Source organism: Glandiceps talaboti, chromosome 3, assembly GCF_964340395.1.
Source record: "Glandiceps talaboti chromosome 3, keGlaTala1.1, whole genome shotgun sequence".
Classification (NCBI taxonomy): domain Eukaryota; kingdom Metazoa; phylum Hemichordata; class Enteropneusta; family Spengelidae; genus Glandiceps; species Glandiceps talaboti.
This window is the reverse complement of record NC_135551.1, coordinates 14,230,274-14,302,362: the sequence shown is the minus strand read 5'-3', so window position 1 is coordinate 14,302,362 and position 72,089 is coordinate 14,230,274. Positions and strand designations below refer to the sequence as shown.

Below are 72,089 nucleotides of genomic sequence, written 5' to 3'. Positions count from 1 at the left end.
TCTCGGTAAGTTGTGAGGGTGAACGATGCAAATAATAAATGCATACAACAATACATGTACATTTTATATTAGAGGTATTCTGTAAGGATTGATTTTGTTGTTCATGCAGCTGGTTTACGTTTTAACAAGAACAGATTCCGGTGTTTATACTTAACAATGAAACTTAATAAATATATTTTAACATGTAAATGTACTGTAGTTATTGGTCATTTGATGGTGTTGCAGGCATTCTTATAAATATTACCTACATTCACCTGCATACATTTGATGTATGTTTTAGTGAATAAGTATTTAGGCAAGTTTAATTCCAAGCAATATTTATTATGACACAGAAGCATATTAACAGAGAACCCTTGGATTGGTATGCCCTTCCACATTGCCACTGTCCAGGTAACTTTAAAATATTCTGGAAACTACCACAAAAGCTGCTAAAAGTCTGCTGCTAGTCGTTTTGCCCATGACAGAGCAAAGTGTAAACACTCCTGACAGACATTATTTAGAAATTAACTCCTGTGGCTGAAGACAGCTGCCAGTAAACTGCAAGTAGCTGTTGGTGAACTGCAGACAGCTGTCAGTGAGATGCAGACAGCTGTCAGTAAGCTTAAGAATTTTTTTCCTAACAGACATAAACCCTAGAAGTCTGTTGCAGACATTCAGCAGCTCAACACATTTTTGAATGTGTGCAATAGAGCTGTTGGTAGTGTGCCACAGAGCTGAAAAGCTCTGAAAAAGCTCTTTGCCAGCTTGGGTCTGAGCTTTCAGTTTGGTAAGGGTGGATATATATAGCAGATATTTGGTGCGACTTCAAATTTCAATTCCTTCTACGCAGTCAAAAAAAACAAATGTATCGTGGCTATGTACGTACCTAGGTAGTGTACATGTTTGTTTTCTGAAACATATGGCATAGTTAGGCTATATGGTCTGTGCATGAAACAATTACTCATTAGCACTGTGTTGTCGAGTACCAATTGCAACGTAACTTATTAAAATGCGACTGTGTTAAAAGTGAATGAAAATGAAGTTCACTAGCGACCCTTATATCGAATCACTGATAGATTGATGCGTACGTGGACCAGACTCAATGCTTTGGATAATATACATGAAATAACTTCCATTGAATATGGCTATACAAAGAGCTAAAAATAGCTTGTAGCGTCAATTCAAGGTCAGCAAGAAAAACATATATACATTACACAGTTGTTCAACAGGTTAGTTTCACTCACCTACGTTGTGTAGCAGACTATCGGTCTGTTCCCTGCATAGTTTAGCCCAATCTCCGATGCTTAACTCGTTTCCTGGATTGTCTGGGCTAAGAACTAGCGGGAAGTTAGGTTTTGGCGGTGACAGATATGTCGGAAAGTTCGAATCTTGTGCACCTGGGAAGTACGGTCTCCCGGCAAGCGTCGATGGAACATACCTGAGTGGTGCGTTATTCACTTTCAGAGCAGCTTGGCAAAGATAAGGAGTTGTCGCTATCGCACGACATTTTGTTATCTGCGTTCCCAAGTTTTCAGTAACTGAATGTAGAGTCCAATAACATACATGTATGTGGGGCAACCGAAACATCTTTCTGACACACTAGTATAGTATATATAAAGATAAAAAAGGGACAAGACCGTCTTCTTTGTGGATGAAGTGCACCGGTGCCATCAAAAGAATAGAATAATCAACATGTGTACTGAGGTCAGCAAAACAATAAAGTGTACACATTGGTGGGTTGTCACGTGGTTAGCACGCTTAGAATTCTCTTCCGTAACGCAATGACCCTAGCTTTACAAGACCGGGATAAGGATCAGTGATTTTGAGTATAACGAGTTGTCTCAGGACATCCTACGTATACTGTATTGTCAATCAAACTATTGCAAGGTCATAATGATTGCAGGTCAGATGTTTGTAAAATCGCTGACGCATGACATACATACATAACATACATACATAACATACATACATACATACATACATACATACATACATACATACATACATACATACATACACACATACACACACATACATACATACATACATACATACATACGTGACGATTTCATCACTGCACAAACATAAGAGAATAGACAGCCCTGAGGAAGAATAGACAAAGACTAAACTATGTATTGGAATTTAAAATTACATATTTAACAAACAATAAAACGGACAGACAGGCGGATGGGTGGATTGGCAGACAGACGGGGGGACGGAGGGACGGACATAGAGAAATAAAAGAAACAAATAGGCCTTTAAATATAACAGGCTGAACACCGAGGCTAATAGGTCCGTCGTTGTTTGTACTTACGTCTCTTCTTCTCTAACCATACCTAGTAGACTTTTTATCTTATGGCCGATAATAACATTTTATATAACGGCTGCATGCTTTAGAAGTGCCTTCATGGCATCCGAGATTAAAGGTGATTGACCGGATGATTGTGGCAGAAAAGCACCGATCAATTTTGAACTTGGGCCACACATCCTCAATGAAATGTTTGGGAAGTACCCCCCCCCCCCTCGTCCCCCAACTCCCAGGCAGATCTGACCTTATTAAGCTTGTGGCTACATAAAGCGGTAACAACGACGGATAGCCCTGAAATGACTATAGCCTAGAGACTGGAGTCGGATTTCGTGAATGCGATGTTTTCAGCAATATATTCACCATTGTTATTAGTTCAACAACTATGTAGATTGATTTTTTTTTTCAAATCTACTTGAAACATACCATACTAGTGGATAATATATGAGTCGTACAATATGACCTATGACAAAATTAACTCGTCGTGTTGTCCGTCAACTTTACTAACCCAGACAATGGGTTAAGAATCGTACGATGCAATGTAATACTCTTGATCTTTCACCTTTGATGTAAATCATCCTATTATTATGGCACATTTAACGCACCCTGCGTGTTCGTTCAAAACAAGAACTCTAGAATTATCGGATAAATGGTGTATGGGGTGAAGAACTCGAGACCTTGTCTTGGCTCGAACCCAAATACATTGTTACTAACAAATTAACATGAGTAATGGCGGTTTGAAGTAGATGTAACATATAAACAACACAGTCTGGGGGAGATGTCAATCTATTCCTCAAGGTCGTTCAGAGAATGGACAACGCCCTCGACGTTCAAGATCGATCACCCATGGTTTATAGTCATTATGCGTTATTTTTGTTCACATGAAATATTAAAATACGCGAAAGACATGTATTTTATGTGGGTTGCTTTTTGGAAAATAATGGTTAGGAAATTGAAAATGGTACTTGGCGTGTGGTGTGTGTGTGTGTGTGTGTGGGGGGGGGGGGGGGTGAAAGCTTGTAGACCCTTATTTGAAACTTGCATTAAAAAGGTCTAGTGTAACCACATTACCCCTATTCTCTAAGAGCTGCACTGGCTACCAGTACAACAGCGAGCAGAATTCAAAATTCTCTGCTTATAATTAACATTCCAAATCCTTCATGGTTTTGCACCTAGCTATCTAGATCAGTTGCCAACTCAGCGTAGCACCAGCCGTGCTAGATACGCAGGATCTCAAGGAACGAAATTTATCTACATCAACCACTCAGTAACACGGATTATTATGGTGATAGGGCATTCTCAATTTGTGCCCCACGCTTGTGGCATGCTCTGTCATCGTGTCTGCAGACTGTCACTTCATTTCGGTCGTTTAAATCAGGTCTTAAAACCTGTCTCTACAACAAGACTTTTGTTTGAGTCTCTTTTGTATGTACCTGAGATTTTGTGCTTTGTAAAGTGCATTGAGATACTTTATGGAATGCGTTCTATAAGAAAAAATTATTATATTATATTAGATTAGATTATATTATATTATATTATATTATATTATATTAGATTAGATTGGATTAGATTAGATTAGATTAGATTAGATTAGATTAGAGAAGCTGTGATCGATGGAGGTGGGGTACAGCTCTACACTAGACATGTCTATCACAATTTTTCAAGGTCAACAGACGTGATAGGGATACAAAGCTTAAACCAGAGCCCAAAACCTCAAAAGTCCACCTCAAGTTATGGTATGTATATTGTCTGGACTACCAAATATAGTAAAATATGATGCTAGTCTTGTAGACAGAATGAGATAGAAAGTCGTGGCTGAAACGATGCGCTTTGCTTAGAGCCTGCCAATGGTAGTATTTAAACGCCGTCCCGACCTATTTAAAATGGTTACTTTTTATCTGTCGCCATTTAAAAACTGCAAAATAGTTTGTAACTGTATGGTCTTTTTCCCAATCAGGCAACCCCAACCTGTACACTCGAGAGTGTAAAAATACCAATAGTTAGACAATGTATATTCAAAATTGTCAATCTTATCCGCATGTAGCATGACATTGTGCAGTAATAGTAACAGGTGAATTAGTGTTCGTCGTTGAGGGCTCCGTTTTTGCTGACCCTACATGATTTCATTTATTGCACCATGACTACTAAGGTATCTACTTGGTAAAAGTACAAATATATTATCGCAATAATTATCATGATACACATGAATTGAGATTTGTTTTACAAAAAAAGATAGTTGAAGAACATTTGGCAAACATTACTGACATATAATATCGGTGATTGGCATAAATCCGTTGTGTGGAGACTTCCGGCTCATCGGCCGTATTTAGTATTGTATTGTATTGTATTGTATTGTATTGTATTGTATTGTATTGTATTGTATTGTATTGTAATGCATTGCATTGCATTGCATTGCATTGCACTGCACTGTACTGCACTGTACTGTATTCTATTGTATTTGAAAATTGTGGGTTCAACTTGATATTTTGATATTAGAATTAAATTACGTGCATTTTTTTTCACATGTTCTACCTACACTCATTGCTATATTTTGCTGGGTCAGTGACACTTAGAATTCGATCGTGAAAAGATATATAGAAAGTAGTATAGTGTGGTATTGCCCGAATGCATGTGTTATTGATTTTATACACCGTCCACTCATTCATTCAATCCTTCACATATCATTCATCACAATTCGTCATCGATAGAATGTTTGTTTCCCTTTCAAGGTGCATTTCCAAACTGTATACTTGCAGATTACCATAGAATACGGACATGGTATTATACATAGGAGCTCGAGTCTCTCCACAGCTCATTTGTAATTACATTTATTACAATTTCTGCAAGAAATAAACTTGTGTGTTTCACTGCAGTGATGTTGTCATCTCGAGCGTGCAACAATGGAACACATGCGCAGAATACGTGCGTAACGGTTGAAACAACTCCAGTGGGCAATATTGCCGGGTAATAATCTGAGCACGCGCTGGCAGTGGTAAAGAAGGTCATGTGATCCGATTCTAACCAATTACAGATTGTGTAAGAACGCTGAGGTGTAATAATGCCCGAATAAGGCCAGGCAATAAGTGTTTTATAACACATCATATTCTCAGGCACCCATTCTTTCCATAGTTCAAACAAATCCCCGATAAGACTTCCATGCCAAATGAATATTGTCCTAGGGGAAATAGAACACAACTAGGGCCTATGCAAATTAGAGGTTACTTTAGTCCATACCACAAGCGTATTCGTTTCAGTAGTTAATTAAATATTAGACACCAAATTCTTGTTTCGTGGTGTCACACTAAATATAACTACAAATGAGCTGTAGGGTCAATCGTGCTCCTGCAAATAATCTCAAAGAATGATTAGTGGACATGAATGGGTGATGTTGTAATAAAATTAACAACACGTGCTACTGGGCATTATCACAATTTACTATTCTTTACCTTAATATTGATGATGCATTTAGCATGGGCGTCATCAAAGTTTGGTAAGCTAGCCATTCCTTGTTCAGGCACTAAAATGTGATATTGCCCTTGCTATCATGCTATATTTAAGTAATAACACATGCCAGCGAGGGCAATATCACCATTTAGTGCCTGCCCAAGGGTTGACACTCTTTACCAAAATTTTGATGATGCCCGAGCCGAAGGCGAGGGCATCATCAAAATTTTGGTAAAGCGTGTCAGCCCGAGGGCAGGCACTAAATGGTGATATTGCCCGAGCGCATGTGTTATTAATTTTATTACACCGTCCCTCGTAAAGCTCACCTTTCTGTGTACGGACTTCAGCGTAAAATGTAGTCAAGGCCTCGTCTATATAATGTTGCTGCGGTGAAAGTTTCCATTGCGCGTTCTCCATATCCAAATTTGGAACCGATATAATCTTTAAAAACAGAGACGGAATGATTGGTAGCAATTTTTGTGTTCTTTCTGTCCAATTCTAATAAAATGTCATCGAGTTCTGTACCAGAAAGGTTTGCGTGTCTTACTGCGACAGTCGCCATGTCTGAGCGAAAGTAGTGAACGACAATTTGTTATGCGCAGAAGCAGTGCGCAGTGGTTCAAACAACTTCAGCGGTCAATAGTCCCGGGCATTAGTCTCTGCACGAGCGGGCAATATCACCTTGTGGGCAATAGCCCAGTTAAAATCGGTCACGTGATACGAGTCTGACCAATCACAGCCTTCGGAAGAACGCCGAGGTGTAATAATATTTAAATATTGACTGTCTGTATTAAGAGCGATTTCACTATAGACAGTGTGGCAAACAAAACTTAAGTCATTATTTACTTTAATGATACCCTCCGGACTTTAAATCACTAAACCCATAACAACACAATACAGTGTCATGACGTCTGGCATGATTTAGGTACCTTTCCACACATAGTCTAGTGATTAGACTGATTGACTACGCATATGAATGGATAAGTACTATACATAAAGAAATGTAAGTGAAAGGAATGATCAACTTTTTTTGCACTGGCAGAGACTGGTTATGTAAATACAAATTAAAGTGACACGGTCTATAACTTCATATGAACGGTTACATCCAGTTTGTTTCTTATCGTAATAATCTAATTCCATACTATACTCTAAAACACGTGCACAAGCAGAAGCTGAACAAAAACAAGGAATTTATACACTGGTCGTTCGACGTCACTGGTTCTGCTGTGTTCGAAATATGATGAGTCAAAACGTTCAAAATTGCCATAACTTTCCCCGAATTTTCTTGATAATACCGGCACTGGTAAAAGATTATATTACTCCCAAACTTGTTTCTTCATTCGGCTGTAAAATACTCGTGACTCAAGAGTTTTGTAACTACGGGTCGCTAGACATAGCCTCTGAAATCACTCGTATTTTCAGCTGAACGTAGAAAAATATTGAGGCATAATATCTGATCAACTGCCACTGGTACCTAACCAGGTATTCAGATATGAGTACACAAATAGCATTGATTAAATAATTTTCAAAACGTGGCCTCAGATACGGGTCGTGACTCTTTAAAAGAACAATCTTTCATTTTATTCCACTTCGCAAACAAATGTAGACCCCATGACATAATTATCCCACTGCCAAATATAATACATTTTAATAATGTCAATGGTAAAAGCCTGACGCGGGCTTAATTTGCTGGTCGCTGTGCCAGACGTAATACAGATTTCTTATCAAAAGAAAACATGGAGAGATGACACCAATCAGAATAAATCTGAACTATCCGGCACTTTTTGTCTCTGGACCCGCGATAACCGTTGACGAATTTAAACAATTCCAAACAATTCTATGAGACTCGCCCTCCAGACGACTAGATAATTAAATAGACAGATAGATGATGGACGGATAGATGGATGGATGGATGGATGGATGGAAGTATGGATATGTATATATATATAAATAAATAAATAAATAAATATATATATATATATATATATATATATATATATATTTATATATATATATATATATATATATATATATATTATATATATAGATAGATAGATAGATAAATATCGTACAGATAGATGTACGGATAGGTATATATATATATATATATATAAATATATATATATATACATATCCATACTTCATATATATATATATATATATATATATATATATATATATATATATATAGATATATATAGATAGATAGATAGATAGATAGATAGATAGATGCCAACTATTGGTTAATCCAGTTTGAAACCTGGACTCCAAAGAACATGGATTATGGTCACCACTTCCCAAAATACCAATAACACGCAAATGAAAGAAAAGGTGAAATGGGTGATAGACTCTTTCAGAACACCTTTGTCCTCTCTCGTAATAAACCAATGTACTAGTATGATTAGTACAACAAGGTCATGCTGTACCATGGCCAGTTATTGAGAGATTTCACTTTGCCACGCGTACATCATTGAAATTACATCGAAAATTTTTAATATGACATTCATTGTGAAAATTAGTTTAACACAGAGTCCGAACTCTCCACTTCTATTGTTTCACATGGGTGTAGTTTAGACTTCCTAGGATGAAATGAAGTCAACTCATAGACGTTATTCAATCGGTTTCAAATGTCTGCTGTCTTCGAGGCATGACGGACAACTTATTGTGTCCTAAAAGACTCCTCACATATAATGTTTACATGTTCTTTGTGAACACACCTTGTCGCGACCAAGAATGCTTTGTTCATGTTGGTGCGTGTACTGTTAATAAGCTACGTGTGGTTCTTGTAGTCATATCAAAAATCAAGGAAACGTGGCCTAAGCATAAGATAATTATGGATGTTTGTTTCATAACGTGGTGTGGTGGTGGTGGGAGGGGGGGGGGGTAGCCAGCCTTCCTTTCAACTTGAAAAGTTTGGTCTGTATTCATGTGCCCATGCAATTGAGCCAGCTGTCGTTGAAAATCCATGGATGCATACACAGAAAAATGATGAAATAAATGTAGGAAATTGTGTGTTCTTTGTTGTTTGTTATAAAATACAACTCTATTTATTGTTATCATTGTATTTTAATCAGTGTTCCGGGTGCCTCTGTCCTATAGATTTGTCTTCTTTGCTTTCAGGTTTAAATCTAATTCCTGAATGGTTTATGACAATGAGGACTGAATCAATTACAGTTTCCTTCAACAGAACAGATAGATACATATTGCTTGCATTGCTTGTATAGAGGAACAAAGGCGAGGCTGATGTCGACCTCATCGTTTTAGTTGATATTGGTTATATACGAAAACTTGCTTTCACAACGTGACCTCTGCATCGCACGACTATCTGTTATGTGTTTTTGCATGGGGGAAATCATTTAAATTTTTTGTAGCGCTGATAACATTTTAAAATAACTAAAAGAATAAAGCGGTCTTGATAAAATAAAATGTTGGCATTAAAATTGCCAGTTCTAAAGAGTCAAATAGTACAAATAGGATGTGTTTTATTTATTTTCCATTTTTACGTTTTGAAAATATTGCTCGCCTAGTTAGACTTCAGATTTAACCATAAATCAAACACTCGTACTATACAATAAGATATACTATGATGAGACCTCATGATAGGTTTGTGGTAGTCTGCAAGTATAGACAATGTCAAATGAATTTGAGTAACACATCCTGTAATGGAGTAACTACTACCCTTTCAGGTAATACACCTGTTAGTGTGTACATGTCCCGTGGGACCTATTTTCCTTGTTTTTACGTTCCTTCTGAAAGTTTTATGGCAATGTAAACTGTGGATATTGAATATCAAAACAATTTCCCTTTATAGGAGAGAAACAGGAAAATTGTCACATAATTTTATTTGTGTGATTCTAAATACATCTTTGATTTTAATACTTGAAAGAAATGTCCATATTATGCCGTTTGTATGGTTTGATAGACATGATGGTAACCCTTCATGTATAAACTGCTATTGTCTTCACTTGCTGATCTTTTTTTCTAGTTTATAAATTCATATGTCTTGTGTATTTAACTTCCATTTTCTAATAACTGCTGACGAATATTGTTTTATTTCTTATTACATACACAACCAGCGAACAAGTTAACTTTCACGCTTGTATTGATTATGTAACAATTGAAAGGACATTACATTATTACTTTCCGTCACCATCATTAGTATTTCCTTTGGTAAGATTTTGTTTACTTTTTGGAGATGCAACACACGAATGTCAAAGTTATAGTATTATTCACCGGGCGATGTATACTTGTCAGCAAATGATGGATTGTGTTCACCGTGTAGGTTCGTCGTGATTTAGGGTCTATTTGGTAAATCTTGAGTGTGGCCTTCAAGAGGAGAGCAACATCTCTTCGTCCATTTGTTTGCATTTGGCGCCAGAAATATTAGTATACCACCAGTTAATGTGAGTCCGCCAGTGATGTAAAATGCTAATTCGTAGTTTCCATAAACATCAAACATCCAACCTATGTAGTTATATATATATACAATATTAACATCTCAATTTGTAAATGACTATGTTATTACTGATAAACATATATGAACAAGGTATAACAATTGGACAATGATCCTGTATTTCCTGATAAATAATATTATGTTGGAGAATTGAATATTGTTTCTTTTAAATAATGACGTAGAGCTATAATCAATGGTTGGACGAAGAAGAGACAGAATAAGGTCGTTCACCTGCCTGTATGGCACTATTCAAATCAAATGTCCATGTAAGTGCAAAGTACAGCGACCGACGTGTTAGGCCTACCGGATGTCAGTCACTTGAGTTATTCCACACACCTGCTATGGAAATAGTGTGGTCCAAAGAAACATATTTTATTTCTTTCCGGGCCACGATCCGAAATTAATTATTTAAAAAATAATATATATGTATTGAATTTAAATTATATGTAATCCTAGTAAAATTTCTGGTTTGACGAAAAATATCAAAATAAAGCTTATAAAACAACAATAAGTTGAAAATTTGTTTGAATTGAATAATGTTAACATGGAGTAAAGGTATGGATTTAATCGAAAAATTAAATTAGTTGTAACTCCGTACGAATGTACAAATTTCAACAAAATACTTACATATATTAAGTTTTAGAGACAAAATATCAGTATGACTCAGCTTATAATGTGTAACTGGTGTCATAACCTGATTTAATAAACAAAATTTATATGATACATGGATGTACCCACACGATACACAGAAAACACACCCACTACTTATAAGTGATACTAACTGAAAACGGCGACATTTTGTTGACCTTTGGCCTAATAATGATATTTTAATATCCAAAACTTTTGACAAAATATTTGTAATTGACTGATTATTCATAATATACAGTGTGTAACATGTATATAAGACTTTTAAGTAACTTTGACATGGTTTTATAGGCAGTAAGTATTAAGCCTACCATAGCAATACATGGTATTTCGGTTTTCTCGCGTTATAACAAAATGCCCAGGGGTGCGCGAGTGGCACCCATCAGATATGCTAACAGGACACCTTTGTGAGGTGGAATCTGCAAAAAAAATCATATAACTCACATTGCAAGGTTAACCCCCCCCCCCCCAGCCATCTCTGGCAACTGTACTATACCATATGTTTGAATGTTTCTCTTTAAGCTGAGTTAGTTTTTCTTGATTTTTTTGCCGAAATACCGGACATAGAGGTGTTTTATGTCAAACTCTAACAGTTCAAGACAGTACGTATATGTAATTAAACTATTTCTCACCTGATAAAAATGGACCAAGCAGGTATCCTATACACATAACGAAGTAGTCCCACCCAAAGGCAACACCTGTGTCTTCCACACCGACCTGTTCCCTCATACTGACTGCTATCAATGGTTGGTATGTACCGGAAGAAAAGCCTAGTACACCGGCCAGAGTTGCCAAGACTGCATAGTTGTTTGTTAGTGGATTTAAGAGAATAGCAAGTCCGTGTGTCCCTATCGCTATACCAAGTAGATACAAATTCGTAGTATATTATGAATCCATGAGTTAGCCTTGCAACTAAACTGGCACATGCAAGATACGTCATCAGAATTGCAGAATCAAATTTAGATATACCGGAGGTGTAGGCACGGTTGACAAGGTGGGATGTTGCTGTACTGCTACCGAAACCTTCCAGTAGCTGGGCAAAGCATATTACACAAAATGCAGGGTTTTTGACAAACAGATCCAATCCTACAAAAGAGAATGCGTTATGTAGCTTTTGCTTCAAAAAGACTTCATCACTGCAAACCTTGTCATCAGTCTTTGTGGTCGGAATGTACTTAGTACGCAAGTTAGCTTTTATATCGCCAAATTCCACTGTAGGGAGCGTATTATCAACCGTATGAGAACTGTCCTGTCTGCTTCTATCTGTACTTTCGGTTTCATTTTGTTTGGACAGTTCTAAATCTTCCAATGGTTGCAATTGGGGTTTCTTCGAGCTTGAACTCAATGGTCTCATCAGTGCTGCACAAACCATAGTATGAGCATTAATTCCACCGATGATTAACACAGCTCCTCTCCAACCAAACATTTCAACAAGAAAATAGAAAAGTGGTGATGCAATGAGAAGTCCTATCCCATATCCTGAAAAGCATAATCCATTGGCAAAGACAAACCTCTTGTGGAAGTACTTGTTCGTGTGCATGACAACAGGTACTAATGGAAGACCGAATCCGATACCTGCAATTGTAATTAAATGAATACGACGTGAACATTCTTGTTTCATGCGCCAGGCAATTTATGCAAGAGAAAATTTAGGATTTATTAGGATTTATACTAATGCGCATCTACGGCATTAATAATTTGGTTATGCTCAAAACGTGAGTTAAAATATTCAGAATTGCCATTTCTATACTTTTCTCATTTCCATCCTAAATTAAGCTCGGGCAGGTAAAATGATACTATTGTGCTGTTGGGAAGTATATATCTTCGAGGGCAGATGAAGACTTCAACTGGAAAACACTCTTGGCATAAAGGTCTGTCACACCTCATCTTCAATTCATTTAGACGAGACTACTTATGTCATTTATAATTCACTTGTCTCAAGGAAGAAATTATATCTGTTCCATAGAAATATAATACAATATTAGCCAGATAGCTTGTAAATACTGTCACCTTCATGCCTATATGTAATTTGTAAGTTTTTTTTCTTATAGGTAGCTAGTTATCTTAAAATCACTTACCAACCAATCCTCCAAAGGTGCAGTACAAAACTGTCAGTGATGGTGCAAATACAGAGAGTACAAATCCAAGTAAACTTAGTATACCACCTATCATTAACACAACACGTGTTCCAAACCTCTTTGTTAATACTGCTGATAGTGGACCTGAAAGTATAAGAATTTAAAGGTATCTAAGTATTGAACCACTACGTACGATAGTTTCCTCTGTGGTTGGGTATTACCTCCTTAAGGATAAAATACTGCCATGGGTCTGTCTGTCTGTCTGTCTGTCTGTCTGTCCAGCTGTCTGTCTGTCTGTGAACCGCGCCTCTAAAAACCACATATCTAACGTATTGTTTACCCAATGAGTTAATTGACGTTCTTCTCTTGACATTGTCATGTTTCTTGAAACCAATCCCCTTTCACAATTTAGATGCTATACGAATTACAAGTAAAAGTTTGATGCGTTGAAACTGATTATTTCCAAAGCCAAATTATTTCAATAATATAAATGATAAATCAATACTAGAAAATACCATTATTTTCCTGAGTATTACCCAGAGTGTAACTCAAAATTTTGAAAATTATTTAGTTGGAGAAAAGTGGGGTTCCCGATAGTCGAAGAGAAGTACTAACCTATAGAGACATAGATACATCCAACAACTGCTCCAATCCATGCAGCATCTTTGACTCCCTGTTGGAAATATTGAACAAACTCTACCAGGAAGATACCACTGGCATAAAATGCTCCACCATTTAGCACCATCACCATCATTCCTGAAATAGCTACTACCCATCCATAGCCACCATCTGGAGGTTCAACAGCATCAGATTTTACTTGACTTCTTCCCTTGGGCATTCTGTTCACAAAATGTTCAAATTTTAAACAATAGTAGTTGTATAGTTCTTTTCCTGTGAAGTTTTGAATCGATCTCCTTCTGTCACCTACACTATAGAGGAGATATAAAATTATATATGGTAGCACAGGTACAATGATGCATTAAAGATAAGTGATAATCAACTACAATAACAGTCCAAATGATATTACTTGACAAAGGATGTGCATTTCACATGGGTACTTGTATAAAGGAGATGTCTCATAATTAGCTCTGACCTATGAAGGGAGGTACTTAGTCAGCCACCTTCTATCTTGTTTTGGGAGAAAGACAATTATTACCGTGATTGCTACTGATTGGAAGGATACATCCTCAAAAATGCAAACTGTTTTGAAAATAAGACAATATAGGAGGCAATTTAGAGGCATTAGATATCAAACAAAAAACATAATTATAAAGTCTTACAAAGCTTGAATGTGGTTTTAAAATACCAGAATTGAGAGACAATTATGACATGCAGTACATTTTATCTGGCTATGAAGTGTATTTTGTTGTGGCAAAGTAGAAAGATATTTTGCAGATGTGGTAAATGACTTCTCCTGAACTTTAATTTGATTCCAAAAAAATAATCATGAATAAAAAAGAGTAAAACATTTGAAGACTTTCAGACTATCAGACTTTTGATGGCCCAATGACTGCCCTTCCCATGGTCATAAAGTTTTGCTCATTTCGTTTAGTGAATATTGGATAAGCAACAGTTTAATTTTATCTCAATTCATGCTTGTATGCATCTTCAGAGCCAAGTAAACCACTGATAGTGCATAATTTGGAATTGACTCAAATGTATATTGTTACATGTACTATTCAGAAAATATAAAGAAATTCCCTTAATTTTGAAACAACATGCAAAGCCAGCATGAGGATATTTTGCCCATCACCAAAAAAAAAATTGAAATGCCAGCTTTTTTTTCTGGCCTAACACGCAAATGAAAGAAAAGGTGAAATGGGTGATAGACTCTTTCAGAACACCTTTGTCCTCTCTCGTAATAAACCAATGTACTAGTATGATTAGTACGACAAGGTCATGCTGTACCATGGCCAGTTATTGAGAGATTTCACTTTGCCACGCGTACATCATTGAAATTACATCGAAAGTTTTTAATATGACATTCATTTTGAAAAACAGAATGATTAACACAGAGTCCGAACTCTCCACTTCTATTGTTGCACATGGGTGTAGTTTAGACTTCCTAGGACGAAATGAAGTCAACTCATAGACGTTATTCAATCGGTTTCAAATGTCTGCTGTCTTCGAGGTATGACGGACAACTTATTGTGTCCTAAAAGACTCCTCGATCACATATAATGTCTACATGTTCTTTGCGAACACACCTAGTCGCAACCAACAATACTTTGTTCATGTGTGTCTACTGTTAATAAGCGACGTGTGCTTCTTGTAGTCATATCAAAAATCAAGGAAAAGTGGCCTAAGCATGAGATGATTATGGCAGTTTGTGTGGATGTCTGTTCACAACTCATAACGCCAGTTTGATTCACAAACCTCACAAATAAGTATTGTACAATAATATTCATACAGGAGAACCTAAAGTCAACTAGTGTTGAAAACCAAGTCTTACCTGTTCACTATTTGTGGTAAGTCTGCAAACAAAGGAGTCCTTCACCTAACAACAGAACGTACCAGCTGTATATGTTCTCAATACACTGTGCTTAGGGAGTGACCAGTTATCATTTTATGGGGTGGGGGTGCTTATACTGATGTAGGCACTGAACACCACCTACGTTTGCCAAAAAAAATGTTCAGAGTTCAGACACCATTTAAACCTCATCAAGGGGTTTTAGTTTTTCACATGTAATCAACTGCGACCCAAGGTTTGACTATTTCCATTCATGTTTACCTTGTCTAAATTGTCTGTTAATATTATTTTGACCATTTACTGCATATTTGCAACTTCAATATCCGTGTACGGTATGCTCTCAACGTAATTTCCACAAACGGCGAAATCCCACTTACGGCGAAAGTGGGCATTCGAACACCACCTTTCCTGTCCATAACTTACCAAAAGTTCAGAGTATACGACATTGTATATATACCTGTGTGGGCACTATGATGTTTTTGCAAATATAATATGACATAGGCTGGTGGCAATGTTGTCTTAAGTTTAGTGGCGTGAGACAGTCAACCATGTTTTGACAATGCTGCAAAGGAGCATGTTTAGCTATGCAGTGTTTTCCCTACGTGCCTGCATTACTGACGCTCCGAGATTTTACTGACCTCAGTTGTATTATAAAGTTCGGTTAAAAGCACGATAGCCGATAGGTCACCTCTACAGGTTGCAAGGTGATAATTTACATATTAGAATTTGTACGGATGATCCCCTAAATTATGTTGGTTTGCATGGCGAACTCCAATCATTAATCTAGAGTAACAACAGGTCTCCGAAAGTAGATATTTGAGGATACATTAGTTAAAGCGTAGTGGTACAATGGACTTCTACCGCCGTGGGTGAAGTAGCGTTGACTGGAGTTATGCGCTCCTCGTTAAAACTGCAGCATCAAGAATCCATTTATGTATCGGTACCATCACAGATAACTAACTGTGGTACCATCAACACAACACGCCTAACTGCTAGTAAAGCTAGGCACGTAATAATAATATAATGATATAACTATAATTATACGATCACTTTTAGGGCCCTGTATGGTGTTGTAATATGGATCAAACGGGGTTAGGGAGTATACGCTTTAAATTTTCGATGGGGCAGACAGACAGACAGACAGACAGACAGACAGACAGAAACAGACAGACATAGAGACAGACAGTTAGACAGATAGATAAACTGGACTATATATCACATATATCGTGGTGGTGGTGGGGGGGGGAGCATAATATCACACAAAATGACTTGCCAGCCTTCCTTTCAACTTGAAAGGTTTGGTCTGTATTCATGTACCCATGCAATTGAGCCAGCTGTCGTTGAAAATCCACGGATGCATACACAGAAAAATGCTGAAATACATGTAGGAAATTGTGTGTTCTTTGTTGATTGTTATAAAATACAACTCTATTTATTGTTATCATTGTATTTTAATCAGTGTTCCGGGTGCCTCTGTCCTATAGATTTGTCTTCTTTGCTTTTAGGTTTAAATCTAATTTCTGAATGGTTTATGACAATGATGACTGAATCAATTACAGTTTCCTTCAACAGACAGATAGATACATATTGCTTGCATTGCTTGTAAAGAGGAACAAAGGCAAGGCTGATGTTCAATCTCCATGTACGGTATGCTCTCAACGTAATTTTCACAAACGGCGAAATCCCACTTATGGCGCCGTGGGTGAAGTAGAGTTGACTGGAGTTATGCGCTCCTCGTTAAAACTGCTGCATCAAGAATCCATTTATGTATCGGTCTGAATGAAGAGAAATGTATGTATCTGTCTGAAAGAAGAAAAATATTGGGATCAATATAATGATGCCCCCGCAAAAACAATTCATGAAAATTTCGGAACAGATAATGACGATTTGGAATGGGTTGGCGCGTACTTGCAGCACCGCAGAACCAGTGAAGTATACACAGGTTGTTGTGATGTAGATAGGAAGGTGTGTATTGTCCATATCTTCTGTTTAACTATAATAAGTATATGTTATTTGCCAAATACCGTTCCATATCTTGCTGCGAGAGGTAATTTTTTCTGGTATAACGGAGAGCCGGAGGCGAGCCGTTATACCAGAAAAAATACCTCGAGCAGCAACATGTGGAACAGTATTTGGCAAATAACATACTTATACGTCACCTGCGACTATGAATTCATTTTTGAATGTCTAAAAATGCTGTTTCATTTAAAATAAAATCACTTCCGCGTTATACTAAATATATATATATATATATTAAAGTAATTTTTTGTTGTTGATAGTTTTCCAGTCAAAATAGATCTAGCATTGAGGTATTTCATATTTATTATTGATGACAATAGTATTTCTCACCTGAAAATAACGGACCAATTAGGCAACATATACCCATAAAGAAGTAGTCCCATCCAACGCCGACACCTGTGTCTTCCACACCGACCTGTTCCCTTATACTGACTGGTATCAATGCCTGGTATGTACCGAGAGAAAGACCAATTATACAGGCCAACGTTACCAATACTGCATAGTTGTCTGTAACTGGATTCAGGAGGATAGCAACTCCAAATGTCCCAATCGTTATGCCAAGTAGAGGCATAGGTGATATAAATTTATAGTATATTATAAAAACATGAAATATCCTGGCAACTAACATTGCATATGCAAGATAGGTCAATAACATTGAAGAGTCAAACTTTGAAATGCTGGGGGCGAAGGCACGGTTGACAAGATGTGATGCTACTGTACCGTAACCAAACCCCTCCAGTACCTGCGCAAAGCATATCACACAAAATACAGGGTGTTTGACAAAAAGACTCAAACATACAAAAGAAGCTGCACGGTGTAGTTTTTGCTTCCACGTGACCACATGATTGCAATCTACATCGTCAATATTTGTTGTGGGCGTTTTAATGTCAACCGATCCCTCTTTGGCGACCTTGGCATTAACCGTAGGAGAAATTCCAGCATCAGTGTTAAAAGCAGAATTGTCCGGATTGCTGTCATCTGTACCATTCGTTTCACTTTGGACGTGAAGTTCCAGATGTTCAAATGGTCGACGTAGTTCAGAGTGCATTGGATTCAATGGTCTCATCAGTGCTGCACACACCATAGTGTTAGCATTAATTCCACCGATGATTAACATAGCTCCTCTCCAACCAAACTTTCATTAAGAAAGTGGAAAAGTGGCGATGCAATAAGAAGTCCCACTGCGTACCCTGAGAGGTTTAGTCCATTTGCAAGGACAAACTTACTGTGGAAGTACTTGTTTAGATGCATAATAACTGATGATAATGGAAGGCCGAATCCGATACCTGCAAATAGGCAAGTGAAAGAGGGGCATGAATACATACATATCTTAAATCGCACGAAAGCCAAGTTGGTCGTTTGAAATAATATAAAATGGGGACATATATTGGTCGTTCTAGATCACGAAAAGACTCACCTGTGTCATTTGGTTTTTGCAATGCTCAAATTATGGAACCAAAACTTTCAGAACTGTCATGTATTTTTCGTCAATTCCTTAAAGTTCAGCGGGTCCGACCTACCATATTTTTTGGCATTTCAAATTTTTTGTGATGGGTTTTATATTCTCACGCAGGCTTGTGGATTTCTTTCTTTCTTCTGAATAATGCGTGTGGCCATATACATTTGAGTCAATTCCAAATTATATATCTTATACAGTAGTTTACTTGGCTCTGATGATGCATACAAGAGTGATTTGAGATTAAACTAAACTGTTGCATATATCCAACGTGCACTAAAAGAATGAGTAAAATGTACGACACTGAGAAGAGGCTAAGAAGTCACAGAGCCATTAACATTCTCATAGACTTAGTATGAAATTTAAGGGGCTCTTTTTGAAACCGAATCAAACTTCAGGAAAAGTGATTTACCATAACCACATGCACATCCGCACAATCTCTTTCAGCTCTGCCACAACAAAATACACTTCATAGCCAGATAATAGGTATTGCATAGTATAATTGTATCAATTCTGGTATTTTAATACCATATTTAAGCATTGTAGACTTTAAATTATGTCTATGGTTTGATATTTGTTTTATGCCTCTAAAATGCCTCCTACATGGACATATTTTTAAACAAGTTTTCACCTTTTGGAGGTGTCTCCACCCAGCCAGTAACAATCATAGTAGGTGATAATGTCTTTCTCCAAAATTAAGTTGGAAGGTGGCTGACTCAGTACCTCCATATATAGGATAGATCTCATTATGAGATACCTCCTTATTTTTGTATGTATGTGAAATCCCCATCCTCATTGTACCATATAAATCTCCACTGTATTGTAGGTGACAGAAGGGTGTTCAGAGTTTCATTTGGCGGGTCTTAATATTTGTTGAGAGGTTAGGGAAGAGGCGCTACAAAATGTGTTTAAGGTAGGAGGTGTCAAATTCGAATTACGTCAACGACGCAACTTTCGGCGCAGACTGAAACGGGCGCTGTTGTCAACATTCGAACGCGAAACAAACCCGTGTCTGGAAGTGAAGTGAAGTGTTATAATTATGTTTTCCGATCGCTGTACGTACTCTTGAATTGAAGATTTAGGGTGAACGGAAGGTAATTTCGTATGAGTTTCAGAAGTCCTTATGAAGAAAATCAGCTTTACTACCATGACTTAAAGAGGAACTGTCTTATAAAATTATACTTGATGAAATGTATGAACAACCACGCTCCCTATATTGCCGGTCAAGCAAAACATTGACGTGCGAAACAGAAAAGTTGGAGTCGGCCATATTAAAAAGATAACACCACGCCCGGTGTCTGACGCTAGAATTACACGAGTTCGCGAACTATTGCACGATTAACCGTAACGTCTGAATACATCCAAGATATTTTACGTGAGATACCCCCAGGTCATAAATGTTTGCTTCTACACAAGTCATCCAAGTTGAGTACCCCCCCCCCACCCGTACAAACAAGCAAAAACATTTTCTTTTAATCTTCTCCTTATTAGTTGCTTTGATTTCGACTGCTCGAAATGAAATTGACATGACATGACACTTGGAAACTTAAATTGCATTATTCCAAAACAATGACTTGTATGGTATTCACATGAAATTTACATACTGGCCATAATTCCATATCGCCATTAAATGGAGTACTTTGTTTGGGTTTTGCTTTGTTACTATGGTAACCAGATTTGCTATACAGATTGATTCTATGTCGTTTTGGAAGTATATCGCTCGATAGGTCAGCAGTGTCACCAGAGCTAGAAGGCGATTGATGGGGTCAAAGTAGCCCTAGGTCAATCATTTGATTGTTTGTGCGCGTTTTCTCAAACCATTGATGTCCCATCGGTGCTAAAACCATGTTTGTCATTACAAGAAAAACAACAATGATAATTATTAGAAACCGTACGACCGATCGTGGAGAAAAAAAGTGAAAAAGCTACTTCTCGTATTTAAAAATGGGGTTTCAACCGTGTGACCAGTTGCGGACAATAGACAATGAAAAAATACTTCATCTTCACTGGGCCATGACCGTGCGACTGGTTGTGGAGAATAGACAGTGAAAAAAACAATACTTGAGTCGGAACTTCTAAACTACATCGAGGCCATAAAAAGGCTGCTTACACAGTCTGCTAACTATTGCATGATTAACCGTAACGTCTGAATACATCCAAGACTTTCTACCTGAGATACCCCCAGGTCATAAATGTCTTCTTCTACACAAGTCATCCAGTTTGAGTAGCCCTCCCCCACTCAAACAAGCAAAAACATTTTCTTTTAATTTTCTACTTAGTTGCTTTGATTTCGACTGCTCGAAATGAAACTGACATGACACTTGGAAACTTTAATTGCATTATTCCAAAACAATGACTTGTATGGTATTCACATGAAATTTACATACTGACCATAATTCTTTATCGCCATTAAAATGAAGTACTTCGTTTGGGTTTTTTGCTTTGTTACTATGGTAACCAGATTTGCTATACAGATTGATTCTATGTCGTTTTGGAAGCATATCGCTCGATAGGTCAGCAGTGTCACCAGAACTAGACGGCAATTGATGGGGTCAAAGCACTAGATCAATCATTTGATTGTTTGTGTGCGTTTTCTCAAACCATTGATGTCTCATCGATGCTAAAAACCATATTTGTCATTACAAGAAAAACAACAATGATAATTATTAGAAACCGTACGACCGATCGTGGAGAAAAAAAAGTGAAAAAGCTATTTCTCGTATGACCAATTGTTGACAATCGACAGTGAAAACAAAAATACTTCTTCTTCACTGGGCCATGACCGTGCGACCGGTCGTTGACAGCAATGGAACCCCCGGCCATTACACATCCCTGTATCAGTATAGTAACGTCCTGCCAATTTAAAATTACTGAATTTATAGTTTGTTTTTCAGTAGATGTATTCGACCAAATATAGATTATTTTTCAGCTGTCTCGCCAACTATAGTATGTCACTAGTCACACTAACTCTATTGAGTGTTTACATATCATACATAAAGCCTACAGTTCAAATTGCAACAAATCATACAAGTTGTACATTTCTACATTGTCTCCCCATGAAAGAAGTACCCATGGTAAAATTAATAAGATTTCAATGAGGGGTTCTACCCAAAATCAATAAATACATCTAGTAGTGTAGCTTTTGGGCCTCACAGTGTGTGCAATGCCACTTTATCATGTGACTAGGTACGTATACTGCATGCCGGGTTCAGTGGATCAAAAGGTACTGATGTGGTTATTTCCTATTTCATAGTGACCACACTCAACAATACAACACTAGCAATTTCCTTACATGAAATCAACATTTAACTGTTTCAACAATGTGAGAATGAGATATATGGTGCAAGATCAATATATATTTCAAATCAATGTAGGATGAAAAATTAAATTCTTTTACTTTTGGGGTGTTTTTTTTTAGTTGTCTAGTTCTCATCCTACAGAAACGATTTTACTTTTTAATGGGTCTGTTTGTACCCCTAAACATGCAATTATTTCTTTTTTAAAAATATCCCCTAAATTGAGAAATGGAAGAATTTTCACTATAGCACAGCACTAAAATGGAGTGTCAACAAAAGATCTATTTTTCCTCACTACATACAGGCTTTGTATTCATAGTACGTGTATTACTACATACTGATTTGAAATTGGATGGACATTTTTAATTTTGGCCAATTAAGTTGGGGGGGGGGACTAAATGTTTTTAGCTTTTTATCCTACATTGAACTATTGACACCCCTAATGTGTTGATTTATCATACATAATTATGTACTGACAGAACTTTCCCTTGGCACCCATGTGTTCCAGTATTATGAAATTTCATGTGAATTGTGTCCAAAAATGTTGAAATTTGGAAGGGGGAGGGCTTTGGCTTTGGGAGAAATACCTAAACTCTACACATGAATAGTTCAGTTGATTTATCATACATATGAACTGACAGAAATATACCTTGGTGCTTGTGTGTTCCAATATTATACAATGTCAAGTGATTTTTGTTCAAAATGTTGAAATTTTGATGGGGTGGGGGTTAACATCTTTTACTGGCATTTTAAAGTTAGCATACACACAATGATTTTTGTTGTATAATTATGAAGAGGCATTGGTACATTATACACATGTGCAAAGTTAAACAAGCTCATTTTAATTTTTGTCAAAATTCAACAATATTTCATTAAAAAATTCTGTCAAAAATGTCTAAATTTAGATGGGGTGTGGGGTTACAATTTCAATTCTAGAATTTAAACGGATGTGGTGACCCACTATTATTTTGTCATTGATAAATAGCTGGAATAATACATTGTACACATACAGCATATAAAAATAATCTATCACAGACTTTTATCCTTTTTTGCAGTTTTCTTACATTTTTCTTTAAAAATCGTAAAGCAGCTGGGGATAAAATAACATAGCATTTTATGAAATAATGAAAAGAAATTACAAACACATATGTCTGGACATAATACACATTGCACTAAAATATGTAAGTTAATTAAGTGCTCCAGGGATAATCTTTAATGGTCAAAAATTGTGATGTAGTTAATTGTTGTATATCTACTTATTTTGACCCAAAACAATATGTGTAGATACAAGAAACGGTCATTATCTTGAAAACAAAGGTGGTGACATAGTATTTTCTTTGCATTTTTTACATATTCAGATATCACTGCTTAGGTATAAGAAAAATCTATCGACTTTTTGAATTTGACACCTCCCCCCTTAACCGTAAATTGTGGATATTTCCTAACTATAGAACTGATGGAAAAAAAGATAAAATCACAATGATAGAATAGGTACTATGTAAACTCAACTTGCAATATTGTGCCATAATTATTATTATATGGCTTGCTTGATTTTACATCCTTTTCCAACAAACTCGACTTACCTACTAAATGTAATAGGCTATTTTTATTTGTTCTGGCCTTCCGAAGCTTTCACGGGTACAATTTCCTTATTCTAAAAGATTTTACTTTATCATTATTATTAGATAGAAAATATTTTGTTTGAGCTATTGTATTCCAAGACTATGATATACTGCTTGTTTTGGACAATATTCAACGAGAATAGTGCACCACCCATAGTTTTACATGACGGAAAAGAATACTTCTTTTGCGTTGGCCTGCATATCATTTAGATCTTACATTACTTTGACGGTAAATAGACATTTATATAAACATATTTTGTCCGATCGATAGCTACTTACTTTACGAAAAGAAACTTACCAACTAATACTCCAAAGGTGAAGTACAAAACTATCAGAGTACAAATCCGAGTAAACTTAGTAAACCACCAATCATTAACACAGTACAGCACGTGTTCCAAACTTCTTTGTTAATGCTGCCGATATTGGACCTGAAAATACATAAATCTAGTTTTACAATATAAAAAATTGCATTCAAAGCTATCTTGATATTATACAGGAATAACAGAAAATTAATTCATTTTGATTATATTGGGTCTGTTTTTACATCCTAGTTAGTTAGATGATATCTTAACCAACAACAGTATGTTTAATTCTCTTTGTCACCACTTGTGAGGAGCAGGTATATTGATTTGGTTTGTCTTGTCTTGTCTTGTCTTGTCTTGTCTTGTCTTGTCCTGTCTGTTTGTCTGTCTGTCTGTCTGTCTGTCTGTCTGTCTGACTGACTGACTGACTGACTGACTGACTGACTGACTGACTGACTGACTGACTGACTGATTGATTGACTGTCTGTCTCTGAACAAGATGTTTACAAAAATCTCAGTATCCAATGAAACAGAATTTGGTATCAACTCTGAAATGTTTTGTATTGCCAAGATTTTTGTTTTCAATATTAAAGCATACAAATACTAATCGTCATTTGCAAAAACAAAAACCTAATCGTGACATCTGACCAGGTCAAGTTTAGTTCGGAAAAGCCTCCAATATAATAAATTAAAGTATTTTAATGAGGGAACTGATAATTGCTTGGATTCACCTCAAGTTATGAACTTAAAGTGAAAAATCTGGGCTCTGTGGCAGGGCAAATTCTAGGGGAGACTTAATTAACAAATTTATTAGAATTCATTAATCGTTACTGCAATTGACTATAAACGGACGAAACCAATCGTCGTAGCCCCAAACGGGCGTTGACTATGTCGGCCTTAAATATTAACATAAACATATATTGTGTTGGTTGTCTGGAATTTGAGTGACATTTCAACACTACTGAACGTTTACCTCAAGCACTCTTTAATCTTACAATGCGCAAATCAAGTTATGTATAGAAAACATTCGTAATTCAAACTTTGTTCTTTAGCATTTCTACATCATTTGTCATGCAGCGCTTGAAATATGATTCTGAACGTTAAAAAGTCAATTTCACAAATTATAATTTTTCGGCATACATCAGGTGCTTTTTATTACTCATGTTGACTGGTACTGACAAGGCCCATAACGTCACGCGTAGTTTTGTAGGCTGAACGAAGACAAATATTTGGAATGATATACATTCGTGTGAAGCCAAATTAAGGTAAGAAATTAGTCAGTTTACAAAATATGCATAGGGTGGGGTTCCAGTTATAGGAAAAGAGACAATCTCACCTATAGAGATGTATATAAATCCACAAAGTGATCCAATCCAGGCAGCATTTTCGGCTCCCTCCTGGAAATATTGGACAAACTCTACCAAGAATATATCACTGGCCAAAAATGCTCCACCATTTAGGACCATCTTTACTGTTGAGACACTTAGTTGTTGCTTTTTTGATAAGAGTGACAAGTTTGATGGGATAATGATAGTCACGCTGTATTATGCATATCTTTGGGTATTACATTATGGTCTCGTGAGTAACTATACATTGTACAGGTGTACCTACCTTTATATCAGTGTTACTAGAGTGGCTCATATGATTTAGACGCCAGCCGTGATAAGTTCAGAATATGTATCCAAGTTGTGTAATGTTTCTGTTCACAATGAATAGGGCTGGTGAACACATACTGTGTAAATACAGTTTATCAACAGGCTGCAGTGCTAGCGAACCTGTACTGTCTAGACAGGTGTTTGGGCGCCACCATTATTTACTGGGAAGGTGTTGACGGAACTGCTAAAGAACTGTTGAAAATTAGAGTATTAACCCTGGTCTTGCTCATACAATTTTACTAAGCCTCCCCTTCTCAAGCAAGTTTTAAGGTACGCTCCTCTTGTAAATCATTTTATTTGTCAGTATAACATCCCACGGTTGTGGCGTTCATGAATATGTTGTAATCACCACCCACTCAGCAAGGCCATGCATGGTGGCTTCCTTACTGTAAGGTGATCTCAGTTTACCAATGACAACAAAATGAAATAGTGACGTCACGTATGACTGATGTAAAAGTAGTTTAACGCAGTCAGATATTGACGTGTAATGTAGATCAGTGAGTGTTTATTTTGTATGTAAATCAGTAGTGAATAAAATCTGTCAAGTGCACAGGTAAAACAGTTCTATTATAGTCACAAAGACACTTTATTATTTGCATCAATCAGTCATCAGTGGTTTTAAAGTGTGCACTCTAGTTTCTAATTAAGTAATAGTTTTAGTACAAGCTATCATTTAAATATATGTTCTAAATATCCCATTATGAGATAAAATGACCGACAACCCTTCATGTCAATATCACTTGCTTTGTAGCACATACATGTGAAGCCTCACCATCCCCATCATTAGCGGTTCAGCCATGATTATAGTGTTCATTCTAAGCTCGGATCAACCTCAAGTGATGTGGCAGTGCGTTTTATATTAATAGCGATACATACATGAACAACCGTTTGGGCTTACAAGCTTTTTTGTTGATTGCGGGCTACGTATAGGCGTTCGTATTTTTTATTTGAGAAAAAAAATGGAACATTACACATACATGCAATTATGATAGGAATTGGTTCTTTCAGCAATGGTGTTAAAAGTCTTCTTTCCTTACGTTTCAAAGTAAACGTTATTATAACAATGGAGGAGAACACCTACAGCAGTCATAAATAAAATGGCAAGGCAGCTGTCGTTGCGTTGATAATCCACACAGCATAGATTAATTGCATAATTTGACTTATTTTTCTCTCAGTTTCTGAAGCCGGTATTTACCAAATCAAACCCTTGTGCAATACAAGAAGGTATAGTGAAATCTCATGACAGCTTTGTGGTAGTGTGATCGCATGGACGCTTTATGAGTGTGAACATCACACGTCACAATATTGTGGTATACTAAAGTAAGCTTTTAGGTAATCCAGTTAGTGTGACTGTCATGTACCTATCTTACTTGTTTTAGGCTCGAATTACTTCACTTTTGAACTTATGGCCGAGTGTACATTTTGCTGAGAACTGAATTTAAAGCAATTTCCAGTAGCAGCTAGATAAAAGAGGACATGTTCACTTGATTTTTCTCGAGCTTGTTCCAAGGCGATTCACAATATAATAGAAGAGGAATGTACAGGCATATGTCAACTAAAGGTTTAGACGGGAATTAGATAGAACCATTTAGATCCAAAACATTCCTGTCTTTATTTGTCCATCTCTTTTCTGGTTTATAGATACATGTAAGTCTTGTGTATGTATTAAGGTAGGATGTGTCAAATTCGAATTACGTCAACGACGCAACTTACGGCGCAGACTGAAACGGGCGCTCTTGTCAAAATTTGAACGCGAAACATGCCCGTGTCTGGAAGTGAAGTGAAGTGTTATATGTTTTTCGATCGCTGTACGTACTCTTGAATTGAAGATTTAGGGTGAACGGAAGGTAATTTCGTATGAGTTTCAGAAGTCCTTGTGAAGAAAATTAGCTTTACTACCATGACTCAAAGAGGAACTGTCTTATAAAATTACAATTTAGACTTGTTGAAATGTATCAACAACCACACTCCCTATTTTGCTGGTCAAGCAAAACATTGACATGCGAATCAGAAAAGTTGGAGTCGGCCATATTAAAACGATAACACCACGCCCAGTGTCTGACGCTAGAATTACACGAGTTCGCGAATTATTGCACGATTAACTGTAACGTCTGAATATATCCAAGATATTCTACATGAGATACCCCAGGTCATAAATGTCTGCTTCTAATCAAGTCATCCAAGTTGAGTACCTCCCCCCCCCCCACAAACAAGCAAACACATTTTTTTTAATCCTCTCCTCAGTTGCTTTGATTTCGACTACTTGAAATGAAACTGACATGACACTTGGAAACTTTAATTGCATTATTTCAAAACAATGACTCGTTTTGTATTCACATGAAATTTACATACTGACCATAATTCCATATCGCCATTATATTAATGAAGTACTTTGTTTGGGTTTTTGCTTTGTTACTATGGTAACCAGATTTGCTATACAGATTGATTCGATGTCGTTTTGGAAGCATATCGCTCGATAAGTCAGCGGTGTCACCAGAGCTAGAGGGCAATTGATGGGGTCAAAGTAGCTCTAGGTCAACCATTTCATTGTTTTTGAGCGTTTTCTCAAACCATTGATGTCCCGTCAGTGCTAAAACCATGTTTGTCTTTACAAGAAAAACAACAATGATAATTATTAGAAACCGTACGACCGATTGTGGAGAAAAAAGTGAAAAAGCTACTTCAATCTCGTATTTAAAAATGGGGTGTCAACCGTATGACCAGTTGCGGACAATAGACAGTGAAAACATACTTCTTCTTCACTGGGCCATGACTGTGCTACTGCTCGTGGAGAATAGACAGTGAAAAAAATACTTGAGTTGGAACTTCTAAACTACATCGAGTCCATAAAAAAGCTGTTTACACGAGTTTGCGAACTATTGCATGATTAACCGTAACGTCTGAATACATCCTAGACTTTCTACCTGAGATACCCCCCAGGTCATAAATGTCTGCTTCTACACAAGTCATCCAACTTGAGTACCCCCCTCCCCACCCAAACAAGCAAAAACATTTTCTTTTAATTCCCTCCTTAGTTGCTTTGATTTCGACTGCTCGAAATGAAACTGACATGACACTTTATTTAATTGCTTTATTTCAGAACATTCCAGAATCCATTCCTGGCTTTGACTACGCTGAAAACTTTTGCTTTACCAAGTTCTGACAGAACATCATCTATAGTTGTCATTGAGTTCTGATTTCTCTTTAGTGCTGTGTTTAAATTTATTGTGTCAATGCAGATTCTCAGTTACCCAGGTTTTACGACAGTCACTAAACTTGACACCCATGGTGTTGGTTTCATCACCGGTTCTATAATGTTCAGCTTTATTAGGTCAGTAAGTTCAAGTTCTGCTTCAAGTTGTTGTTTGACAGCAATTATATTGTCACCTTCCTTGGTGGATGCACTACTGGTTTGACACTTTCATCTAGCTCTAGGTGATACTTTCTTGCCAGTTGTCCAGTTCCTTCAAAAACATCTGGATATTCTTTGATTAGTTGTTTCACCGTGAGTGGTTGCCTTAGTTCCACTCGATTGATTGATTGTTGATCTTGACTTGATTTCACTCACTGTGCGTTTCGATTTTTCCACTTCCAGTGCACTTTCCCCACATGTAACTGTAAGGCTGTGTTAATCGAGGCACTGTACTTCGAAGTTCACGGTGAAAGTTCTCGCTGACTTTCTCGGTCTCTGGTTCTAGTCTCTGCCTCTTGGGATTCATGGATCCGTTAGATTTCTGACACCACGTTTCATGCTTCATACGCTCACTCGAGACGCACAAATAAACCAGGCAAGGTTTAACATGATTAAGTTTTTATTGTCTACCACACTGTGGAAGTAAGAAAAACTACTGCTAAGTAAGTGATATGTTCCTTGACGTCATCGTGGTTAATGATCAACAACATTTTCTAGGCTCCTTAAGATAATTAATATTCATTAGTTATATTCAGTATATATTGTCACAACCGTTTGTACAGTTACTTGGTCCAAATGCTGTAAGATCTCGGTACGAGTAACCCTTAAGGAAAATGGAGACGACTAATACTCGCTGTATGCTAATTTAGGTCTCTTTTCAAAATATTAGCATATAATATAAAATAAAAAAGTAAAAGGTCACCATAAATATGGATTCCAATATAGATTTCTGTAACGGCAGGTATTCAAATTTTTAATTAAAAATGTATTTGTTTTCAAAAATGCCGTCGACATGTGATGAGTATATAAAAATACATGTGTTCACCAACGTTGGGTTAAAACAGTGAACTTGTAATATGAGCCAAGTATAAGTACTAATATTATTCTTGAATTTACGGCTATAAAACTCCAAGTGTCTAACCTTTGTTAATAAAAATTACAGGAATCATGTATGCAGAAGTGCCATACAGAAGCTAAGTAAAAGGTGAATGGTAAAACATATTAGAAATATATCGATACTACAAAATAACCAGTGACTTCCAGAAATGATCTCGTGTTTTATGATGGGAATGTAAAGCCATCCTTACTTGTATTAAAAGTATTAATTTGAGTGAAAATAACTAGCAACCTTTATTTTCAATGACACTTTGTATATATTTGAAATTTCACAAACCAGGTTCTGCAATAGTTCACTAATAGCTTGGATCAAGTTGAAGTGGTGTGACAGTGTATTGTATATGTATAGGACAAGGACATTGAAACTGTAGGAGTTTTAAAAATTATTTGATGATTGACTATTCATATATCGGTGTTTCTATCTTTTATTTGACCACAGATGAAATATTATAAATACATGCAAAAATCCAAGAAATTGTTGTAGTGGAAACCTGCATCTTTCTTAGCAAATGGGGTGGGATGGGGTGGGGTGGGTTGGAGGACACCTTGAGGCTCCAGCATTCATGTCGATCCATGGCTGTACATGGACAACGATGCATAGATGAGTTGAGAAATTGCATGCTTTTTAATTTGGTCTCGTGTCCAAGAGACAAATATAAGATATATTCATTATTGTCACATTCAAATCCTTTCTTCTAAGTGTTTTATAGTGGAGTTGACTTTGCGGTGAACTGACTTCAAATCAAATTCCTTTAGCTACCCAAAAATATATTTTTTGATTTTTAATTTCATGTTTCAAATTAACTCGGGCTATATAGAGACATACACCATTTTCAGCCACAGGAGTCATGTGTAAACATGGACTGGCAATACACGGTCGCTAATTAAATGTCACGAAATTTACTAAACAAATGTTTTTATTCACCCGGAGACGTACACTTGTCAGCGAATAATGGATTGTGTACAATAGTCTGTGGGTTGTTCACCTTAGATGATATATCTAGTATCTCCTTCTGCGTTGTGTCTTCACGAGAACATCTCTTCGTCCATTTGTTCACCTTTGGTGCCAGAAATATCAGTATACCACCAGTTAATGTGAGTCCGCCAGTGATGTAAAATGCTAATTCGTAGTTTCCATAAACATCAAACATCCAACCTATGTAGTTGTATAAAAATATACAATATTAACATCTCAATGTGTAAGTGATTATATTGTTACTGATAAACATATATGAAGCTATGTGAATTGGACAATGGTCGTGTTTTACCCGATAAAAGTTATGTTAGAGAAGTCAGATCCAAAAGTTATTATTTGCGACCGAATAACATGTATTCTACAATTACTATTCAAGTGTTACCATTCTGCTTGATATCGATAATGGTTTCAGGAACAAATGGTATCCTAAAAACTATCGTCGTATTTCTTATAATATATATAATGGTGTGACAATGATAGTTTCATACTCAGTACATGTACATTTACTAACGAACTGTTGGCTGTCTTGGAAATATATATTTGATTTGTCAGCGTAGAATTGTGATGATATCAGGTACATTTATCTGAAGATCCCTGTAACTCCTGATTAGCTATTATTGAATTAATCAAATTAATCCCAAATTATTTCCAGTCAAAGTACATAATGTTTAACTTCCACGAAATCGAAAGTTAAACGTAAAGGTCCAGGAGGAAAGTGGTAACGAGACTATTGCTTACCTGAAAAGTATGGACCGAGCAGGAAACCTATGCCCATACTGAAGTAGTCCCATCCAAGGGCGACACCCGTGTCTTCAACCCCGACCTGTTCCCTCATACTAACTGCAATCAATGGTTGGTATGTACCACTGGAAAGACCAAGTATACAGGCCAATGTTGCCAAGACGGCATAGTTGTTTGTTATTGGATTTAAGAGAATAGCAAGTCCGTGTGTCCCTATCGCTATACCAAGTAGACGTGTAGGTGATACAAATTCGTAGTATATTATGAATCCATGAGTTAGCCTTGCAACTAAACTGGCACATGCAAAATACGTCAACAGCATTGCGGAATCAAATTTCGATATTCCAGATGTGAAGGCCCGGTTGACGAGATGGGATGTTACCATACTGAAACCCAGCCCTTCCAGTAGCTGGGCAAAGCATATTACACAGAATGCAGGGCTTTTGACGAACAGATTCAAACCAAAAAAAGAAACTGCGTTATGTAGTTTTTGTTTCAAAGTGACTCCATTACTGTAAACCTCGTCAAGCTTTATTATCGAAATGTAGTTAGTATGTAAATCAGTTTTGGTATCATCCAATTCTCCTGTAACCAGGTTGGTATCAACCGTATGAGAAATAACACTGTCATTTTTCAAATCATAATTACCCCGACTGCTTCCTTCTGTACTGTCAGTTACCTTTTGTTCAGGCAGTTCCACATCTTCCAATGGGTAAGGTTTCCTTGATGAGTTCATTGTATGCAATGGTCTCATCAGTGCTGCACATACCATAGTGTTAGCATTTATTCCACCGATGATTAACACAGCTCCTCTCCAACCAAACATTTCAATAAGAAAATGGAAAAGTGGTGATGCAATGAGAAGTCCTATCCCGCCACCTAAATAGCATAATCCATTGGCAAAGACAAACCTCTTGCTGAAGTACTTATTTATGTGAATAACTACTGATGATAGCGGAATGCCGAATCCTATACCTGCAAATGTAAGTGAAGGACACCGTAACATTACAGAGGCTCGAGCCGAGTTTACACGTCATTGGGAGAGTGTATGATGCACATAAGGTACTCTGCATTGTTGTACGTACCGATACACACTTAGCCACCTCGTACAATTTACTGAAATCAAACCTGGTATGAAATTGTCATTATAAACGATCCTTAGACGTAATTTACCATACATATAAACAAAATGTTCAGGAAATCCACACTATGCACTCATCGTCAATCGTGTGTTTTAAAAATAAAAGGAGACACAATTGTAATCTATATAAAACATTCATCGACTTAAGAATCATTTTAAATATTATATCAAGGTTATTATGAAGGTATTTTCACTCAATTAAAAACCTTATAAAAACATATTGTCTCACTTTAATACACGTATTATACCACCTAGCAGACAAAATGTACACTTTTGAAGAGAAAATATGGGATTATATCCCCATCTTTCTACTGACAACACGCAGATACATGATTGCTTCTGACATGCTCAATATGTGCCAAACATTCAGAAATTCCATTATTTTTTCCTATTTCTCTCACATGAAGGTTACTCGTGTATGTTCAAGAAAGAAAAGGTAACTATACGTTCTAACTAGGTGTATCTTGAGATTATTTATGTGTCCTGAAACTTGAAAAGTATCTCAAGACTATAACAAACGGGCTTAGTTTGTGTTCACATTGAGTGTACCTATTATATTTTTCAAATGATTTCATGGTGGAAAAATCTTAATATTTCGAGCTTTAATTCGTTTAAAATTTTATATTTGCTATGATACTTCTCTATACAACATGTAATTAAAACAAACACAGATTTTGTATCCGGAAGCTACTTATTTCAATGAATAATTCTTACCAACCAATCCTCCAAAGGTGAAGTACAAAACTGCCAGTGATGGTGCAAATACAGAGAGTACAAATCCAAGTAAACTTAGTATACCGCCAATCATTAACACAACACGTGTTCCAAACCTCTTTGTTAATGCTGCTGATAGTGGACCTGAAAGTATATACATTTATCTTTTATGTATGAGAGCATTTAAACTTTTCTCAATCTGTATGATTACATAATTAGGTAATATCTTTATGGGGAACACTGTTTTAAAGAAATCTCTGTTGTCGGGAAGGTAGGTCAGGCTGTCTGTCTGCCTGTCTGTCTGCCTGTCCTCAAGCTAACAATATATATATATATATATATATATATATATATATATATATATATATATATATATATATATATATATATATATATATATATATATATATATATATATATATATATATATATATACAAAACTATATATACATATATATATATATACACATACAAGAGAAGCTACTCTATCAAATGGAATTGCATTTTAGTAAGGGTAGGTTATGGTTTGATGAAAATTATGCCAACATTTAACTGACGTTTTCATCAATAAAGACTTAAAACTTGTAATTCAAGTTTAATTAGCAGATTGTCCTGAATAAGTTAAAGTTATTGCTTTACCTCGTAATTCTTAAGCTGATGACAGTGAGTTTGAATGTTTCTCCTAGAAAAGACTTGGGAATAGAAGAGAAGGGGTCTGAGGTTTTCAAAAGATTAGTAGTTCAACAGAAATACTGACCTGAAGACATGTAGATAAATCCAAAAACTGCTCCAATCCAGGCAGCATCTTCAGCTCCCTGTTGGAAATATTGAATAAACTCTACCAGGAATATACCACTGGCGTTATAAGCTCCTCCATTTAGGACCAACACCATCATTCCTGAAATAGCTATTATCCATCCATAACCACCATCTGGAGGTTCACCGACATCTTGATGTTCTTGTTCTCTTGTCTTTGACATTCTGTTCAGAAAAAGGCTTATATTTCAAAACATTGCGGTGTTTATACTCCCCTATTGTTTTTAGCGAAAGTTTGAAATCAAATGTAATTTATTCCGTCGATGTTTATTCTAAAAAGTTCATTTTAAACACAATCCATCCTTACTTGTACTAAAAGTCTTAAATTGTCACAAAATGACTAGTAAGCTTTACTTTTAAGAACACTTCGTATATATTTGACATTTTACCAGCCCGAATCACTAAGATATAGTTCATTCACAGCTTAGATCAACTCCAAGTAATGTAGTAGTGTATTGCATATTGTTAAGGAGAATGGCATTAAAGGCTGTTTTACAGTTACTGTATATCAGAGTTTATACCTTTTACAATTGTTTGATGACTGATTTGTTATACATCAGAGTTTATACATTTTAGCTTAGCAACAACCATTTAAATTCAGTGCATTCCGTAAGGGCAAAGTCTTTTTTCTCGAAGTTCATAAAAGCGCAATATAATCTTCCTCTAAAGTATGACAACTATTTGCTGATAATGGTGCTTAAAATGAAAATAGTATCCATAGTTCTGTACCCTCTCTTAAAACCAGCTTGTTTGTCAGCACTTTTACAATATATATAAAATCATGTTGTATTCTGACACATAAGATTCGAGTACAAATCTTGCCAAATACAAAGAGTAACGTTATGCTTCTATAGTTGTTTGGCAGGTGCTTGGACACCTTCTTTACGGATAAGAGCTATCATACCCTGTGCCCAAGTTTGTGGAATTATTTACCTGTCTTACTATATGGCAGCGAGATATGGGGATTTCGTTAAGCAAAAGATACAGAGTACGCAATGGACTATTTTTTTTTAGATTCTCCCTACAAGTAGGCAACGGCGCCTCTAAGTTTGGTTGTAGGGGGGGGGGGACAAGGCGCTGTGTATTGAAAGTAAACATATTTAGACGCATTGTTAAGAACTGCCTGTATATATTACAATTGGACCACAATATATATGCTTATCAATGCTACCAATACCAACTTGGTAAATCTGAAAACGACCTACCATGTTGGGCAACCTCAGTTACAAATCTGTTGTATATATATGGTTTCGGGGAGGTTTGGTATCTACAGGGAGTGAGCGACGAAGATGTGTTTCTTTAATATATTTTTACAACGTTGTAAGGATGTTGACGCAAAGAAATTGGCAACCAATACAAGAGAGAGAGTCCAAAACTTGTAAATGATTATTCATTTGAGACGTCCCTTGGCATGGAGAGCTATTTATCAAATATTGGCAAACCTCATCTATGAAATGTACTTTGTAAATTCATAATATCTGCTCATAACTACTACATGGAAACAGACAGGGGATGCAATACTCAGAGAGATCAGAGATTCTGTGAACATTGTAAAACAGTATTTGAAAAAAAAACACTGTACATAAGGCCAGTGGTCACAGTACACGCCCTGTCTCAATACTCGGTCAAAATAGTAAAATGTTTACCTCCCAAACAATGACGGCTGTCAAGTCAGTGTTTCAAGTGATCAGCCATTACATTCGAGTAATGTCTACATAAACAACCATAAGTTTGGGTCATCAGGACAAAGTTCAAAGGGTATCAGCTGATAATGTTTTGGTCTGTACGTCATCAGTACATGGTCTAATGGCCTACATTGCGGTCTTAGAATAAATCACGATTCGGGCGGTTTTTTGATTAATTGATTGATTGATTGATTGATTGATTGATTGATTGATTGATTGATTGATTGACAAACCCTTTTTAAAAATCAAATAATATTCGATTGGACATCATCGCCATCTTGAAACATACATAAAAAGACTTGTAGAGCAAGAACATGTGTGTCGGTTTACATGAAGCAAGTCGCCTGTGCATACACAAACACATTTCTTCAAACACATCACCTGAGAAATACCACAAAAGAAATTCATAGGGCAACTCATAACAAATTACTGTACTATAAGCATGCGGTTGCCACCTTTTGGATATTTTTATTAAAAAGGATAGGCTCTTTGATACTACTAATACTACCACCGCCACCAGCAACAACACCATAGGGAATTTATGTGAAGGCAATGTATTAAGCAATACCTATATTTGCATCTAAGTGGCTGCTGATCCAAAAACCTACAGCGAATCATAACCCTAACTATACAGTGTGGCCCTCCGTATCCCCATTTTATAAAATGTGACCTTCCCATGTGAACCGATTTGCAAAAAGTAAACCACCCGTGTGTAATTACAGAAGGCTCCCTTTAGGGAGCGAACAGTTTTTACGGCTGGGGGAGGGGGGGGGGGGCAAATCAGAGGGGGTCACCTTAATTTGGGCCTCAAAGAAGGGGGTCATCATTTTTACGAAGTGAATAAAGGGAGGGTTACCTTGTTTTCAACTAAACAAAATCATGAGCCACGCTCCTGTACTTAAATGTCCATACATTTAATATCATAACTAGGCCAAAGCCCCTAAGCTCGCACAGCTGGGTAGGTTCATTTGTGAGCGGCTGCCTCACGATGATATCACATATAGTGCTCTCGGCGTGGAGATTGCACTTCATACATAGAATGCCCATGCATAGTCATTGTACCGCTATGAATCCTTGGGTAAAACCACCAAAAAACCATCGCATAGTATATAGGACATGCATGCGTAGTCATTGAGCCGCTATGCTGTTGCTTGCAGGCACTGTGTGAACTATTAAACAAAAAAATGTATGTAAATAAACCATAAACAAATAGATATAGATATACATTCAAATATAACAAAAACTAAAAACTCTGTCCCTTGACACATCCAATACATATGGTATGGCGTCACAACACCATGGCCACCTTAAGCAACAGTTATTTGTTAGAAATGAGTTCTCGCTATTGCATGCCATGAGTTGTATTGTGTCATCTTGTGGTAGAAAATCGTACATGTGTAGCTGTACATGTAACACATAAGAAATGAAAAACCTTAAGATTTACTGGCTCTAAAAATTGTTCCTCCATTGACCTGAACATGTGGAATTGTGCACAAACATAACCAATTTAGGACACTTTGAAATAATATGTGGCAAACACTGTGACTGAAAGTCCATGACCCAGCCTGTGTCTAGATATTGGATATTCAATGTCCATGTATATAGTTAGTCTAGTTCCTATAATTTGTACATCTAATGTATGATAACTACAATCATCTCCATTAAAAGTCCCAAATTGATTTATGGTTGAGATCAATAGTTCAATGTAGGGTAAAAACTAAATTATTATAGTGTGGGGTAGGGGTGAGAGGAGGTCTTTTATGATGAAATCTGTTTTATACCCCAATACAAACAATTCTAAAAATGTCAATGTGTTATGCATGGCACTAAAATACATTTATTGTGCCAATAAAAGAGCTATTTTTCCTTACTACATACTGGCTTTGTATTCATAGCACTGCATAATACTACATACTGATTTGAAATTGATTTTGCTGTGTGCAACAATTTTACCAATTTAGTTAGAAGGGGGTTGGGAAGGGGTTCTGAGGCCTTACTAAAAGAATTAGTTTTTTTACCTACTGATCTCACCCCTAATGTGTTGATTTATCATACATGTACAAACTATTGAACTGTTACTTTGCATAGTTATAGTACGAACTACATGTCTTATCAAAAATTACTTTTCAGTGTTTGTGTTTCACTTCTTCTCTGATACCTGTGACCATCACCAAGTTTAATACATGTTACCAGGCTACATGTGAAACCCCCTTTTCTTTTGCTATTGTTTTACACCATAAACTACCAAGAAAGAAATATATTCCAAGGTGAACACAATATTAATCGGATTCTCGGAGAATATATATTATGTGAATGACTGATAAACAAAGTTATAAACACAGATTTGTTTGATGATGACCTAGTAAAGGGCTATTTACTGTAGCCAGGACTTCTATAGTACTGACTCGGTGCAAAGTTATGAAGAAAATTAGATTTTATATCTCCCCTGGAATATCTAGTATCCACATTGAGTGACTGTATACTGCGAATACAATTTTGTCAGCAGATCATAATATTACATTTCCTTGGTATTAAAATGTATTTATTTTCAAGGCTATCATGTTGCTAGCAATATACTGGACAACATAGCCAATAGTAATGGTAAGTGAATTGAATTAGTAATCTAGTTTAGATACTGCTGTTGTACACAAAGAAATTTATGACATTTTTAAACCTATTTTGAAACCAATGACATTTATCACATTTCATTATTCAAAACTTTTCAAAAATATTTTGGTTAAAATTAGCAGTGTGGTCAATGAATGTGGTGGGGGTGGGGTGGAGTTTTGAGTCAGTGCCAATTATGAACAGGACAAACAAGTGCCTTGAGGAGTACAAACGTGTACATGTATGGAAAGCCGCAGTTGTGTTAAGTCTTTAAAAAAAACCAATACATTGACTATATGATGTGAACATATCTTTATATGATGTAAACAATTCATTAAATGATGCAAGTACATCATTGTGTGACAGTTACTGACATGGTTTTACAAGTATATTATCTACATTTATAATATTGTACTTGATAATTACCTGGATTAATCAATATTAATAGTTAATTCAATCTAAGAGATATCCTAGAACTTTTGGTTACTAAAACATGAATATTTTGTATGTCTGTGAACAGACAATCATACTTCTCATAGGGTTCCTATCTAAAGTGCTTTATACATGTGAAACAAGGGATTTTGGTTAGCAATTTACCAGATACACTTAAAATTACTGGAAATGCAACATGTAAAATTAACTATGTAGTGTGTGGTATTATGCTTTGAGAATAGAGTGTCTTTTGCAGAACAAAAAGAGAGATGGGGGGGGGGGGTTCATTGTGTTTTTTATTTGTCAGAGGGGGTTGGATTGTTCTGTGGATGAATTGCAGGGGGTGGGTCACTATTTTTAAGTACAACATGAACAAAAAATCCCCGGCCCACCCCTGGCTGTAAAAACTGATCGCTCCCTTAAGTCATTTTATGTCATCCCCTGGCTAGCTGATGTTCATTGTTTCATAAAGATAGATGATTATAGAATGACTGAACTCGCAATGTTACATTATGGGGTAACATCATAGGCTAGTTGTGTCACAGTAGTGCAACTTACTAATCTTACTGTTCGCTCTACTGTGACGAGTCGATAACAAGGCCCCATGTTGACACCATCGGCCATTTTAAGGTCTACTTAGAATCGGAGTCAATGATTTATATACTTTACTCGGAGAGACTCTCTGGAGTAGACAGCATTACTTATCAGCTTTAATTTGACAGGATTTGCATTATATTCCTTTGAGGAATATTAGGGTTGTCATCATATCGATAAAACTTTTATGTACGCTATTTAACAGTGCCCTACTACATTCATTGCCATAGGTATATAAGACCCCAAGTAAACTATAAGTGAGACTGAGTCTGAGACCAAAGTGAAACCTATCTGAGACTGGATTGGAGACTCGTCAATGTATATAAGAAGCAAATTCATTCCATTCCTGCAGTGACATGATGGTGTATGTACTATAGCATGTACTTTTCCGGTCTCTGTCTCTAAAACATCGTCTTTTAGGGGGTAGGACCAACTCGGCCCATTGCCAACTCGTCCCATCGCCAACTCGGCCCACGTGATTGCCAACTCGGCCCATTCACATGCCAACTCGGCCCATTCACATGCCAACTCGGCCCATTTGTGTCATTTAAAGCCAAGGTCTTGAGTCGATGACGTGATAATATCAAATACTAGTAATATTCATATAATCAGAGAAAAAATCCTTTGCTCCAAGCACCGACATCGGTATACTACTACTACTTGTAAAGACACTATGGATTGACATACTAGTACATGATATACAATGTAGATCGCATGAATTTACTGAAGGACTAAATAGCTATAGTCAAGTTGGCAGAGAGTGGGCCGAGTTGGCAGAGAGTGGGCCGAGTTGGTGGGCCGAGTTGGCAGACGGTGGGCCGAGTTGGTGGGCCGAGTTGGAAATGGGCCGAGTTGGACGTGCTCCAGATACATCAGTACATTTTACCGTGGGTTATACTTCCATGATTTTGCCAAACCGGGTGAAGGCAGTTCGTAAAACTGGACAGTAGCCCCATCTACACGTAGGTCGTCCTACCTGAGGCAGTCCCAAGTCCTACCTGAGGTAGGGTAGATTTGTGTCTACACATAGGAAGGTTACAGCGTAGATGTCGCGCGTTCCGTCCTGACAGTACATAGGACGCAGTCAGGAGGGTTTCAGGAAACCTCTCACGGTTTCAGGACAGGTTCAGCGTTTGCGTCTACACGGGCTTCAAGCTATCCTGAATCCTACCTCAGGTAGGATTTTTAGTGCCGTGTAGACGGGGCTAGTGACGCCATACAGTGTGAAAGCCGGTAAATGTTACCGTGGGCGCGGTTCTCCACGAGAAGAGCAAATACATTTCATTCCTGCAGTGGCAAAATAGTGTATGTTCTTTGGATTGTGTTATCCAAGTCTCTGTCTTATTCTTATAATCCTTTAGTAATTAATTTACTCATGTAATCTCGAATCTGTGAACCCGAGTCACTTACCTCTGAGACTTACCTGTTACCTTATTCTGACAAGTGCTGAGGAATACCGACATTCAAGTTGTGGTATCAGTGTATTTAGGACATGACCTTTAGTTTAGGTGACTTTTATACATTAAATGTGTATTTAACCCTAACATCAGCGTGACAGGATGTCTCATATATCACAGTACGCTGAATATCCCACAATTCTCTCTGATTTGTACATTTGGACATAATTAGAGTTTTAAAAAAAGGTTGACATTTTCGACTAGAAGATTGTTATTGATGAGGTTCTGTATACACAAAGGAAAGGTACACACTTTGCAAAAAAAAGTTCATTTTTACACGTGCTGTGAATAACATGCCTTTCTTAAACCATTCTTCCAAACCCTGAGAGAGAGAGAGAGAGAGAGAGAGAGAGAGAGAGAGAGAGAGAGAGAGAGAGAGAGAGAGAGAGAGAGAGAGAGAGAGAGAGAGAGAGAGAGAGAGAGAGAGAGAGAGAGAGAGACGCGTGCCTGCGTGTGTGAGTGTGTGCATGTAGTGGTCTATTCAGTGCACTGTCCGCACTAATAACGCAGCCTTGTACTCCATAGGACTGTGTTCTCTTTCTGTTCACAACGGACAGGTGGTCCAGGAGATACAAGGATAAATACATGTACGATGTATAGATAAAACATATTTACTTGTAGTACAAGTAGACAAGGAGAAGTATACAATAGACACCAGTGGAAAGATAAACAACAAGGCGGAGCCGCGTTGTTTATCTTTCCACCGGTGTCTATTGTACTTATGCCCGACAAGTTCACAGGATGGCAGGATTAGTCCATCTCACCCTTGCTAGACTAGATTAAGATAAAGTACACACTGTCTCACCCCTTGCCAGGCTAGGTGATGATAATAACTGAGATAAAAGTGTACACATTCGGGTGAGGACACACACAGCATGCAGTGTTCGCGGCGAAGAAATAAGCCATACAACATTCACAAGCCCTGATATGACTGAACAACGAGACGTGTCTAATATTATAGTGTAGCTCATCTGAAGATCTGTGTAAAATTCGTTTTTTAAATGTTTACCGTTTCTTTTGAATGGTAACAGTTGTGCCCTTCATCCTTAAACCCTTACTGTGCAGTCACTACTCCATTCATGGTACAGTAGTATGACTTATTTTTAATACTACTCGCCACAACTATTTTTCTCCGTAATTAAGTTCTCCTCGTAATTTTGGCAAATTATTTTGGTCCGGGTCGTACTCTTGCATTTCATTCTTGAGACCATGGAGGCTCCCCTTCTATACTTCCATGTGCAGGCATATGGTTTCTGACTTTGCCGGACTGGTTTTACTTGAACTACAAAGGTCAACCCAATTCACACCTTCTAAGTCCCCCTTTGTCTTACACTATCCAATACTGATAAGACTTCAGCGGCAACTCAGACAAGGAGTTGGTTAATACCCGCTACACAAACTTTAATATTAGCTCCGGTAGAGGACTGCTAATCCCGTACATGTCAAACAATGTGTCAACATTATGACAGATAAAGGGCATAATATTTGTTAAAGAACCCTTGAAAGTTTGAGCATTCATCCCAATTTTACTCACGACGATTCACTTCCCTTGTCTGTATTTACTTTCCCCCCGAAAGCCACCCATTTACCAATAGTAGCCCAGAGCTTAATTAACGTGTGCGATTATGTTGTCATCAACGGCCATCCAGGCTGCAATTAAAGATGGCTCCCTTACTTCAAGGTGACACCCAATCACAACCTACCAATGACAAGAACATGCGGTCAACGGCGGTCACCTTCCGAAACCGACTATTATGGCACGTGAGAATTTAGAGGGGTACAGTCTTTAGGGGCGGGGGATTGTATTGATCCTCCACTGTAATGTATTTCGTTGTTGTCAAAGAAACGTTACTGGAAGTTGTTTTAGCTGACATATGTTATTCCTGGAATCCTTAAAAACAAAGGCCAACGTTTAACCCCTTTTCAATGTCACTTTGACATTCCAACATGCCACAAATTACTACGATGACCTAGTTCAAAAAAACCTTTGTCATCGGTTGTAGTACACTAGTATTATACGCAGCACTCTACCAACTATTGATCGGTCGTTTGCACACATGGAGGTCAACTTATACCTGGTTTCAAGTGTCAACAGTCCCAGGTGTGTGATTTTGTATGCATTTCCTTTACATTAAATTTGTTAAAGCAGCCATTGTGCTTCCATTACACAATGACATGACTATGCGTGGGTTGTCTATCTGATTGTTTTTTTTTCAGATGTGACAGACTTGAATATAATCAAATATGGAACATGTTGACCCCTATATAACATACGGGGTTTAATGCACGTGTATTGACTTCATTTCCATTCAAATACTAGTATGTCATTCACTAGTCATATTCTATGTGTATCATAGCTACCTATAATGGAAGCATGTGACAAACGAATTATTGTATCCATCGACAACGCGCTATAAACAACTGATCAAGAGAAGGTGTCTTCGTACTCATACATGTCAGCAGTACTGGTGATTTGATTTAAGGTACATTTGTGTTTTAGTCTTGTTTACACCTTATATTTAACCATGATGATCAATTTTGACAATAGCAAGTTGTTGTCTCATCACCATTCAACAACAACAATACCATGTTTATAGCTAAAATGGTGTCGCCTTGGTGTTTTATGTATGGGACATTACATTTTTGACACAAGGCTAGACATATCTCAACTCTAGCCTAACAATAACAGACACACGACAAAGACAGCAGGATATCAATCCTTCGCCCAATCACATTGAACACTAATATAATCGTTGCTATTCTTCCACAGTGCAGTAAAAACAAGCTTCTAATGAAAACAAATGGCCTCGATGATTGTAATGGCTTCAATTGTTTATGTTCTAACTGATAATCAACATTTAAATTTGACTATTTCTACATCCCAACTGTGTACGGCACCTATGTTAATTGTTTCTTTTGCATCAGAGGTTGTCTGGGGTGTGCATTAAATGTCATGTCACATGCGTAAAAAAACACCAAGGCAACACAATTTTAGCTGTAATTCAAGTAGTGTAAGCCCTGTTTATAGTTTTATAATGATCTCATTGTTATTCATGATGTCAGCACACTGAATTGATCACCTAATTCAGTTTTTGCCAAGTACAGTTGGACCACGAGAAGTCACCCATTCTAGCTGTTCAATAAATTGCATGGTAGTCTCTTTACACCAATCGTACGAAGAGGTCGCTGCCCACATGTAGCACATTGGCGTGAAATAAGGTCGTAAAAATGTTCACGGTGTCTATCGACAAACGCTGACAACTAGAGTTTCAAGGGGTTTTGACAGCGCGTACTCATTGTAAGTCAAGTGTATTCGTTAAACGTGGCGGACAGGAAAACTTTGATGATCTTACATGATACACCGATAACTTCTTATACCGAATCCTTTCCAGCAACATCATCAGTGAACAGAAATTGACAATTAGTTCAAGTAAGTTTGTTCACCTATAGGTTCTAGTGCAGCAACAGGGCCTAGACCAAAAATGAACAACACGCAATCAAATAACAAAGGCAAAAACACCTCCACATGAACATGAACTACAGAGAGTATATACATATTAATATCAACCATGTTTCTATGCAACGAGAATAACAATATTATATTCTTTCCTAAATATGAAATGATCACCATAGCTCTATATGTCATGTCAAGCAGTGACCGTTTCATAATTTAATAGGACAAAGTATTGTATGTCGTTGTACAGAAACATTGTTCATATTGATGTGTAATTACTCTGTCGTTCATGTTTGCCAGTCAAGTGTTGATGTATTTTAGATGTTGTGTATGTATGTATGTATGTATGTATGTATGTATGGGTGGGTGGATGGATTGGTGGGTGGGTGGGTGGGTGTGTTGGGTGAATTCATTCATTCATCCATCCATTCATTCATTGTTGTTGTTGTTGTTGTTGTTGTTGTTGTTGTTGTTAGTAAACACAACTAACTGAGACTGACTCCTGTGGTACATCTGCCTTATATCAAAGACCTTGTACATTGTTTCGGTATTGTACATTGCGAGTCTGCTTTCACTAAGCATGGAGTGTCTATCCAGAGATATGGTTTAACATTTCGGTGGATTGCTACCAGACGTTACCGTGAGCATGGATGTATTAGTGATACATCCATGCCGTGAGGGACATATAAGCTTCAATGATTGCTTCGCTTAAACACTTTCTGTAACTTGATATTACAATATACAATGATTGGACATGATTTTTGAGTCCTTTTGTTTCATTAGGATTGGTATGAATGACTAGTAATTCTAGGATAGATGCATGCCTTACTGTAATATTTTAAGACTAAGGAGTCTCGTGTAACTTTAGTTGGATAGTAGTCTAGATACTAGACCGTCAGCTTTAGTTCGATATAGGCCGACAGCGTATACGCAGCAGAGGTATTGCTATCCTCGGCTTCTGTTCGGCAACCTTCCGAACGCTGATCTGAGGTCTTGCTACATGACCAATTGGCTAGTTGGCTTTGATAACTGAGCTTCGAGTGGTACATGTCTGTTTTGCTGTGACAGAGACCGCAAGGGAAAAAGGAGCATTCGTGAAATAAAGTAATCAGTCAAGTTCCACGTCAAATATATCTGTAAGGTCTTTTCACAGGGTAAAGGACAAATGATCAATTTTGTACTCGCGATTTTCCGGATTTCTAATATTATTTTCTATATATTTCAAATAAAGTTTTAAATACTGTTTCCTCTCACTGTTTTTTTTTCTATTTCCTACCTGATATACTGATGGTGTATTACCATTAGTCGCATCAGTAGATGTTTACACTCACGGTATAATGCGTTAATTTGGGCAAATAGCGAGTTTGTTCTAGCAAGCTACTAATTAATGCAAAGCTGATAAACTCTGATAAGACATTGCTATCAGGTAGGAAATAGAAAAAAACAGTGAGAGGAAACAGTATTTAAAACTTTATTTGAAATATACAGAAAATAATATTAGAAATCCGGAAAATCGCGAGTACAAGATTGATCATTTGTCCTTTACCCTGTGGCCTTTGCTTGAATAATTCCGTACGTGCCCGTTGTTGGACACTTATATAATCATAGGAGTTTTGACGTAATCCAACATAGTATGCGCCTCAGAAATGACAATCGTAAACTGTTGATATAACGTTCTCCGAAAGAAAACTGAAAACTCAGTCCAAACCAAGAGAAAAAATCAGGTGCAAAATGATATAAAATGTAGCCTTTTCAGAATCCAATATGGCCGACTTATATATGGGGAAAGAATCGATTCTTAGTTCTTCAAACGGAACAGGAACAAAGCTTTTGTATGCCAACGTTTTGAGAGATTTTGGGAACTGTCTTGAGAAATGGGTTCCTCTCCTGCATTCTACCTTTGTTTTAGATTATTATTTAATGAAATGACCAAACATGATTGATTTTAATGTAAATCCTTTGGCTGGTATACTTTATACAATAAATATCATTCTATAATACTCAACAGAATGTCTCAGAAAAGAACCAAAGAAATAGCTGATGTTAGTGAACCTCCAGATGGTGGTTACGGATGGGTAGTGGCTATATCAGGAATGATGGTGATGATTCTGAATGGTGGAGCATTTTATGCCAGTGGTATCTTCCTGGTAGAGTTTATTCAATATTTCAAGCTTGGGGCCGAGAATGTCGGATGGATTGGAGCAATCTCTGGTTTTATATACATATCAATAGGTAATAATTGTTAAAAGCAAGACTATTTTAAAAACAATTACTTGCCAAAGTTTCAATTTCCCCAAATTCCATGGCAATTTAATTAAACCTCAGAACACTAACAGCTTGTAGTTGCCTGAGATTAAACCTGACAAATCCTGATATTTTGAGGTTTTTTTTCTATTATTCCATGTATAAGGAAAATTAGTAACATTTAAGAAAGTTCGTTCTTCAGAAAACCTTGCATTAGTTACATAACACAATTATGATGGAAACTGGTATTTCTAGAAAATTGCACATTTACATGTCAGAAATATCGATATATTCCAAATTATATATACACGATTTACAAATATTGTGGTAGTGCGAATGTATGCTTATTTTATACATGTATAACATAAGGGGGTTACACACTATAAGGGCACGTTGAAATATATACACCAATAAACGAATACTTCATGTCTGTATTTTCAGGTCCACTATCAGCAACATTAACAAAGAAGTTGGGAACACGTGTTGTGTTAATGATTGGTAGTTTACTAAATTTAATTGGGTTCGTACTCTCTACATTTGCATCGTCACTGTCACTGTTGTACTTCACCTATGGAGTATTACTCGGTGAGTTTCTTTTCTAAAATACACCTTTTTTTTTAGAAAAGCGTCTGATTTCATCACCAAGCATTTGTCATGTGCGTTTTTCTGACGTCACTGTAGAATTTGTTATTGAAACTTAGTGCATATCACTTATATATATGTTAAACTTTCAAATTGCATAATTTATTCGTTCGATTTGATTAGTGTGCATGCATGCAGGTATTGGCACTACTGTGTGACACGCAAAAAAATGTACTTTATATCTCTTGGTTAATCAATGTAATTGGTAAGTACAATGTTGCATTGATTGGTTGGTGCAATATCGAAGACAACGAATTACGGTATCATTAGTAATATAGCAAGGAAAGTTGTAAAATATGTATGTCAACAAATATTGAAGATGAATACCATTTTACTTTAGTTTGTCCCCTGTACCAAAATCTCAGACAAAAGTACTTACCAGAATGGTCATATGTAAATCCTACTATTGAAAAGATTTATTCACTTATGTCGTCAAACAAAGGTCCAGTAATTCTAAACCTAGCTGTGTATGTATACAGAGCAGATGTTTTAAGAAAGGAATTTTGCTAATTTGTTTTCTGTACACTTCCGTGAGATTTTGTAATCTAGTACTGTAAATTTTTTGCGATATGGGCTGGAGGCCTTAAGAAGCAATAAACCATTATTATATTACATTATTATAGCAAGGAAAGTAAAGAGAGTAAGAAGTTTATCCTTTAATTTTTATTTGTTTTTATTGTTGTTTTTGGTAGTTTTTTCTGGGACATAATGAGACACGTGTACCCATATTTTCATTCGACAGGTTTTGAACTAGGTAACAGAGCTCTGTAGCACGATCGTTGTGGAACTGTCAGGATTTTCCCTGTCACTTGACAGTCTTTTCAAAGTCTCACAGACTAGCCAAAGGAAGGATCTAAACTCTATGTGTGTATACATCGTCACTGACCAGTCAAGACATTATTTCCGGACTCGAGTGACCCTTCATCCGAATAAGCACTCGTATTGTGGGTGAGACAAGACCGAGTAAACACAGCATACCCATCAAGTGTGTAGAAAAGTTACTGGGTTTCCGTCAGTCACATAAAATACCCCGCCTCCAGTATTGTTCAATTCTATTGTGTTAATATATAATAATCATTTTGTTGTCATATATTTGTAGGGTTTGGATCCGGCCTTCCACTAGCAGCAGTTGTTATACATATAAATAAGTACTTCCGCGAAAGGTTTGTCTTTGCGAATGGACTATGCTTTTCAGGGTATGCGATAGGACTTCTCATCTCATCACCACTCTTCTATTTCCTTATTGAAATATTTGGTTGGAGAGGAGCTTTGTTGGTTATTGGTGGCATAAATGCTAACACCATGGTATGTGCTGCACTGATGAGACCTCTGAAAACTACACATGTCGACCGCAATAAAGAGGATGAATCTATAGTACCTCACACTACTGTTGTTTCACAAATGGCCAAAAACCTTGTGAATAGAAAGGGTGAAACAAGCTGTACAATATCGAATTTGCATGCAATGCACAGTTCGACAACTACTATTACCGACAGCGATAAAGTCAAGGGGAACCAAAACGAACAACACACACTTTCTTTTCTAGGTTCCAACTTGTTTGTCAAATATCCTGCATTTTCTTTGATATGCTTTGCTCAGATATTAGAAGGGATCGGTTGCAGTACAGTCACGTATCACCTCGTCAACCGTGCTATCACATCGGGTATATCAAAATTTGATTCTGCAATGCTGATGACGTATTTTGCATGTACCGGTTTATTTGCCCGACTAACTCATGGGTTCATAATATACTATAAACTCATATCACCTACACGTCTACTTGGTATAGCGATTGGGATTCTCGGCTTAGGTATTGTCTTGAATCCAGTGACAGACAATTATGCCGTCTTGGCAACTTTGGCCGGTATGCAAGGTCTTTCTGTCGGTACATACCAACCACTTATATCTGTCAGTATGGAGGAATTGGTTGGTAGTCAGGATATGGGTATTGCTTTTGGATGGGACTACTTTTGTATGGGACTAGGCTATCTCATTGGACCATCGTTTTCAGGTAAGAAAGTTTTGACTACAGTATAAACATTTGTCTCTAGTGGTGAAATATTCTCAAAAGTAACATTCAGATGACAACTGTATCCCATTGAAAGTCTTTTCATCAATAACAAGGAAAGTTACAAAAAAAAAATTAGAAGAAAATCAGTGATAATATTTAGTGTGTCTGTCAAATGTCCCTCTATTTATGTACTAAGTATATCAGTTAATTAAATGTAAATTTATTAAATGTAAATTTCTTAAATTGGCACAACTGAAGTATACACATAATAGCTCCAACCAATGAGTAGAAGTAAATACACACCTGGTGTTATTTTAAGTTAGGTTACTCAATTGCAATATCATTGAATAAAATAAAAAATAGACTAAGAGTTAGCCATAATACACGCATGCGCAGCCACAATATGCTCAACAATAGCGTACGAAGTTTGTGATTGTGATTACGAAATCCGACATACTCCTTCTTTGTTCACGTGCACCCAAAACTCATATTTGTAGATTGGGAACAGTTTCTTCTAGATTAGGCAAGAGATCAGAATGCCAGTCAAATTGATTTCCTTTAAATTAAAATATGTATATTTTCTTTCAAATCACCAAATAGGTTGGCTTTTTGACGTTACCGGAAACTATAAATTGACATTTTACATCACTGGTGTACTCACAATAATAAGTGGTATAGTAGCTGTTGTTGCACCCGATGTGAACCGATGGAACAAGAAAATTTGCACTCGTAAAAGCCACCACAGTGAGGAGGAAATATTTGAGGCACCACCAATTCTATCTAACCATCAAGGTGTAGAGAACGGATCATTTGTTGACAATTGCGCTTCATCGATTGTATGATAAATATTTGAATTTGTCTCGAATTCAAAGTACATTTGATTTATTTCGATTTGCTCCGTCGTACATGCATTGGATTACATTATACATGTTTCAAATATGTAGAGACTTTAGTGTCAGGGACCTACACAAGATACTGTTACGGACCAGTATTTTAGTATTTATTATTTCGACAGTTTCGTCCCTTTGTCTAAAATATACCATATTCACGCCTAAAAATGAGCTATTAAAAAAATAGTTTTAACCCTGGTCATTATCGGTTGACTGACAAGAAAACTATGCGATGACATAGTGTGTTATTAATGTCAGTCTCAAGCCACTAAAAAACAATTAATGGTCTGAGGTTGAGTGTAGAAATAATCCCATAATAATAATCCCAATGTCACAGAATATATATTAATGGGAGCACGTGGTCATAGTGTATACGATAAGTTAGAATTTTGCTGCCGATTTAATTTTGAAGTTATTAATTATTTATAATGACTTCATCAAATCAGACAGACATTATGGCATCATTTTGTTTAATATTAGAAAACCATGCAATGTAGATATTTTTGAAGTTTGGATAATAAAGGAGAAAACAATGATGTCATTCGGAGAGGTAAGGCCAAATAAAAAAAAAAGTTGTTTGGTTTCGGTAACCCGACCCCATCTAGTTTTTCACGCCGACCGTAACCTTTTTTTACATATTCAAGAAAAAAAGAAAATCGCGAAAATTGTGAAGTCTCGCAAGAAATAGTGGATGCGGAAACTGACATCAACTGAAAAAGACAATATAAAACTGTTCTTCAAATCTGTAATGGCTGTACATCTGATGGGAAGATACCAATAACACAGACACCAAATGGAAAACAACAGAAAACATAACTATCTGAACTAGACACTCACAATGACATATGAAAAAACAAATTAAAAAATGAAATAAAAAATCTACCTACCCCACCTATTTTAAAATTGAATTTTTTACGCCTAACTGGCGAACCATAAATATATATGTCTGTTGAGCTCTGTATATCTGTATGTAGTGTGTAGTTAGCTTAACATTCACTAGTATGCTACAACATTTGACGTAAAGAAGAGAGTTGTGTCACTGATGGGAAGTATAACCTTTTATTACTCTTTCGATCACCAATGTTTCTTTCTGATCTTGATAACTTGTCTACTTGAAAGATTCTCTATGCTAACAGGCTATATTGAAGTGTGGGATCCCCGGGCTTGGATACGTGAGGAACTAGTCTCCACTCGGTCGTGGCAGCGTCACTCGCTCTCTCGCTCACAGACAATACGAAGTACACACCAGTTTAGTAAGGCGAAATCATGAACCAAAAGAATAGAAGAGAGTGGTCGCAATGTTAGTGCAGGAGTCTATGCTGGAGTCAGCACAAGACTGAACTCATGCATGGACAGAACACCTCACACTCTGATTCTGTTTTTATTAACCATTTTACCCTAACATATAATTCTAAACTACGAGCATGTAAATAAATGATATTATCATATTCCAATAAAATTGTATGATTGATAATCACCTGATGTAAAAGTGCTGACTATATCAATAGTTGATAAAATAAATGACGTTTATATTTATCCATACACGTACAGTGACGATAAAAAGTGGAAATGACAGTAAAGTACATGACAACATCGACAAAATTAGGCTGGGATCAGAACTTACGGCGGAGGAGGGAGAGGCATGAAAAAATTTGAGAGTTCAAAAGAAGTGGGGGGGGGGCATTGAAAATTCTGATGGTCTCAAAGGGGGGGGGGGATATTTTACTCATTATTTAAACCAAATTAAACCTCAGGAACGATCGTTTACAGAGTAAATTTAAAATTTCTCGCAATTACTTGTACAACACAACACAACACACACACACACACACACACACACACACACACACACACACACACATATATATATATATATATATATATATATATATATATATATATATATATATATATATATATATATATATATAACTCGGTGAGTATCAATCTGCTATAAGACAGTGCTCTATACCGCAGTGGCAGAGCGTAATAGTTTTGGTAGTACTGGAACTCTTTCTTGGGTGTAACTCGGAGTTTCACGCATATTGCGATCATCAGACACTCTGTAAACGATCGTTCCTGAGTGTCTGATGATCGCAATATGCGTGAAACTCCGAGTTACACCCAAGAAAGAGTTCCAGTACTACCAAAACTATATATATATATATATATATATATATATATATATATATATATATATATATATATATATATATATATAAAACTCGGTGAGTGTCAATCTGCTAAGACAGTGCTCTATATATACCGCAGTGGCAGAGCGCAATAGTTTTGGTAGTACTGGAAATCTTTCTTGGTTGTAACTCGGAGTTTCACGCATTGCGCGATCATCAGAAAATGGTGATCGCGCAATGCGTGAAATGCGTGAAACTCCGAGTTACAACCAAGAAAGATTTCCAGTACTACCAAAACTATATATATATATATATATATATATATATATATATATATATATATATATATATATATATATATATATATATATATATATATATATATATATATATATTATAATGATGAGTTGCGTGACAGACATGCGAATGTATTTGTGTACTTGTTTCTCTCTCTCTCTCTCTCTCTCTCTCTCTCTCTCTCTCTCTCTCTCTCTCTCTCTCTCTCTCTCTCTCTCTCTCTCTCTCTCTCTCTCTCTCTCTCTCTGTCTGTCTCTCGTCTCTGGAGACTTTTTGAACATTCAAACTTCAGGAGCAGTCGTTTACCTTGTAAATTTGCAAAATTGTTCACTCCATTTACCTACCATACATTTAATTATGAGACAATCAATAGCCAGGCAAATGTGTGTGTCTGCCAAAATATATCTGCATAAGTTTAAGTGTAGGTAATATAGCCATAAATTGTATAAGAATGTCTTGAGGGGACCCCCTCCCACACCCCCCCCCACTAGTTATCATGGGTGTGTCGTTTCTGCCCAGAATTACGATTGAAAGAGAAAACTCAGCTGGCTAAGTATTTCAAAGTACGCTAAGTATTTCCAAGTACAGGTTACGGCCCAATGTGAGGCCCTTTTCTCATTGTTATTATGTATGGGCGTTGAAGTTGCTTTCCTCTGTTAATTTACAGTGTGTAATGTAGTTTACCATACTGTACATCACTGAAGTAGAGCGGGGGGGGGGTTTACAATTACACACATTAAAATATGTGTAGCCGGGAGGGGGAGGCTACGGAAATTCTTGGATTCATTTCGGGGGAGGGGGGAGGCGGGCCCATGAAATGTTTTGAGAGCGCGCAGGGTGGCTGCGAAAAAAAATTAACCAAAATAATTTCTCCCCACAAGGGCAGCCCCCCCCCCCCTGCCGTAAATAGTTACCCCAGTCTAACAGACCAATTTGCATTTCTGTCGTAAATTACTATACAGCCTTCTTGAATCAATCATCAGTCTTGAATGACCGAGGGATTTCGACGAAATAACGTAATCAAATGTAACAACACACCTATTCATGTTGTTTCCTAGAAAATAGTTTTGAAAACTAATGGAGGCTGCTCACACGATTTCACGTCCTTGCATAGTAATCATGTATTGATGCTGTGCTATTCATTCTGTCATTGCTATAGTTATGACAAGAATCATAATTAGACATTGTACATATACATGAACAACAAAGAACATATTCAACAACTGAGCACCCATGATATATTCATATTTCAATAATGAAACTAAACTAGTTTCAAACGTTTACGCAAAGTAACGTAATAATCTATGATTTCTACGAAGTTTACTCAAGGTGATCTCTTTTTAGTCTAGTTCTAATTTCGGATTGAAACTGAAATGTCCTCCATAGAGATTGTTTTTTTCCCGTATCCTTTGATATCATGAACGTACACTTATTTTACATTCGGCCTCGGACCACTAAGTCTGAGATTCGGCGCAATACAGTCTAGTATACCTCCAATTAGTGTAAGTCCACCAGTGCTATAAAACGCAACCTTGTAGTTTCCTGTCACATCGAATAGCCAACCTTGAAGCATGGAGAGGAGTAAACGAGGGTGAAAATATCAAATGTTAAGTTAATAAAAAGGTGTGACATTGGGAAGGATCAAGTGTTTGTTATATGCCCAATAAAAATGATAAATAAAACAGTGAGGAACACTATATATAACACGATGTTATGCAAATTTATTATTTTTCGTCTGGTGTTACTTGTTTATCATTGTACTATCATAATGGTGTTGGACCCTTCTATATATAAAATGAGGTTAAGTTACATCAATAGAGATAAACAATGACAACGTATTTTAAATCTAGATTGGGTGCAAAGATGGTTAGAGTGTGGTCTTTTCATACTTAAAATAGAATGATTATTCCCAATTTCGAAGTTAAGACCGTATGGCGTCCTTTCGATATCAATCACCCAGTTTACGGTGGGATGACTGACTATGATAGCTCTTGTCGTCTATAGCTTGTCCTAATATCCTGTATATAAGTGTCCGTTTAGCTAAACACAAAAAGCCAGTCTGACGCATGTAATCGCTCCCCACTGTGACCAATCAGCTGATGGGAATATTTTCAAATCGTTACAACGACTTAAGCTTAATATATAACTCAGTACAAGCCGGCGAAGGCGAGAGCTATCGGAGTCAGGCAGCTCTGTAAATGGGCTAGATATGAATGCATAATTACTATATTGTTTTACAGTCTGATTGACTGTGTGAAGACATATATGGGTTAGTAAGAATGCAAACCCAGGTTTCCAAAGAACCGTGAATTTAATACTTAAAGTAAGTTTTGCAAAACATAAAAAAAGACCAGAAATAATGATTTGCTTACCAGAAAATGGTGGACCTAGCAGATGACCAAGGCCCAGTGTAAAATAGTCCCATCCCAACGCCATACCCATGTCCTTCTCACCAACACATTCCCTCAAACTAACAGGAATCAGCGGTTGGCGTGTACCATGGGAAAGGCCAAGAATTACTGCCAAAGTTGCCAAAATTACATAGTTATTTGTCACTGGAGTCAGCAGGATGGCGATACCGTATATTCCTATGGCAATACCGAGTAGACGTGTTGGGCGTATTAATTTATAGTATATCAGAAAGCCATGGGTAAATAAGTCGTCCTAATAAACTAAAACTTGCGAGAATTGTAGCTAACATAGTTGCATCGAATTTGGATATACCTGATGTTACAGCATAGTTGACAAGGTGTGAGTTTACTGTGGACGAGCCAAAGCCTTCCAATAATTGGGCAAAGCATACAATACAGAAAGTGCGATTCTTAACAAATAGATCGACACCGAACGTAGATGATACTCGATGCAATTTCTTTGAACATGAAGATTTCCAATTGTGTTTTCTTTCATCACCATGTTTTATAGGCGCATCAGTTGCATCACCAAAGTAAACAGCTGTTGGTGAGATATTGTTTACTTGTTTACGAGGTACGTTGTTGGTCTCACCGACACAGTTAATGACTTTCTCTGTGTTATGATGTGCATGTGTTGTGGCATTTTGGTCAGGCAAGTCGTCAAATGATTTTGACTTCGCAAAGTTAATGGGATTAAGGGGTCTCATCAGAGCACCACAGACCATCATATTTGCACTGATACCACCGATGACTAACACTGCCCCTCTCCATCCAAACGTTCCAATCAAGAGATATAGAAGAGGTGATGCAATGAGTGGTCCTATTGCATACCCGGAAAAACAAATCCCATTTGCAAAGACATACTTGTGACTGAAATATGCACTGATGTGCATAATAGCTGCTACTGGTGGAAGTCCAAATCCTAAACCTGAAAGATAAGATGCCACACAAAATAGGAAATATCAATTATTGATCAAATAACGAACCAGGTCATTTACTTTAATACGATATGAGGGAATGTGACAGGTCATTCACGGCCTCACAATGGAGGGTAGGGCATACAGAAGTTATCGTTGCAAGAGATATGATGTATCCTGTGACCATATTTTTGCATGCAATCACTCCGAAAAAACAGCAGAATACACCGTATCACTAACTGTACTTCATAGAATGGCTTAGTTACCCAGTGGCAATGTATAAAATAACAAATACCTTAGATACATTAGGCTTAATTAAAACAAATTGTGTGGTTCCTATTACGCTCAAGTTTAGAATAGGTGGGATAGGTAGATTTCTTTTTATTTTGTTATGTATTTTTTTCATGTGCGAGTGTCTAATTCAGGTTTTCATTGTTTTCCAAATGGTCTCTGTGTTGTTTATTTCTTCCTATCAGATGTACAGCCATTACAGATTGGAAGAACAGTTTTTTTGGAATTGGAAGACTAATTTACATAATTATTTGATATGTAAGCGACCAATTTGCATAGTTATTTAATATGTAAGCGACTAATTTGCATAGTTATTGGATACTTCGAAACTTGCGATGGTCAAGAAAAACAATTCTGTTCGAAAAGTGGTTAACAGCCGGGAATAAGCGACTCTGCTAAAAAACAAATAAAATTGCATATTTTATCTGGATTCGTTTTACATTAGGAACTTTTTTTATCCTAATTTATCTCATTTGCATGTTATGTAAGAATGGTAGAATACCCCGATATTAGCAACACACTCTGTTGTTCATTATCTTCATTTACACCCCTCCTTCACGCACATGTACACACACACACACACACACACACACACACACACACACACACACACACACACACACATTCGTCACTTATTCAAACCCGGGGGAGTGTCAAACATCTATATTTTCTGAAAGTTATATGTAAGGTATTCACGCTACAATGCATTTAATGAAAATCATACTGGATACCACCAATGTCTTAGATCAGTACAAACACTTATACTGATCTCCCTGATGATATTATCTCATTTTAATTTGTTTATCATCAGATGTAAAAGAAGTAGGGAAAAAAATTTCTATAGTAGGTTTTTAATTTTGAGAGATATAACTTACCGACTAATACACCGATGGTAAAGTATAAAACGGGCAATGTTGGTGCTAGTACAGACAGAATAAAGCCAGTCATAGTCAGAAGTCCACTAATTATCAGCACAACACGTGAGCCAAACTTCTTTGTTAATGTTGCTGATATAATACCTATCAAATGTAACGTGAATGTCATCGTTATTGGGATATATCATTTGTAATCATTAGTCAATTCATTCGGGATGGGTGGATGGATGGATGCGTGGGTGGGTGGGTGGGTGGATTGATGGATGGATGGATGGGTGTGTTTGTGCGTGGACGGATGGATGGATGGATGGGTGTGTTTGTGCATGGATGGGTGGATCGATAGGTGGCTAGGTGGGTGGTCGGGTTGGTGGATGGATGGATGGATGGGTGGGTGGGTGGGTGGGTGAGTGAGTGAGTTGGTGGGTGGATGGATCGGTGCCTGGATGGATGGATGGAGGGTTGAAGGGAGGGAATTTTGTACCAGGGGACCATTGACTTTAATACATTATACCCACAGTCTCTGTCCCATCATAAACTATAATAAACTAGAAATTACAGCATAAACGGGGTTACCTTAGCATAATACCCATAGGATCCAATGTTGTTTTACATAACGACAAATAAATTTCACATTGTATATTTCAACTCGTTTAAGACTGTGTATACAAATGGCATGCTCTAATTTAGAGTAAAACGTTAAAGTAACCTCGATTGTGCATAATTCTGACCTGATCCATTGTACACCCCTCCTAATATTGCACCAATCCATGCTGCTTCTTCTGCGCCACGTTGGAAATATTCCACGAATTCCACCAGAAATATCCCGCTGGTATAAACTACTCCACCAGTAAGAAGCATTGACACCATCCCTGAAATAGCAACTACCCAACCATAGCCACCATCAGGGGGCTGAATTGAAGTGTTGTGATGTTCCTTTTGCTGCATTCTGTTGAATGAAGCACACAGACTAAATACGCAACAATGCGATATGTGAACGTACATGGTTCTTTACGTAACATGAAGGTGACTCACTACACTACAGACCCAGCGCTATTGAGTTACATACAAGTAAAACTTGATTTTTACAGCAATTTTTACAAACGAATGATAATTTCTTCAATTCCAACATAGGCTATGAGAAGTGGCATTTGTTATAGTTTAGGTGTAAAGCGTGAAACTGATCAATTTCTTAACTTTGGAAGTAAGAATAAACACTACCTGTCGGTATAGTCAAATAGTCAAATGTTCTACTCTCTCCTTTACACAGTTGCAAGTAAAACGATGGAAAGTGATACGAAAACGTCCCGTCCTTTCGATGGCGGTAATCTGTATTGGATAGACGTGTAGTATTGTACGTGTCATTGACTACTCAGTTTATGAAACCATAGACCCTATACGTGTAGGTCTATGATTAAACGTGTCTTTGTTTTGTAAACCCTAACTTATCTAACACATTCATATATGTTAATCAATGAAGGCCAAATTACAATACACTCACTCGATCTCCCTTTTTTAAAGGTCGTTGACACGCACGTGTACGCAAACCTGACCTAATTATAACACCGCTGTTAGAATGCTGTTGTAATGTATTGTTAACACATTACTTCTGTAGACCCTTGTGGTTTCCAGATAATACTACATGATTATAGTAATATGTGCTGTTAAATAAAATTAGCGCCAATAGCATTGTAGCACAACTATACAGTTTAAAAAAACAACATGTTTATCCACATGCTGATCCATCTTATGAAACTTGCGCAAGTAACCAATGGCAATATCATAACATGGTGTAGTTTATTGCTATCTAATCATTGACAAGTACTCTCACAGTGGGTTAACGTTGTTACTAAGCTTTAAGCCAGGAATATTCCTTCAATCTTGATTTGGGAGAAACAGCAACACCATGATCGCTGGTGGGAAGAGTGTAAAAAAAATATTATTATTATTAGAGAGGCCGAGAAAGTGAGAGGCCCGCGAGAGAGAGAGAGAGAGAGAGAGAGAGAGAGAGAGAGAGAGAGAGAGAGAGAGAGAGAGAGAGAGAGAGAGAGAGAGAGAGACAGACAGACAGACAGACAGACAGACAGACAGACAGAGGGGGGGAGAGTGAGAGACAGACAGACAGACAGACAGAGACAGAGAGACAGAGTGACATAAAGACAGAGACAGATAGTCTGAGACAGACAGAGAGACAGATAGACTGACAGACACAGACAGACAGACAGACAGACAGACAGAGGCAGGCAGGCAGGCAGACAGACAGACAGACATACAGACAGACAGAGAAAACAGATCGAGAAACAGACAGACAGACAGACAGACAGACAGTCAGACAGACAGACAGACAGACAGACAGACAGACAGACAGACAGACAGACAGACAGACAGACAGACAGACAGACAGACAGACAGACAGACAGACAGACAGAGATCAAGGCACGCATACACAAGCACATTCCCATGGCAGCCATCCGCCTCATAATTAAACATGCATAAATAGGGTTACGAACTTCAATTCATGCGGCGAAGCCACAAAATACACTGCAATTACATTTGACAAATGACCGTTCCTGGGGTTTAATTTGTTTCAAACCATAAGCAAAATATTTCGTAACACCCCCCCCCCCACTTCAGACCACTACACTTTTCATGCCTCCCCTTTGCACATCCATTTTTTTCGCTCCCACGTGCATTTTCCCCTCAGCACCCCCACCCCCTCCAGCTGTTTACCTTCGTATTAAATTCGACAGATCAGGGTCGTGTTTACACACAATAATTGTGTTGACTGTAATCAAAATAGATTCAGCACATAGGAAGTTTTTCGTTTATTACGGGCCTTGAGAATATATATATACATTCTACTTGGAAATAACGAAAAAAAGTATGCTGGATCTACACCAGTCACAATGACAAAGGTGAATTTATCTCAAGGAAACACCGTACCATTGTACCAAACAATGATTTGTGCCTTGTGTGATTATATACTAGAAGCTATCAAGAACAAACTGTATAATCATGGATACACTTGCGACTACAGTTTTCTGAGCACCTTCTTCTGCCCTCTAGCGGTGAATCTTGCATACAAAAATTGTGAACATCAGAATTCTACAATTCTGTGAGGGATAACACTCAGAACTACCAAACATACGATCGCTTGGGAATTCTGTTGCCATCCAAAAGAAAACATTGAACACCTGCTACTTATCCCTCACTTTAATACATGTAAGGGACCGGACAGAATTTACGGCAGAGGGGGGGCCTGGGGAGAAATTGGGGGGGCCATGAAAAAAATGGGAGGCTTGAAGGGGGGGCCATGAAAATTCTCATGGTTTGAAAGGGGGGGCCGCGAAATATTTTGTCATTGAAAAAAATTAATATGTTAGAAAATTTAGCATTGCATGAGATAGCACTTGATATCGCCTGTAATTGAATGTCTACACTTTCATTTATGTATTAAAATGAATGTGTGTACGTTTGTATGTACCTATTTAGTGAAGCATAAAAACACTACTCAAGATTAATTTGATACACCCTGCATTACTCTTATATACTCCAAGTTGTTCACACACACACACACACACACACACACACACACACACACACACACACTTACACACACACATATGTATACATACATACATACATTTTAGTACTGTGGAAACAGGTTCAGTGTGTAATTACCATCAAGGATATATATATATATATATATATATATATATATATATATATATATATATATATATATATATATATATATATATATATATATATATAGGTTTTGAAAATTTGAACCAAATTATATGCTATAGACCCTACAGAACTGTTTCGTGAGGTGCGTAGTCCTCACTCATCAGGGGTAGAATGGAATATAGTATCTGCGTATCCTTACCGTTAAATTCTATTATTCTAAAGTTCCTAACAGGGAATATCCACCTAGAACTTTAGAATAATAGAATTTAACGGTAAGGATACGCAGATACTATATTCCATTCTACCCCTGATGAGTGAGGACTACGCACCTCACGAAACAGTTCTGTAGGGTCTATAGCATATAATTTGGTTCAAATTTTCAAAACCTATATATAATTCGCTCTACTACCCGTATTGAGCACTTTTATGTGGTTTTATCTACATCCAGTCAATTATATATATATATATATATATATATATATATATATATATATATATATATATATATATATATATATATATATATATATATATATATATATACTAGCATAGGACCTGATTTAGATAGGTGTTTTATTTCTTTCCTTGACACTATTCTTGAGTTTCACTCTCAGACTCACTAGAGTCTGAAGATGTGAGGCAAGACTTGTCTTTCTTTCTATCTAAAACCAGTGAAATTAAACTATTTCCCTCCTCAGCATCATCAAATGCATCTATCTGTACTAAATATTGTAAAGCATTTAGATGTCTGCGTGGTGTTAAGTGTTTTTTCATCAGTGACTTTGCACTAACTTTGGTAGTTGCCTTCTGGCCGTATATACTCATCTGATCACTGTACAGTGTATTGAATACAATTCTGAATTTGCTGTCCTCATCATGAAGTCACAAATGCCTGACACTATAGGTTTAAATATGTATGGTGTTGGAACGGAAAGCATATTGATTACATCTAAGTATTCCACAACATTCTGAATTTCTTTGCACTTTCATGAAGTCACAAATGTCTTACATTTACATGTGTATTGGTAATGCATTTGGTGTAGGAAAGTGAAAGCTATATTTGTCAGACCTCAGTGTGCATAAAATCCTTAGTTTGCTAGCACTTCATGACATCACAAATGTCTGACATTAGATAGTTATTGTGTTATGAGTATAAATAGATATTTGAATACACTATGTAGGTGATGTGATGTCCTTAGATACTCCCCACAAATGTCCCCACTACAGTTTTTCACAAATCACGCATGTGAATGTGTGTTTACTCTGTGTCTGTGTTTCTGTTTATGTATCAGTGAATGACAGTTAAAACCACCACATCAAATGCCTAGGTATTAAGTGATGACTACTTATGGTGTCTAGTTGGGAAATAAACAAGATTATACCACATGTGTATGATTACATGTATGGTCAAAATGTTTTATTTTGTTTTGTTTTCTAAAAAACTTCCTCTACAACTACTAAGTTGTTTGGGCTGAAATAGTAACATAATAGTAGTACCAAAAGAAATATTACATTTGTGCTACAGTAACAAAAAAATTTGTACTCTTTTTAGTTATTGTAGGGGGCAGGATATTGCGCACTTTTTTTCTTTTTTTTCCATTTTTTTTGGGGGGGGGGGCCATGAAATTTTTATACTTTTGAAAGGGGGGGCTGTGAAATTTTGGTCACAGTGGATGGGGGGGCCAGGAAAAAAACCAAGTCAGAGATAATTTCTCCCCAGGCCCCCCCCCTGCCGTAAATTCTGTCCGGTCCCTAAGTATGGGATGACCGTTCATCGTTCGTTTCTGAGTGGCTAAAGTCCTTGGGCAAGATTTGAACACCGACTGTGCATTCAGTCCACTCAGCTGTGCGCCTAAAAAATGGGGGGAAACGCGATTTGGAATCTATATATGTTTTAGTTTTATTGGGTTATAAACACGGACTTGGTCTAATGTGGTCGTATTCTTGTTTAAAATTACAAAACATAATACAGTTGTTTTCGTGATCAAATATTGAAGCTGACAACCCATATATCGCAGCCATAAAGAGACTGAAAGATCGGCCGTTGAGGGCGCTCTTCGAATTCTCGTTCCTTTCCACAGAGGTGATAAGGCCTAAAAAAATAATTGTTTGGTTCAGGTTACCCGCCCCCACCGAGCTTTTCATTGCCGACCCTAAACTTTTTTATGCGTATTCGAGAGAAAAAAAATAAAATCACAAAAATTGTGAAGTCTCACGAGAAATAGTGGTTTGTCTTTTCGTGTCGGATAGTTTTGAAAAAAATTGGTGTTCGAAATCATTCAATCAATTCATCAATCAATCAATCAATCAATCAATCAATCAATCAATCAATCAATCAATCAATCAATTACATGCTCCCTGCTTCCTACGACTGGATAGGAATTTTGTGTACTGCCTAAAATGATATGTGTTTTACATCATGGATGTATTACTAATACATCCATGGTTACATGTACACGGTCAAAGTCACCTTTGATTTATAGCATAATGAGTATCATCTTAATCCGACACCTATTTAAGGCAGACTTGGCATTGAAGTCTAGTATTTCTGCCTTGAATCAGTATGGTGCCAAAATCAAATGACGCCACCACCACCCACAAACACTTGCAGGAAACCCCAAAAGAACCGAATACATGTCAAGTACAGTATCTGTGCAGATAGTCTTGTTTATGCAGTCTAAAACGATTTTTTCAACTACTCACAGCGCTTGTGATGTAACCAGATAGAGTTATAAATATGATCTTTCTCACAGTGCAGTGTCAAATATTTTTTAAAAGAATATCACACACAAACACACACACACGTGTATGTGTGTACGTACATACTTACATACAGGTGCGTGTATGAATGAGTGAGTGTATGTATGTATGTATGTATGTATGTATGTATGTATGTATGTATGTATGTATGTATGTATGTGTGTGTGTGCACGCACGTGCGTGTGTGTGTGTTTGTGTGTGTATGTATGTATGTATGTATGTATGTATGTATGTGTGTGTGTGTGTGTATGTATGTATGTATGTATGTATGTATGTATGCATGTATGGATGGATTGATGGAAAGCCGGATGGATATACTATATAGATAGATAGATAGATAGATAGACAGACAGACAGACAGACAGACAGACAGACAGACAGACAGACAGACAGACAGATAGATAGATAGATAGAAACATAGTATTATACATCTCAATTTTCATTGTTTTAATTTTTATGGGGTGTTATTCATAGCCTTTATGTTCTCAGTGACAGATAGTAGTGTTAAATTGTTGTACAACAGAATGGCCATGTTTCCCCTACAGTCATTAATTATTCATGCTACAAGTGGTTATCCCAAAATAGTGCTCCTCCAGTCAGTACACAATTTTTAGGTTTATTTTAGTTGATTTATCGTTTTTATATTGCTGGTAACCATGATCTTTGTTTAGAAAAAAGACCCACCACAGAATCATGTAGTGTCAAATGCCGGCAATAATAAAGGAAAACATTACAGACAACATGACTGGGGGCAACAAAGAATACATAACCTTTTATGTGGGGCCTGTACATGTTGAATGAGAGCAATACATGCATATACACACATGTACACATATATATACATACATACATACATACATACATACATACATTTGTACACACACACCCATACATACATACATACATACATACATACATACACACACATACATACATATACATACATACATACATACACACACACACTCATACATACATACATACATACATACATACACACACTCATACATACATACATACATACTTACATACATTGTACATACATACATACATGTACATACATACACACACACACACACACACACATATACATGCATGCATGCATGCATACATACATACATTCATACATATATACATACATACATACATACATACATACATACAGGCAGCCAGATTGAAATGTGCATGTGTATAATCACATTTATTTATATATTTTTATGTATAACATTGCAGGTAAGAAGAATAAATATCTGAAAATCTTAAAAATTTTATAACACTTCTTCAAAGATTCTATAATTTGTTTCTCTATCTTGATTGAAAAGTCACAACTCTATGTGTTGCATAGTATTGTACATTGTACTAAGCTACGATAAGAAGTATTAAGAACGTACAAATACACACAACTTATATAGCGTCTCGATCAACCTTCTGGTAGTACATGTACTTATTTTGTCATAAAAAAATACTTTGGCACCAGTAAAACTGGCTGTTATTGTGTTGTACTCAATCCAGCATTGATACCCTGTTTATTTGTTTTAGTGTACATGGACAAAAAACATGTACATACACTTCTACTGGTCAACATACAATGTCTAAGCTAAAGTATAACGAGCTGTTTAAAATGTTTTACATAAACTACATATTATGGTATGGCGCATCTGTGTATTATACCAGGGTAGTATAAACAGATCTGTTTATACGTCCCTGATTATACCATGCACACGCACATGCATGCGCCAGGTTGAACACAGTCAACGACAACTTTGCATCTGCATGTATGTCACTGGTTCCAAGGTGCTTGAAATGCGAGTCAAAACGTTCAAAATTGCCAATTTTTTTTTACCCGACTTTCATGAATCATACTTGACGAGGTATAAATTACACAAAATGTAATTATAAATACTTCTCAATATATTTCTTCATCTCCCCTCCACTGTCTATGATTCAATTAAAACATACTCATGACCTAAGGGTTTTGTTAATACTCATTGATAAAACTCCTAGTGAGAAGACCATGGGCAGAATCAATTAAGAGGGGTTTTTAGTATAAAACAAAGATATGCGCAGTAAAATATGTTCTGGGTTTAACCTCATATTTCTTATATGTACTGTGGGGGATGAGTATTTTGGCAGAATACACAGCAGTGGCAATCGTGGTTTCAGCTTATGCAACAATAGTTTGAGTTTGTGTATATCTTCATAAGGGAGCAGTTGACCGACGTGTGAGGGTGCCCCGTCACGGCCTACCTTACAGATTAGCCATACCTTGATTGCCACTGTTGTATGGCAGAGGACATAAACAGTACGATGGATCATCTGTTGGCAGTTTTGAAAATTCAGTGTGGGCTAGGGAGTATGACGACCGCCTCACACTACTCTGTACATGTTCAATTGATTATAAACCTAGTATCATCTAGTACATGCTGGTTTGTGTTTGGCAACCGTTTGCTACATTGCATTTCTTACCATGCTGCTTGTCAACGATAACGGTCGTCATATTTCACAAAAATATGTATTTGTCTTTATATCATAGTACAACTGAGGAGACAAATGTTTGCCAGAATAAAAATTGGCGTAAAAGTAGAATCACACCCTAACAATTTCTAAAAAAAAAAAGTAAAAAAAAAGCAAAAGCAAATACAGTCTTGTGAATTTATAATAAAACGCTGAGGTCATACGTGTAGATTCAAAGACACAAGGTAAACTCCACTTTTCTCACTCCTAAGTAGAGTTTGAATTTTAGAAATATCATAAGATGCCGTTGTGAATTCAGCAAACTCTACTGTTGCGGCTCATTAGATTTTGAAATTTCAAAAATATCAAAAACTATGTTCTGAACTTGGCAAACTCTATTGCAGTGTTCATTAGAGTTTGAAATTTTAGAAATTTAAAAAAAAAGAAAAGCTTTGAACTCTCAACTGTGTCCAAACTAATGAAGTTAATTAGTTGATAAATGTGAATTTGGTGTATTAATTATTTTACACCTTTGCCTAATCTCATTAAAATCAGATAAAGGAATATGGAGTGATTACTTTATTTACTTAATATACTTCCTTTGCATACAGTCAATTGTTTTCAATTTTGTTGTTCCTGCCTAGAGTGAGTCATGGGAAGGGGCGTGCACTTCCGGAACAAGAAAACCAAAAACAAACACTACAAGGAAACGGGTATTAAGAAAGCTGTAACGTTATATCAGATTTAAATCATATCAACCTTTGCCAAAACTATTTAAGATTCTAATATTAGTGTAACAGAGGGTTGTGTGTATTTTTATATTTAGTACTTTGGAAGGGTCGACAAGTATTATCAATAAGGTATGTATTCAATATAGTAACTTGGAAGGGTCTAAATTAGGTGTCAACACAGAGGGGTATACATGAATTTCATATTACTGACATGGAAGGGTCTACAGAAACAGGGACGCTATTCACTATTCTGAACCAAGAATACAAATCTATTGCCATTCTAATGCTTGCTTTGCTATTCTAAACCAAGAATACAAATCTATTGCCATTCTAATGCTTGCTAAAAATACTTAAAAGAAAATGTTGGGCTGTTTCCAAAAAGTGTTTTTTTGATTGGATGATTACTTTATGACATATCAATATGAAAAGGGTTAAAAAAATTTAAAGGGCTAATACATTTATCTTGTAGGGACAACAGGGTAACAATCTAAAATATTGTACCATTGCTTCATAAGCTAAGGAGTCTTTGTCTTGATCGCTGCATGGAAATTTTACATACAAGACTCCCTAGTTTGACAGTTTGTGCCAAATGGCTGATTATGCTTCAATGTACCCAACAGGTCATTCCAAAGTACATTGTATGACACAAATATTTTCATGATATTCCCAGCAGACATTCACAGCAATTAGTAAAGGAAATACAATGAGAAGAGTTCGCGGCTGAGTTGCATTTTACAAGTAATACCAAGGCTTCCTTTGTGGTAACGACTTGAAGTTCATGATACAACTGTATTCTTATCATATTTTCATGTACACACTCAAATTCATATTCAAACCAGGTCACATTGATAGTTACAGATCTTATGGGATTAAAAAACACTAATTTGAACTCAGCTGATTTTTGAAGATTTTCCAAACAAAGACACATTAAATAAAAAAATAATGTAACTTTTCTCTTTGAATTCACCATCACAAGTAATCATCACAATGGCAGCAAATAATTTGAAATATCATTTATCAAGTTTATTAAAGATGGCACAAGCTGAGTTTATATGTCTTTGTGTGTGTAATTCATGCTGCGTATCCGAAAGGTACTCACAATATTCCACTTAATATTGCAACATACTTAGTCATCACTTACAATTAACTGAACTCAAACCTGGTATTAAGCAATAACTGATGAATGATCCAATGATGTCATTTGATATAATATGTATAAACAATGTTGAGGAAATTCCAACTAAGCAATCAACTATTCTAACAATGCCAGCTGATAATTGTAATGTTACGTAAGGTATGCATTCACATTAACGTTATATTAAAACAGTTAACCCTTTCATGACTGGAGACGAGTTTTAAATAATTTTGGGAACCAATTTATATGAACATTTTCATAGTTATAATAATATTACTTCATTACGAAGTAACATTTCTTTAATTCCAGTCTAAAATGAAGCTGATATATGCCAAAAACTTACATAAAAACAAGAATTTTGTTCAAATAATTTTGGCGGCAAAGTTTTCAGTACTGAATGGGTTAATAAGAGAGGGTTTATGTTAATATTTTGTAACTAAGTAAAACGTTTATAGTCTGCTTGTGCCACTTTAAAATGTTCATAAAAATCACATATAATCAGTGATAAATATAAAAAAAAAACTCATAATAATAATAAATTAATATATCTTGTTGTAATTATATTGTACTCTTTTTGAATATAAGGCAGTGAATATCTGAGATGTTTCCAAAAGACTTATCACAAATATCAAAACAAAATCTAAAGATTTAAAATACCAACAAAATAATCCGAATATAAATAAAATTTCTTTTAAAATAAGCAATATTTTGAACATATTTTCAGCTTCAATGTTTATTTATGATATATAATTGGTGGGATTTCCCTGAGAGTGGTGTCATTTTAGAGTGGAAACCCTCTTACGTTTGTATTACACAAGTCATTTTAAAAATGTCGCAAGCAATTTCCCATTTGTATTAGAGACAGGCCTTGATAATTATGCATATCACTTGTAACTCATTTGACAATGTAACAGAGCAGAATGTAACACTTAAATATAGACTAATTTAACACTTGAATGTGGGCTGATTTAATACTTTGTGGACTGATTTCACACTATAATGTTGACTGATTTCACACTATAATGTTGACTGATTTGACACTACAATATTGACTGATTTAACTCTATAATGTGGACTGATTTGACACTATAATGTTGACTGATTTCACACTATAATATGGACTGATTTCATGCTATAATGTGGGCTGATTTCACACTATATTGTTGACTAATTTGACACTAAAATGTTGACTGATTTCACTCTATAACGTTGACTGATTTCACTCTATAACGTTGACTGATTTCACTCTATAATAATGACTGATTTGACACTATAATATGGACTGATTTGATGCTGTAATGTAGACTGATTTGACACTATATTGTTGACTGATTTGACACTATATTGTTGACTGATTTGACACTATATTGTTGACTGATTTGACACTACAATGTTGACTGATTTGACACTATAATGTTGACTGATTTAACACTATAATTTGGACTGATTTGACAATATATATATTTGATTTCTTTGACACCATGGACTAATTTAAACTTGTAACATGGACTAACTTGGCAGTCACATAACATCATTTGATACTTTGACACTAAACGATTTGGCACAGTAATATGGAATGATTCAACACTATGATCACAGCACACTCTTACATGGAGTGATTTGACACCATGATGTGGACTGATTTAATAAGACTGATATTGCCTAAGTCTACACAATGTTTTTTGTTCAAATATTAATTCACTATGTTCAAATATTATGAACAAATTTTAGTCAACGTTCAGTCCTTATTAGCATACTGTATGATTCCACCTGCCAGTAAAAATTACAGATTTCTGAAATAACAAATTTGTTGATGTCAGACGACAAACAAACAGGGAAAAAGTGATGCCCCATATGGCATTATTTATAGATGTCAAATGTTGTACATGTATTATTATATTATGTACGTGGGCTGACTGTTTACATACGGTACAGACAAGACTTTTGAAGTCAATGTTTGGATAATACTAATTTCATTTAAATGTCGACTATAATTGCAAAACTTGATTAGAAGATGGAGCAAAATGCAAAATGTCAGAACCAAGAGGTAGAAAGAAGCTAATTCATATAAAAAGAATGTCTTTTGTACCAAAAACACTTTAATTACCAAATTTGATTTCATAAAATGTGAAATATTAGAACCAACGTGTACATGTAGAAATGATATGATTGACATAAAATTATTAGGCAACGTAATAATGTTAATATTCTCAAATTACTGGTATCTTATCGAGTGTCATTACTTTCTCTTCAGTGTCAAACGTCATTAACATGACAAAATCTACTAAATTTATTTTGACATTACTGGTTTAAGCACTAATGGAAGAAGGGGAACTCAGTCCCCTCATAACACTGTCATGATATTATCAGTGAAGCCATAAAGATAACATAGGTTCCTTGCTTTGTTCTGGGCCAACTTTTTTCTGTAACTCAGACTGACAACTTCCACCAAAATTTCAATCCCTCATCCAAAATGGGCTTTAATATGTATGTGTTTTTCATAGTAGTCTGTTTATATCGCAATCTGTGCTTACGCTTCAGTCTCAATTCAAACCACTTGTATTGCTGGTAACGGCAAAAGATGTTGTTTGAAAGTAGTACTCTCATACTGATTGGTTTGAAAAAAATGCCCTCAAACTGATTGGTCACAATGGGGAGTGGTAACATACATCAGTCTAATTGCTTATATTCAAATATGAAGTCAATATGTAAATGTGCACATGGTTGAGATGAGCACAAGTGTGACATAATTTACATATAGTGACTTTGCATTAGGTTTGCGTAAATGACTGCAATCAGCTCATGAAAGGGTCAGGACAGGACTACAGAAAAGTGCTGTAGCCCAAAGATGTGGATATGAGACCTGAGTTCACAGTTGTAAATTCAAACCTGAACAATTCGTGTGGCTTCGGGTTGAAGCTTTTCCATGAGGAAAATCGAAGAAATTGACAGTATGACACTGGGATAGCCCATACTTGGTCTTACTAGTACTACAATTATCAGCAGTGACTTTTCGTATACAGCGAAGACAACAGTCTAAACCATAAGTTGTCCACTACAGCAGACTAAAACCTTATGAGGGAACCAAAGCCAAAAAATAGAGGCCCTTGGTGCTGATTCAAACGAAAATAAAACTGAAAATTATCAAAACGTTGGAGAAGACAACCAGCTAACTATGAAAAGAGAGGATGTTCTCTTGCAAGATGGGGAATTAGTTTATGAGACTGAAGACACTGACCATGATCTGGGTGAATCTCGACCTACTACTGATGGAAAAACATTTTGCGTGTTATCCATGATGGATCAAGAAACCACCAGACCATTACGGCGATTGGCTATATACGGTTGATAACAGTGAAAATGAGTACTAGATTAAAAGACAATTAATTACTGATATTTTGGACACGTACAACTATGAAGAATATATATAAGTTATATGGACAAACATAATCATAACTACTATACATTGTATATAATCTTACATGAAAAGGGATTTTTGCAGAGTACATGTACATGTGTCATGGGTACACGAAGACAAAGGATGGTCAGTTACATTTCAATGAGTAATGTATGTATTTTGCTATTGTTGCTGGCTGTGGCCAGGAACGATATGAGGTATATTTGCATATGATAAATGGTGATGACAGATAAATATACAACAGGTGTTAAGATGGGATGACAATTTCGATATCATGGGAGACATTACTTAACTCCAAAATTTGGGGAAACAAGATAATTTTGTGAACCAACTTTTGAAGGAGCAACATCCATCAGTGCACAATGTGAATGTTCATTGACATTGAAAACTCCTTTGGCAGACCATGCTAAGATATACAGTGGTGTCAATCCAAGCACAAAGTATAGCTGTGCTTGATGCAGGGATTTCTACATGATGAAGAGGGATCGGCGAAAACGTGTGCATGGAGAACGAAAAAGAAGTAAACAGGTGGTGATAACTCCCC

General features: G+C 36.6%; 6 protein-coding genes across 6 annotated transcripts in view; 1 reads left to right on the top strand and 5 right to left on the bottom strand.

Annotated features, from left to right (window-relative positions):
- Positions 1-1,603, bottom strand: part of LOC144433409 (dapdiamide synthesis protein DdaC-like) — a 13,590-nt gene extending 11,987 nt beyond the window's left edge. Inside the window, exon 1 of the mRNA XM_078121714.1 lies at positions 1,224-1,603. Within this exon, the coding sequence (XP_077977840.1) occupies positions 1,224-1,566 (343 nt within the window). The 5' untranslated portion in view covers positions 1,567-1,603. The remainder of the gene's footprint in view (positions 1-1,223) is intronic.
- An 8,419-nt stretch (positions 1,604-10,022) lies between these two features.
- On the bottom strand, positions 10,023-13,742 carry LOC144433086 (monocarboxylate transporter 12-like). The gene is made up of 5 exons (XM_078121395.1): positions 13,520-13,742; positions 12,905-13,048; positions 11,796-12,401; positions 11,459-11,680; positions 10,023-10,192 (listed from the first exon to the last, which is right to left on the bottom strand). The coding sequence occupies exons 1-5, from the start codon at positions 13,740-13,742 to the stop codon at positions 10,023-10,025; spliced, it is 1,365 nt and encodes a 454-aa protein (XP_077977521.1).
- A 3,955-nt stretch (positions 13,743-17,697) lies between these two features.
- On the bottom strand, positions 17,698-18,477 carry LOC144433085 (uncharacterized). Its single transcript, XM_078121394.1, has one exon. The coding sequence runs from the start codon at positions 18,475-18,477 to the stop codon at positions 17,698-17,700; it is 780 nt and encodes a 259-aa protein (XP_077977520.1).
- Positions 18,478-30,950: 12,473 nt separating this feature from the next.
- LOC144433083 (monocarboxylate transporter 12-like) lies at positions 30,951-34,585 on the bottom strand. The gene is made up of 4 exons (XM_078121393.1): positions 34,363-34,585; positions 33,606-33,749; positions 31,748-32,725; positions 30,951-31,189 (listed from the first exon to the last, which is right to left on the bottom strand). The coding sequence occupies exons 1-4, from the start codon at positions 34,583-34,585 to the stop codon at positions 30,951-30,953; spliced, it is 1,584 nt and encodes a 527-aa protein (XP_077977519.1).
- A 12,074-nt stretch (positions 34,586-46,659) lies between these two features.
- LOC144433082 (monocarboxylate transporter 12-like) lies at positions 46,660-50,389 on the top strand. Its single transcript, XM_078121392.1, has 4 exons — positions 46,660-46,882; positions 47,336-47,479; positions 48,636-49,547; positions 50,148-50,389. Exons 1-4 carry the CDS (start codon positions 46,660-46,662, stop codon positions 50,387-50,389), a joined length of 1,521 nt encoding a protein of 506 aa, XP_077977518.1.
- Positions 50,390-54,295: 3,906 nt separating this feature from the next.
- LOC144433081 (monocarboxylate transporter 12-like) lies at positions 54,296-58,305 on the bottom strand. Its single transcript, XM_078121391.1, has 5 exons — positions 58,089-58,305; positions 57,361-57,504; positions 55,591-56,205; positions 55,239-55,385; positions 54,296-54,429 (listed from the first exon to the last, which is right to left on the bottom strand). The coding sequence occupies exons 1-5, from the start codon at positions 58,303-58,305 to the stop codon at positions 54,296-54,298; spliced, it is 1,257 nt and encodes a 418-aa protein (XP_077977517.1).
- Between the last annotated feature and the right edge of the window lie 13,784 nt (positions 58,306-72,089).

What these genes read in the sequence shown, in the direction of transcription:
- LOC144433082 (XM_078121392.1), top strand. Translation starts at nt 46,660, where the DNA reads ATGTCTCAGAAAAGAACCAAAGAAATAGCTGATGTTAGTGAACCTCCA. An exon ending in TTTTATATACATATCAATAG is followed by an intron (nt 46,883 to 47,335) that starts GTAATAATTGTT and finishes CTGTATTTTCAG; the next exon opens with GTCCACTATCAGCAACATTA. An exon ending in CATTGGACCATCGTTTTCAG is followed by an intron (nt 49,548 to 50,147) that starts GTAAGAAAGTTT and finishes ATCACCAAATAG; the next exon opens with GTTGGCTTTTTGACGTTACC.
- LOC144433081 (XM_078121391.1), bottom strand. Translation starts at nt 58,305, where the DNA reads ATGCAGCAAAAGGAACATCACAACACTTCAATTCAGCCCCCTGATGGT. An exon ending in TACCATCGGTGTATTAGTCG is followed by an intron (nt 56,206 to 57,360) that starts GTAAGTTATATC and finishes CTTATCTTTCAG; the next exon opens with GTTTAGGATTTGGACTTCCA. An exon ending in CAACTATGCTGTAACATCAG is followed by an intron (nt 55,386 to 55,590) that starts GTATATCCAAAT and finishes CAACTTTGGCAG; the next exon opens with TAATTCTTGGCCTTTCCCAT.
- LOC144433086 (XM_078121395.1), bottom strand. Translation starts at nt 13,742, where the DNA reads ATGCCCAAGGGAAGAAGTCAAGTAAAATCTGATGCTGTTGAACCTCCA. An exon ending in ATGTATCTATGTCTCTATAG is followed by an intron (nt 13,049 to 13,519) that starts GTTAGTACTTCT and finishes TTATACTTTCAG; the next exon opens with GTCCACTATCAGCAGTATTA. An exon ending in CACCTTTGGAGGATTGGTTG is followed by an intron (nt 12,402 to 12,904) that starts GTAAGTGATTTT and finishes TTACAATTGCAG; the next exon opens with GTATCGGATTCGGTCTTCCA.
- LOC144433083 (XM_078121393.1), bottom strand. Translation starts at nt 34,585, where the DNA reads ATGTCAAAGACAAGAGAACAAGAACATCAAGATGTCGGTGAACCTCCA. An exon ending in ATTTATCTACATGTCTTCAG is followed by an intron (nt 33,750 to 34,362) that starts GTCAGTATTTCT and finishes ATATACTTTCAG; the next exon opens with GTCCACTATCAGCAGCATTA. An exon ending in CACCTTTGGAGGATTGGTTG is followed by an intron (nt 32,726 to 33,605) that starts GTAAGAATTATT and finishes TTACATTTGCAG; the next exon opens with GTATAGGATTCGGCATTCCG.
- LOC144433085 (XM_078121394.1), bottom strand. Translation starts at nt 18,477, where the DNA reads ATGGTGTGTGCAGCACTGATGAGACCATTGAATCCAATGCACTCTGAA.